Below are 72,089 nucleotides of genomic sequence, written 5' to 3'. Positions count from 1 at the left end.
TACAGCTGAAATCCTCATTCATGCCTTTGTCATCTGCAGACTCAAAATGTTACAATTCCTTGTACTGGCCTCCATCCTTCACAATACAATACTGAAGTCCAGATTAAAAATGGTAAAGGCAAGTATCTTATAGCTTAACAAAATGATTCAAGCATTGTGAAACAGGGACAATTTCAAAGAATCAAAAGGATATGGAAAGAAAAGCTCGTAAATAATTAAACTCACCTTTTCCACTTGCTAGCATGGAGTAGTATACTGGTTATGACACTGAAGCAGCAACTAGGCAATTCCAAATTAGCAGACTATAGCTAGATAAAAATGTCCATATACAGCTCTAAACGCTGCATGAAGAGAGAGGATAATGTGCTAAGAAAAAAGGAGACAGCACAGGTGCACCAAGATAATTTTAGCGTGAAGAAATACAAACATGGAAGAAAATGTTTGAAAAATGAAACCCGTTTCTGCTAGAGGAGATTAAGGCTCAATTTGATAAAAGGTATTTCAGAAAAGTCTTTTGCAGTAATGTAGAGGGATCTAGAATAATGCTACCAATATTTGAATTTACAACAGGAGATCATTTGGCCCTTCAGCCCTGCTCCACCATTCAATAAAATCATGTGTAATTAGATTCGAGCCTGAGCCATGTTCTCACCCACTCCTAAAAAACAGCTTCCTTGTTAATCAAGGACCTACCACTAGCTTAAATCAAGTGATCAACTTGATTGGTCTCCAGAGGACAGAATTCCAAAGACTTGGAAACCACAATAAAAAGAAAATTTCTCCTCACCATCTTAAGTTGGAGACTTTATGTTACTAAAACATGTTCCCTTATGCTAGCTTCTCCCACAAAAGGAAAACATCCTTCCAGCATTCACCCTATCAAGTCCTTTCAGAACCTTCCATATTGTTTCAATAAGATCAGCTCTTTTTCTTCTAAACTCCAATGGATATAAGCTTATTCTAATCAACACTCAAGATTACCTTCCCACCCCCAATCTCAGATATAAATAGAGCAAAACCTCATTGGAAAAGAAGTGTAATGTTGAAGGACAAAAAAAAGGACAGGGTTACAAAACTGGAACACATTGCCAGTTTTAGTAAATCAAAGTCAAGACTCTATCAACATTTTCAATAGTTGGTTGTGTAAGCAATTGAATGAAAGGAGAATTAAAAAGAATGAGAAAGAGGAGACATAAGATTAGGAACACTAAATAGGATTAACAATTGGCTGATTAGGTCAAAAAACATTTGAGTGTTCTGGTCTCAAATGTAATTCTGTTTTTTCAGCCCTTTTTGAAACTTTTTAGGTTTATTTTAACTGTGCTGCACTGATTAAAGGAGTGCAGTGCTCCATCAACCTTCCACTATGATCCTCCCAATTTACTTTTACATTTGGTGCTGTACTGCGCCAATAGAGCTGAAAATAGGCACCATAACAAGGTGATTTGGAACAGTCTGAAATGTCGCTGATTAGTCCTGTTCACACCTGTCTTACTTTTCATTCATGACCAGAACAAACAGAAATGGAGAATGAATGTGTAACAGGACAGACAAGGAAAACACATGCATAAGTGGGTGAATTAGACACAGACCAACTACGGCAGTGAATACAAGATGTTGAATCACTTACTGAGATGCAAAACATTTGTGAGAAGAAAAATGGGGTTATTCTTATGGTGATACACTTTCTGAAATGGAAGATTACCAATGCTTTCACATTTTTTCAAAAGTTACATGATTCAAACATTCTGAGTGAGCCAGACTTAAAAGAATTAGTTCTTTAAAGATAATAAGATGTGAGGCTGGATGAACACAGCAGGCCAAGCAGCATCTCAGGAGCACAAAAGCTGACGTTTCGGGCCTAGACCCTTCATTCTCTGATGAAGGGTCTAGGCCCGAAACGTCAGCTTTTGTGCTCCTGAGATGCTGCTTGGCCTGCTGTGTTCATCCAGCCTCACATCTTATTATCTTGGAATCTCCAGCATCTGCAGTTCCCATTATCTCTAGTTCTTTAAAGAAACAGGTCACTTAAAATATTTCCACCTTAACAGAACAACAAACACTACAATGCATGATATTAGCGTAACAGAAATCATCAAATTTACAAGCAACACTGTGAGATCCATTATCAATTTCTAAGAACCTGTATGCACACAGCATACATCATATTGCAAACAAACCTTTAAATAAACAGAAACAAATTATACAATTAATGGACAGAATGAGGTATCTTAGTGTTGGATGCATTGATTGGAAAATGAAACCAACTAACACTTTAAAAACTTGTAAACATTCCTTGATAAACAACTTGCACTTTTGGAATGCATTTTTAATGTTAACTTAAGAATCAACCTTCAGAATATTTATCAATCATACAAGAGCAATCATAGGAGATATTAAGATGACCGCTAAGTTTGAAGGAAGTCTTAAAGAGTACTAGAAGGATTCAGAAAAGAACACTCCAGCTATCGAAAGGTATGGTTATCAATGGCAGGGCAACAGAATGAGATGCACAGGAGGCAAGAGATGGAGGAATACAAAATACTTAAAATGAGCGTGGTACTGAAAACGTTCATGAGGAATGATTCGATGGAAGGTTTATACACCAGGATGAGAATTTTAAAATTGTTAGCATTGGGATTTACAGCAATTAGACTAGCAAGCTTGGAATTAAGGAATGAGGAAGACTTGATATGAAACAGAATACAGATGACTGACAGGATTTTCTGTCTTTGATGGATGATGATTCTTGGAGCCCATAAGAGAATTGGAATAGCTGAGTCTAGAGGTGTAAAAACATTGCAAGGGCTTCAATAGCAAATCAGAGATAGGAGGCAGTCTGAAATGGGGGTGGGGGGGGGGTGTTGAGATAGAGCATGGTAATCAGCCTAACACATGGTTAAACTGCAAATTAAGCTTGCAAACAGTCCGAGGTAGTTGCTGAAGTGTGGGCTATAAACTGTGGTAAGGTTGGAGATTATGATGGAAGTTAAAGACAATGGCTTTGATCTTTCAGGTGTTTAACTGGAGGAAACTGTTTCCAATCCAGGCCTGCATATGATTAAGTAGTCTGAATACAGAGACAGTAGAGCAGTTGAAAGGGGTTATGGAGAATAGACAAAGGTGTTCTCAGCGTATCTGTGTAAACTGACACATTGCCTCCCTTTCAACAGCATTTGAACACAATGTATGACCAAGTTTCTACTTAGAAAAAAAAAATCAGACTTTGTTACCATAAGTTTCCTTATTTTAAATCATATATAAACAAGCCATATTCTAAACAAAACATTACAATATTCATTACATATTAGCAATACATTATGAAACAGATAATCAATACTACTGGAGATTCAATCATAATAAACAATCAACAATATCATAACCAGACATACAAAACCATGATATACTAACTGGGCACTTCCAAGGCACACTTAGTTGGTTTCCAACAAAATTTGTTAATTTATCTGATTAAACAATAAGTAAATTTAGGTGTCTTTTTAGGTCACAGATCAGAGACAGAAACCTTAAAAATTACAGCTACACCTCACCAGCAAAAGGATACGTTATGCTTTGATCAAAGCTTTGCTAAAGTAGTAGTGTCATTATGTTTCAAAATGACATTGCAACAGAAACAAAAGCCAATTTGTGATTCATGAACTGATGATAAATTTGCGTTGCTTACTCATTCATTTGCTCCCTACCCCATACAGTTATTTAGCTTTGTAAACTGATGGGGTTTTAATCATCATTTACCTAAATTAGGTGGTGGTGATTTCTCAGACAGTTTAGCATTCAGTAGTCTTCTACTAATAAAAATGAATCCGCACGGGCATGACTTACAGGCAACAGGAATCTGAAAAAATAAACAGTTGAAATTAAATGGCGATTTTCTGCAGTCCATCACTGTAAACATTTTAATCACAGGGGATATGAATACGTTTACGTGAGGTGGTTTGTCGCTAAGAATTTACGATCGCATCCCCACAATTCGTTAAACCATTCAATTCTGGCACTTTTTGATACATAACTCACTAGAAAGATTGTATAGCACCAATTCATTAAAAATTATTCAAAATTTCTAATGTTAGATAGATTACATAGTGGGCAAGGCAGTTTGCCAAAAATGCAGTATTTAGCATTTTCCTTTTGATGACGGACTGACATCTCTTACGCAAATGTTTCTAAGAACTGGCGCCCGTCCCTCATGAAATTACTGTAAAGCGCCAACACAATCAAACTGCGTTAATGACAGAGTTATTAAGCTTAAAGTCCCCAAGATCTGAATACTAAACAGCCGCACAATTTACAATCAACGTTCAAAATAATGTATTTTGAAAGTCACGGCAAAAACCCATGAGTGCCTCCGTTGTGATTAAGCCTTTGGCAACTCGTCAGCACTTTAGCAGCATTCATGTTTATGAGAAACTGCCCGCAATGCATATGCCACATGACAACAAAGATTAAATTCTACATTCAAAAAAGTCTGAAAATTGTCTAATGCCCCCATTCGAAGTTTATTTACGGCTGTGTGAATAGCAGACTTAGAACTCGGCTATCAACGTGGAAGTAATATGTAATTTTGCAAATCTGTTATTCGGCTGACGCCAAAGCATGCTAATCACTTTCAGATGAAAGACATTTGCTCAAGGCTGTCTTCCACAGTAATTTCCAGCTCAAATGCCATCATTTTATTGTCTTACATCTTCAAACAGAATACGTGACCATATTGTAAGACGGCCGGGGGTGGGGGGGGGGGGGGGTGTAGTGAAAGCTGATATTATGCAATATTATCCACGCCTAAACCCTGTTGGAAGGTCCAATGGCAATCCAAGGTGTCGGGTTTTTTTTAAAGAAATTAAAACAAAGTCATGTCAGTAACGAGGTCACGCATAAAAATCGAAAATATTAGGCCAATGCTTGTGAATGATGCTTCAAAAAGACAACCTCAATAATGTAGCCTATCAAAGCACACAAAGAAAGACTCGATTCTCACCGATAAACGCGAACTGAATGTGAAAAATAGACAAATGTTTCCCGTCTGAGATATCCCACCTGTTGGTCACATTCCGGACATGCTTTCGTTGCCATTTTCGTAACTTTCTTCGTCTTATTTGCAGCCATTTTCGGGCTTCGGTTGCAGGCTCTTATTCACCAGGGCTGTCCGGGATAAAAACTTCCAGTAGAACTTATTCAACTCCAGAGTAACAACGTATCCGGCTGCCATCGCCCGCGAGCCCAACACTCAGTGAGCGAGGGAGCGAGCGACCTGCGCGCCCCCGACCACGGGCCAGAGCACGTAACATTACCGCAAAGCGCATTCCCCCAAACCTGACGCGTGCGCGCACACCGGCCAATATAGAGGATACATGTATATACATACATGCGCGCTGTGTATCCGGAAGCTTGTACGCTGCTTTGATCAGGGAGGTCTCCTAAGTGATTGATCGGTCTGATTTCAAAAATCAACAAAATACGTTCACTGCCAACACATTGAAACTAAAACAGAGCATGCTGCCGATATTCAGCAGGTCAAAGTAGCATCTGTGAACAGGTTTCAGGTAGCCTTTTTTTTGTTGCTTCAGAACTGCAAAACAGAGAAAATGTTGGCAACAGGCATTTTGTGCAGAGAGTTCTACATCTTGTTATCTCAGATTCTCCAATATCTACAGTTCTACAGTCTCTGAAACCAATTTAAGGATGCGCGTTTGGAGCCTCCATCAGACAGCCAGAGTTTGAAAATTAGCAAACGGGACAGGAGAATAAAAGTGCAAAAACAATTTTGGGAGACGCTCGAATTCTGAATTTAAAAGGAGAAAGTACTGGTAACACACTCAGCAGGTCAGGCGACAGAGAGAACTTCAATTTTCCCCGTTATTTTATTTTATTCTTGTTTTAGATTGGACATTGGTAGAGTTACTGTGCAAATGCAAAACCAAGTTACAAACGACATAAAACAAAAGGGAAAGATCTCTGTGATAATGTGGACGGCAGGAGTGATTAAATAACAAAAGCGATTGTGCTACATGCCTAAAGGAGGTGCTAATGACACAAATATTAAATAAAACAATAGTCGAGAAGTGTAAATGGTCGGAGCAGAAACGAAGGAGAGAGGCATGGAAAATTTGTCAGAAGGAAGCTCCTACATTACAAAAATACAGCAGTAGAAAACCCGAGGGTTTACTATTACGCCAGTATCTACACTTGGAAGAAATGCTAGTATATTGCTATTGCACTTGGAAGGGATATTTGGGCCCTGCACGTTTTTAAGGAAAGAGTTGGAAGGGCAGGAAATCTCTCTTGTACTTGTTAGGTATGGGACAGATATAATTGATTGTCACTGCTCAAGTCAGCATGATGGCAAAATTCTGCAATATGCAGAATGCTGTATCTTCTTTTATAAATTCAAAACGGGATGATTAGTGTGTTTCAAAAAAAAACTCTACCTTGCTAGGCTTCATTTAATAAGGACAAGACAAATCAGCATTTTTGCCAAAATGATGATTGTTTGTGGCTGCACTATTCTCAAAATATTCCACAATTTTTAACTGGATAAGATTTGTATTAAAAAGTATGCCTGAACCTGATATTTGCAGTATTATTAATTGATAGTAATCTTTATCTAGGTTTGAAAATCATCCATTCATAGTTATGACCACTGGTACCGGTAAGCAGCAACAGTGTTGCAATTAATTGCCATTGTCATTTTTGTCCCAGTTCATTATACTCTTGCCATCCCCTCCGGGGATATGTGCAGCTTTCATTTACTACCTGCAGTTTTCTGTATATAGATTTTTCATTTTACTAATTGTGACAGTTATGTATATTTCGAAGCCTCTTCCAGGGAAGCCTAACCTGAAGAAGTTACCCTCTTCCCTCCGGACCAACCTCGGGGAATCTTTCTCCCACTGCAACTCTCTTGTACTCTCCTCTCTACCTATCCTGTTTTCTCTCCATCTTCGGTCCACCTCCCCCTCTCTCCCTATTTATTCCAACTCCCTCTCCCCATCCCCCTCTCTGATGAAGGATCTAGGCCTGAAATGTCAGCTTTTGTGCTCCTGAGATGCTGCTTGGCCTGCTGTGTTCATCCAGCTCCACACTTTGTTATCTTGGATTCTCCAGCATCTGCAGTTCCCACTATCACGTGTATATTTTGTTTATGTGTTGCTAAAACACTTCTAGGTTAATGCATACATAGTAGTGATAACAAAATACTACTGTCTAAATGTTGGAAAGCAGGTCATTCATTCAGATTACTAAATAGGATATTTGTAATATTATACTCATGATGACAAATGTCATAATTTACTGCTTCTATATTTAATAATGCTGGAAGATTGCTAGATGTCACAAAGGAAACAGAGCCAATGGAATAGGCCTACATTTCATCAATTTCCCATCTTAACTCGCCCACAAAATGGACAAAATGCAAAACAAAAATTCTCACATTGTGTGTGGTGCTTCTGAAAAACACTGGCATTCTTTCACTTCATAAATTTTATAAATTCTTCATCCATTACTGGGATATGAGCAACAACAGCAATATTATTGCTCCCTAATTTTCTTTGTGAATTAACCTTCTTTAGGTTACAACTATAATGTTTTCAGGAATGGGGTTATTATAAGATTTTAATCCAGCAACAGTAAAGGAGCTCTGATAAAGTTCATCCGCCTAGCTGAACTCGTCCTTACCCTCAACAACTTCTGTTTCGATTCCTCCCACTTCCTACAGACAAGGGTCATGGGTACCCACATGGGCCCAAGCTATGCCTGCCTCTTTGTTGGTTATGTGGAACAGTCCCTCTCCTGCACCGACACTGGCCCAAAACCCCACCTCTTCCTTCGCTACATTGATGACTGTATCAGCACCGCCTCTTGCTCCCAAGAGGAGCTCGAGCAGTTCATCCACTTCACCAACACCTTCCACCCCAACGTCAAGTTCACCTGGGCCGTCTCCAACACATCCCTCACCTTCCTGGACCTCTCTGTCTCCATCTCAGGCAACCGGCTAGAAACTGATGTCCATTTCAAGCCCACCGACTCCCACAGCTACCTTGAATACACCTCCTCCCACCCACCACCCTGCAAAAATTCCATCCCCTATTCCCAATTCCTTCACCTCCGCCGCATCTGCTCCCAGAATGAGGCATTCCACTCCGGCACATCCCAGATGGCCACGTTCTTCAAGGACCGCAACTGCCCCCCCCCCAATGGTCGAGAACACCCTTGACCGTGTCTCCCGTATTTCCCGCAACACATCCCTCACACCCCACCCCTGCAATAACCGCCCTAAGAGAATCCCCCTCGTCCTCACACACCACCCCACCAACCTCCAGATACAATGCTTCATCCTCCAACACTTCCTCCATCTACAATCCGACCCCACCACCCAAGACATTTTTCCGTCCCCACCCTTGTCTGCCTTCCGGAGAAACCACTCTCTCCGTGACTCCATAGTCCGCTCCACACTCCCCAACAACCCCATCACACCCGGCACCTTCCCCTGGAACTGCAGGAAGTGCTACACTTGTCCCCACACCTCCTCCCTCACCCCCATCCCAGACCCCAAGATGACTTTCCATATTAAGCAGATGTTCACCTGCACATCTGCCAATGCGGTATACTGTATCCACTGTACCCAGTGTGGCTTCCTCTACATTGGGGAAACCAAGCGGAGGCTTGGGGACCGCTTTGCAGAACACCCCCGCTTGATTCACAATAAACAACTGCACCTCCCAGTCACAAACCATTCTAACTCCCCCTCCCACTCCTCAGACAACATGTCCATCATGGGCCTCCTGCAGTGCCACAATGATGCCACCCGAAGGTTGCAGGAACGACAACTCATATTCCTCTTGAGAACCCTGCAGTCCAATGGTATCAATGTGGACTTCACAAGCTTCAAAATCTCCCCTTCTCCCACTGCATCCCAAAACCAGCCCAGCTCATCCCCGCCTCCCTAACCTGATCTTCCTCTCACCTATCCCCTCCTCCCACCTCAAGCCGCACCTCCATTTCCCACCTACTAACCTCATCCTGCCTCCTTTACCTGTCCGTCCTCCCCAGACTGACCTATCCCCTCCCCACCTATACTCTCCTCTCCACCTATCTTCGCCGCTATCCATCTTCAGTCTGCGTCTCCCTCTCTCCCTATTTATTTCAGAACCCTCTCCCCATCCCCCTCTCTGATGAAGGGTCTAGGCCCGAAACGTCAGTTTTCGTGCTCCTGAGATGCTGCTTGGCCTGCTGTGTTCATCCAGCTGCACACTTTGTTATCTCTGATAAAGCTCTGTCAGGATGCCACTGTGTGGTGGTAATGGAGAAAGTGAATAGTTCAGTCGTCCTGGATAGTGAGAAGAATCTTTCATGTTACCTCCATTGCATTCATCCAGCCAAACGAAAGGTAATCCCTTGCACTTCTGACTTTGTCCTTGTAGATGGTGGGCATATTTTGGGGAACAAGGAAGTGAGTTTCCAATCTTTCACCTGCTCTTTTAACCACAGTAACTATGTGACAGGTCCAATTAAGTTTCTGCTATGTGATAACTCCGAGGATACTGATATTGTAGGATTCAGCAATAGCAATGATATTGAACAGCAAGGGGAAATGGTTACAGTTTCACCTGTTGAAAATAATCATTATCTGACATTTGTATGATGCAAATGTTATTTGTTATTTATCAGCTCAAGCCTGAACGTTGTCCAGGGCTTGCAGAATTTCAATGAGGTATTGGCTTTCAACATGTTTAAATAAGTATTTTTGCTACAGTATATACATGAACATTAGATGAGGTACAGCAACACAAAAGCAAAATATGTCTAACTTCTGAATTTCTGAAGAAGGGTCTAGGCCCGAATTGTCAGCCTTCCTGCTCCTGTGTTGCTACTTGGCTGTATTCATCCAGCTCCACCACACCTTGTTATCTCAGATTCTCCAGCATCTGCAGTTCCTACTATCTCATGTCTAAATTTCTGTGTGAAGAGTGGAAAGTTAATATTAGTGAAAACTGAATGCAGTAAATGAAAACAGCACAAGTCCCCAGACGATCACCTACATTTTAAACAAGTGTTTCATTGACAAAAAAAGACAGTGGCAATTAATTGCAACACCGTGTTGCTGTATTTGAGTTGTTTCAGAATCTAAGGAGTTGCAAATTACACCGTGCATCCATCAGTCAGCAACCCACCTCTGACCTAATGATGAGGGAAGGTCATTGGTGAAGGAGCTAAAGATGGTTGGGCCAAGAACAACGACCTGAGAAACCCCTACAAAGGTGTCATGAGCCAGAAAGAGTCGACCTCCAGAAACCACAACTAGCTTCTTTTGTGGTATGTTTCACACTTTCCTAGAATTCCCAATAACTTCAGTTATAGTAGGATCTCTTGATGCCGCTCTCTTTCAAGTTCCACCTTGAAATCAAGGGCATTTGCTTTCACCTTACCTTTTGAATTTAGCTCTTTTGTTAGTACTTGGCCCAAGTGTGAAATGGGGTCTGGGGCTGACTGACAGTGCTGGAACTCAAAATTATCATCCTCGAACAGGTTATTGCTGAATATGTGCCACCTACCTGATTGCACTGTGAATGACATCTTCAATCATTTTGATGCTGATTGAAAGACATGGTAATTGGCCCAACTGGATTTCCGTTGTTTTTAGTTTTCAAGACACACTTGAGTTAATGGCAGTGCACTGGCTATAATAGATCAGCTTGGTTAATGTGTAGCTAGATCTGCAGCATAATTCTTTAATACTACAGCCAGAATACTATTCTTCGATCGTAACCTTTGCTATTTGCAGTGTGTTGAACCATTTATTTACATCATGCAGTGAATTGAATTGTTTGAAGATTGACATCTGTGATGATGAGGACCTCATGAAGAGGGTGAGATGCATCATCAGCTTAATTCTGGCAAATCATGGTTGAAAATGCTTCAGCTTTGTCTATTGCACTGATGTGTAGGGCTATCCCATCACTGAGGATGAGGATATCTGTGGAACCTCTTCCCTCATTTAGTTCTTTAATTGTCCACCACCATTTATGATTAGATATGACAGTGCACCAGAGTTTTGATCTGATCCATTCATTGTGGGATTATTTAGCTCTGTATATCAGATACTATTTTACTGTTAAGCTTGCATGTAGTCCTGTGATGTAGCTTCATCAGCTTTATGTGTGCCAAACCATGTTTGATCTTTGAGCTCGATGGTAATGACTGAGTGAGGAACATGCCAAGTCAAGAGATTACAGATTGTGATTGAATAAAATTCTGTTGTTGCTATATAATCCACAGCAATAACATATAACCAATTCCGAGCTGTTACATCTGCTTCTGGTCTATCCCACTTATCATAATGGTAACCTCCACGTGGAAAAATAACTGTTTCCACAAGGACTGTGTGGTGGTCACTCCTACCAATATTATATGGACAAATGCATTTGTGGTAGGTGGATTTGTGAGGGCAGGGTCAAGTTGATTTCCCCTCTTGGTTTGCTCACTTGCTCAGGTACAAACCCAGTCTGGCAGCAGTATCCCAGATCATTAAACAGTAGCCAGGATGGGTATTTGAATCTTTAATAATGCTATTGACAAAGTGGTGCATGCTCAGCCTGCAGCATAATTGGGGCAATCAGCAATCTTTCACCATTTTGGGGGCTAATAATTTTACTTTTGGTGTATCCAAGCAACAATAGTAGGAATCATGAGAGGTAGTATTTGTTTAAAATAACAAGTGAATGATTTGTTTGAATAATATTGAAATAATTTTAAACATACATGTTTCTAATATCAATCATTCTAATTTGACCCAATATTTTGCTAAAATTGTATGGTAACAATGAACATATTGACATATGATTTGTCTCCATAACAGTCACTGCACACTAAGATTAATAATTCGTTCTTTCTGAAGCGCTTTAAAATATTCTGTTGTAATGGTATACTATAACATGTATCCTGTTACAGTAATTTAATTTCACTAGTACGCAGCAGACATTACATGCAATTTCTGCAAAAGTATAGAGAGACTAAATTAATCATTCTATGATGGTAGGTTTCTTTGGTGATAAAATCCCATTTCAGTTTTTAAATTGGATCTGAGATAAATTTTACAATATTGTAGTTGTGAAGCAGAGCTTCATGGCACCACAATATGTATCAATCATTAAGGTATTGATGTCATCAGGTCCTCATGGTCAGCTGAATTTTCCAGCTATCAGTTTTTATGGCTGATAATGATGCAAGCTGCAAAAGACAGAAAAAGGTAACTACAGATGAGGGTGCCTATTTATTATCTATCTTGATTTTATACAGAAACCTGTACAGCTTTCAATTGCTGTGGAATAATTATTGTGAATTTGTCTGTGCTCGTTTGCTTCCTTGCAACACAATAATTGATTCTCTCCCACACACAGTAGTTGCTGGAAAAGCTCAGCAGGTCTGACAGCAAATGAGGAAGGGTCACTGGACTCAAAACAGTAATTTCTGATTTTTCTTCACCAATGCCATCAGACCTGCTAGCTTTTCCAGCAACTTCAGTTTTTGTTCTTAATTTACAGCATCTGCAGTTCTTTCGGTTTTTACTGATTTTATCGCTATGGCTGTATCTGTGATGGCATGATGCAGTATACTGTAGTTGTGCCGTCCTTAGAACAACAGCAACTTGCATTTATGCAGCTCCCATAATGTAATAAAATTCCCAAGGTGCTTCACAGGAACGTTAAGAAGTAAAATATTGACACCAAGCCAGATCATGCAATTAAAAAACCAGCAGTTACAGGCTGTAAGAGTTAGATTCTCAGTGTTCAAATAATTTTCCACCATTTCTGCTCAAGACTGCTTCCCTCACATCAAAAGTATAACAGAATCTGGCATGAATGATACTGATGTTTCACAGTTTGGTGTTAGATCTATTCATCCCAACTGCCCTGCTGAACTGTCTTCTCACAGGCTAGATAATATGGAGGCTTGAGCGGACAATATGCAATACTGAAGCCAATCAATCTCACAACCTCCACCCAAGGAAGCACTTAGAAACAGCACAGTTCAAAGGCACATATTTACGATATACACATTTTGCAAACAGCAGGGGCTATAAGGAAGTACTGGCAGAACTAAATTAAATATATGTTGACTGATACTCCAAAGTATTGTGATAATTGTTTTGGTATAATAAAGATTAAGGTTATTGTTACATACTCCATGAATATGCCTCTTTCTGGGACCAAGTGGCCCAGAATAAATGCCACAATAATTTTGAGACCTTTTAAGAGCCAAACAACAGCACACACACTTTTCTGTGCAGACAGTCACATCAGTACTTGAAGATGATAAGTGTGTTTGATTAAAACTATCTTGTAAATGTGCATCATATTCTAATTTTAACGGTGCTAACTATGGCTAGGTTTATTTTCTCAGAAAGTTGCTTTTGCCAAAGATGAGCTGAATGATACCTCTTTACATTCATGAATATAGTAATGTTCCCTTTCCATTGCAGCTAAGAATTAGTCATCAGATGTGAAATATTCTCAGTGTTACAGTACATGGCTCTTTCCTCACTCCTGCACTGTAATGATCATCCAAACTTTCTTTTGTTTTGTCTGGATGGGACACAATGTACAAATCTCTTGTCAAAAGAAAAAAAAAATACCCAAAATTGCTGTTAATCTGACAGCCACTTTTGTGTGAGGCTGCCCCAAACTCTGAGTAGACCTTTAGTACAGAAATACAAATGCCCAATTTGCGATGGCCTGTCAGTTGCTTTTACACATATATGGGGGTTGCATGTAGAACCCTGCAGAATCCCTGTCGTAGCAAACTGAGGTAATTACCCAGGAAATTGAAGATTTGAACGGGCATTTCCCCAAGGCCTCAAATCCTCTTAAAGTCTCCATTCAAATCAAAGAACTTGGACAGTCCAGATGAAAATATGTAGTTATCAGGAATAGCTAAATACATTGCCTAACTCCTGAGTAATGATTCAATTCTCCTTCTACTTACTTCGTAACTCCCAGCTGCCATCTCCCCCGGGCCACTTACACCACACTCATCCCCACTGAAGACCCAATCCCCTTTCCCCCATTCTAAACCTGATGCCCTCTAACCTCTTAGACCCTGACCATCCCTTTCACCTATTCCTGATATGACCCGATTCTAATTCACCCCCTCCAGTCTTAATCCTCTTTCATCTTCCAGAGCCTGACCCCATTTAGCCCATGCCAGGTCTAACAGCTTATATATCTGTCCCCCTTCACCTGTCTTGGACCCAACCACCTACCCCTTCACCATTTCAGATCCACCCATTTCACACCTGACCCTTCATCACATGCCATTTCCCTTCTCCCCTCATGGCCTGAACCTCTTCCTTTCACTCTGGACCCAAACACTCCACCTGCTCTGCATCTAACTCCACTTTTCCCCTGGGAGTTGACTTTTCTTCGCTCCCCCATCCCCAAGCCTGATCCTACTCCTCCTCCCACTCCTGACATGACCTCCCTCCCCTTTACCCACTCTGGACATGACAATCCTTCATCCCTCCTGGCATCATCCGATTTCACACCAGAGGCTGACTCCCCTTTGCCCCTTCTAGGAACTGACCCTCCTGTTGTGGACCCAAAATGACTCCACTAAACCTGCTCTGGACATGATCTGCCTTTGCCAGTAGGAACTAAACCACCCCTTTCTTTGGGAACCAACCCCTCTTCCTCCACTCAGATTTGTATGATTTGGATGTGAATATAGGCAGAATGGTTAGTAAGTTTGCAGATGACACCAAACTAGGTAATGTAGTTGACAGCGAAGAAGATTATCATAGAGTACAATCAGACCTTGATCAGATGGGGCAATGTGTTCAATTTAGATAAATGTAAGGTGTTGCATTTTGGTAAGGCAAACAGAACAGGATGTACAATTAATGGTAGGGCCCTGGGGGTGTTGCTGTACAAAGAGATCAAGGAGTGTTGGTGCATAGTTCCTTGAAAGTGGAGTTGCAGATAGACAGGGTGATGAAGAAGGCATTTGGCATGCTTGCCTTCCTTGGTCAGAATAATGAATACAGGAATTGGGACATCATTGGTGAGGCTATTTTTAGAAATGTGTATACAATTCTGATTGCCCTTCAATAGGAAAGATGTTGTTAAACTTGAGAGGCGTAGAAAATATTTACAAGGATGTTGTTGGGACTGGAGGGTTTGAGTTACAGGGAGAGGCTGAATAGACTGGCTGTTTCTTCCATAGAGTGTCAGAGGCTGAAGAGCAACCTTGTTGAGGTTATGAAATCATGAGGAACATGGATAGCACGAATAGCCAAGGTCCTTTTCATAGGATGGGGGAGTTCAAAACTGGAGGATATTGGTGAAAGGGAAAGATTTTAAAATGACCCAAGGGGCAACTTTTTCATGCAGAGAGTGGTGCATGTATAGAACAAGCAGCCAGAGGAAATGGTGGAGGCTGGTACAATTACAACATTTAAAAGGCTAGATGATTATACGAATAGGAGGGGTTGGGATACGGGTGAAATGCTGGCAAATGGGACTAGGTCAGATTGGGATATCTGGTTCACACAGAGAAGTTGGACCAAAGGGACTGTTTCCGTGCTGTATGACTCCAATAGGCAATGGTTCACAAATAATATGAGAGCCCTGCAAGAAAGTTATGTAAGGACTGTCATTTTGTTTTGTGTTTTTAAAAACTGTGGACTGAAATGAGGAAAAGCTGTTTTAAAACCAGTATTTGAAAGAGTGGCTGCAGTTTTGAAAAGAAAGTAACCAGATACCATGGCAAGCATCATTACAGTTGTTTGAACAAGCTGTAATTGAAGGTTGATCTGCAGAGAGTTTGAAGATGATAGGTGTACAGATGCAGCTTTTATTGGCATTAAGTTGATTGGTCTATGGGCTTGTGACTAGTTATCAATGGCAGAGACTTTTTTGCATGCCAACAACTGTGTGATTGGTTCTCGGGCAACAGAACAGCTTGAAGTTGGTGTTATGGACCAAACCAAACCCCCTCAAAATATATTAAGAAGGTAGCCTAGACCCTAACTTTTGCTTTTTTAAAGGCAATTGCCAGGCATTGCGTTGTGTCCCTGATGCAATTTGATTGGTCAAACTACCAGATTTGAAGCAAAACATATTTTATTCATACACTATAGTTAATATATACAAAAGAAAGAAGAAATTGGAATAACTTAACTCTACTGGAAAAATTAATAGAATAATAGATTATTGAATGACTAAACAGCAACTGTTCCAGTACAGTAACGGCCCATAAACACACCCTTGGCAAAGGCAAATTCAGTCAAATAGATTGTCTCACAGGCAATTCTCCAGTCCAGGGAGAAAAACAACAACAAAAAAACTCAGAGAGAGAGAGAGTAACAGGTAGAGATGTACTGCTTCCAAACCCAGCTTCAGGACTCCAGCAAATGCCACTGAAAAACTAAAATTAAAAATCCTGGCTGTTGGTCAGCTTGACCCTACCCATTCAGGCTGCATCTATTGTTCCAACTTTTTTACAAAACCAAGGCCTCACAAGCTGTTTACTTCATTGGGTTCAAAGAGAGAGCTCATCACCTCTGTCTTAAAGCTGCTCTTCACAACAAAACTAGGACAAAATGCACCTCTTAAAGCCATAGTATTGACCCACTGGGAACATTTTGAAAATCATAATGTAATCAAGCAGAATCAGCATGGCTTCACAAAATGGAAATCATGTTTGACTAATTTATTGTAGTTTTTCAAAGAAGTCTCAACCAGAGTGGATAGAGAGGGAGATAACAAAATGTGAGGCTGGATGAACACAGCAGGCCAAGCAGCATCTCAGGAGATGCTGCTTGGCCTGCTGTGTTCATCCAGCCTCACATTTTGTTATCCTGGATTCTCCAGCATCTGCAGTTCCCATTATCGCTTGGCTAGAGGGGGAGCAGTGGATATGGTTTATTTGGACTTCTGAAATGGGACTCCACAAGGTATTTCAGAAAACTTTAGCTCATAAGCTAAGGGCCCAAGGTGTTGGAGATAACATTGTGGCATGGATAGCGAATTGGCTCATGGGCAGGAAACAGTGAGTGGGGATAGAGAGTTCTTTTTCAGATCAGCAACCTGTAACTAGTGTGATTCCACAGTGATCAATGCTGGGTCTGCAATTGTTTACAATATATATTAATGACTTGAAGAAAGAAGGAAATGTACCCAAGTTTGCAGACAAAACAAAAATAGGTGGAAAGGCAAGTTGAGAGGCATATAAACAGTTTACAGAGAGATATGTGTAGGTTAAGTAAGTGGGCAAAAATTTGGCAAAAGGTGAATAATGTGGGAAAATGTGAAGATTTTCTTGTTGGAAGGAAGAACAAAAGAATAGGGTATTATTTAAATGGAGAAAAATCAGAAAGCAGCAACACAAAGAGACTTGGTGCGGTGGCGGGCGGGGGGGGGGGGTGCTTGTGCACAAAGCACAGAGAGCTAGCCCTCAGGTACAGGAGGTAATCAGAAAGGTGAATGGAATGTTGGCCCTTTTTGACTCAAGAGGGTTAGAGTGTAAGAGTAGAGAAATCTTACTGCAATAATAGAGTGGCAGTGAGACCACATCTGGAGAACTATGGGAAGTTTTAGTCCCCAGATTTAAGGAAAGATATTATTTCATTGGAGGCTGTTCAGAGAAGGTTCATGAGGATGATCTCTGGTATGGAGGGATTGTTTTATGAGCAAAAGTTAAACATGTTGAGACTCTGCCCATTGGAATTTACAAGAGGTGATCTCATTAAAACATATGGGATTCATAAGGAGCTTGATATGGTAAGTGCTGAGAGGATGTCTCCCCTAATGGGAAAGTCTTGGACCAGAGGGCATAGTCATATAATAAAGAGATACCAATTTGCAACTGAGATGAAGAGAAATTTCTTCTTTCAGGTGGTTGAGTGGCTTCAGAGCTCCTTACCACACAGAGCTGTGCGGTCAGAGTCTTTGTGTATATTTGTTGCTGAGATAGACAGATTCATCATCATGAGGGTAATCAAGGGTTTTGGAGAAAGGACTAGAAAGTGGACATTAGGAATGTCAGGATCAGCCATTATCCTATTAAATGGTGGAGCAGATTCAAAGGGCTGAATAGCCTATTCCTGTTTTATATTTCCATGGTCTTATTAAGTTAAGAAGACAGCACAAGAGAGGGAGGAGGTGGTGGCCTGGTGGTATCATCACTGAACCAGTAATCCAGAGACCCAGGTAATGTTCTGAGAACATCGGTTCAAATCCTGACACAGCAAACAGTGGAATTTGAAATCAAGGGAAGAAAAAATCTGGAATTAAGAGTCTAATAATGTGTATTTTCAGGAAAATTCCATCTGGTTCACTAATGCCCTTTGCAAGAGGAAATTGCCATCCTTAATTGGGAACAAAAACAAAGTTGCTATCATTAAGGAAGAAATAGCAAGACATCTGGATATAAATTGTCCCATTGGGAATACCCAGCATGGGTTCATGAAGGGGAGGTCATGTTTAACTAATTTATTGGAAGTCTTTGAGGACATTACTTGCATGGTGGACAATGGGGAACCTGTGGATGTGGTATATCTGGATTTCTAGAAGGCATTTGACAGGGTGCCACACCAGAGGTTGCGACACAAGATAAAGTTGCACAGTATTGCAGGTAACATATTGGCATGGATAGAGGATTGGTTGACCAGTATAAAGCAAAAAGTAGGGGTAAATGGGTGTTTATCTGGTTGGCGGTCAGTGGCTAGTGGTGTGCCACAAGGATCAGTGCTGGGACTGCAATTGTTTACAATTTACATAGATGGTTTGGAGTTGGTGACTAAGTGTGATGTGTCAAAATTTGCAGATGACACTAAGGTGAGTGATAGAGCAAAGTGTGCAGAAGACACAAAGTCTGTAGAGGGATATAGACAGTCTACGTGAGTGGGCAAAGATCTGGCAGATGGAGAACAATGTTGATAAGTGTGAGGTCATCCATTTTGGTAGGAATAATAGCAAAATGGACTGTGTTTCAAATGGTAAAAAAATGCAGCACACTGCTGTGCAGAGGGACTTGGGTGTCCTTGTGCATGAATTGCTAAAAGTAGGATTGCAGGTGCAGCAGGTAATCAAAAAGGCAAATGGAATTTTGTCTACCATTGCTAGAGGGATGGTGTTTAAAAACAGGGAGGCTATGCTGCAGCTGTATAGGGTCCTTGTGAGACCACACCTGAAGTACTGTGTGCAGTTTTGGTCTCCTTACTTGAGAAGAGATATGCTAGCATTGGAGGGGGTGCAGAGGAGATTCACTCGTTGTTTCCAGAGTTGAGAGGGTTAGTTTCTGAGGAGAGACTGAGTAGACTGGGATTATACTGATTGGAATTCAGAAGAATGAGGGGAGATCTTATAGAAACATAAAAAATTATGAAGGGAATAGATAAGGTGGAGGCAGGAAGGTTGTTTCCGCTAGCAGGTGAAACTAGGACTAGAGGGCATTGCCTCAAAATACAGGGAAGCAGTTGTCGGACTGAGGTCAGGAGGAACTTCTTCACCCAAAAGGTTGTGGATCTGTGGAATTCCCTGCCCAGTGAAGCGGCTGAATCTACCTCACTGAATATTTTTAAGGCAAGGCTAGATACATTTTTGAACAGTAACGGAATTAAGGGTTATGGTGAGTGGGTGGGTAAGTGGAGCTGAGTCTCAAAAAGATCAGCCGTGATCTTATTAAATAGCGGGGCAGGCTCAAGGGGCCAGATGGCCTCCTCCTGCTCCTAGTTCTTATGTTCTTATGAAAAGCTCAGCAGGTTTGGCAGCATCTGTGAAGGAAAAAACAGTTTCCCAAAACGTTAACTCTGTTTTTGCCTTCACAGATGCTGCCAGACCTGCTGAGCTTTTCCAGCGGCTTTGTTTTTGTTCCTGATTTACAACATCCACAGTTCTTGTGGTTTATGTGCCATCCTTAATTGGTCTGGCCTGCATGTAACTCCAGACCCACAGAATGTGGCTGACTCTTCCCTCTCAATTAGGGATGGGAAATAAAAACTGGCGGAGCCAGTGACATCCTGATCCTGCAAATGAATTTTTGAAAAAGTCCTTCCCCAGCTGAAGTGTGGTTCAGCCGTTTTAAATTCACGGCAGAACTAAATAACCAGTTTATCTTTCCTCCAACAGCTGTTGCAAGCTGTAACTTAAGTCAGAGCCTTTTTAAAAGAACCAGCCACCTTGTGTTTCTTGGCAACCAGTGAAAGTATTTGGAAAAAGATGGTGGTCTAGCCAGCAAAAGAGTGATACTCAAAAACAGAACTGGCTGAAAAAACTCAACAGGTCTGGCAGCATCTCTGGAGACAGAGCAGAGTTAATGTTTCAAGTCCAGTGACCCTTGTTCAGAACTAGTTCTGAGTTTGTCCAGCAATTTCTGTTTTTGTTTCTGATTTCCAGGATCTACAGTTCTTTCAGACTTTTTGTAACAGTCATAAAGATCATCTCAAGAACAGAACCTGAGAACAAAGACAACTGAATTGTCTTTCCACTTCTTCCCTCTGTCCATAACCTATCTTACTATTTGTTTGTGTGTGTTTATGTGTGTAAGGGGAGCTTATAAAGGGATTAGAGTTTTAATTAATGTAATTATATGAAAGCAGTCTGTAACAGTTTACCTATAGTTAGAGTTTGATTACCTGCAATGAATAGTAACTCTTGTTCGGTACTGAAACTTGGCCTGCATTATCTACTAATCTGTGTCTGGAAGTCTAGTAAATTGGGGAACTTCGCATACTTTAACAGTGGTCAGAAAACTACCCAATCAGTGTGGTGGCAGTCACAAAACCAGATCAGACAACTCTTTTATTCTTGCAATAATATGCTATGATTTAAAAATACATTTAAAATACTTTTTCTCGTAATTTGTTCCATTCAAAACTGATCAGCTTCTGAAATGTGACAATTAATTAACTTAAAAGAAACAGCGTATCTTCTGCCACTGCACTGACGGAGAAAGTTGGTGCTGCTGACGTAAATATGCACCTTGAGCTAGAAACTGGCACTAAGCGGGAGGCAGTGAGGGATTGTACATGGGGCAAATAGTACTTAGAGCGGGGCAATGAGCAAATAGCAATGCCAAGATTTGAATTAATGTAAAATATTTAATGAACACTGATGATATTGCTCCTATTCTTTGATGCAGCTCCTTGCTGCAGCGCTGCTGGTAGTGACGTCTCAGGTACTGCTACTATATGGTCAGTGAGAGTCACCCTTGCAATTGTGGCAGCAACAAATGTGCTATTTTTATAAACTCTATTGCATTCTTATTTTTTGTTGCTATGTTGATAGTGAACAATAGAGGGAACTAAATAAAAAGAAATGCTTCTATCATAAGTAGTTTCATAATATAGCAGCTATTCAATGTTTTGTCTTTGAAATGACTGTTTGTAAAATAAAGTAAAAATCCAGGTGCTTAAATTTGTTACAAGGGAATACTGGAGAAAGTTAGAGACAAAAAAAAAACACAGATGCTGGAATCCACGGTAGACAAACAGGAAGCCGGAAAAACACAGCCAGCCATGTCTCCTGAAGAGGTGTAATACCCAAAACGTTGACTCCTCCTCCTCCAGATGCTGCTTGGCTTGCTGTGTTTTTCTAGCCTCCTGTTAGCATACTGGAGAAACTCAGCAGTCTGGCAGCATCTGTGGCAAGAGAAACAGAGTTAATGTTTCATGTCCAATGTGACTTCTTCAGAAACTTAAATTTGCTTGTGAAAATAGATTCTTCTTATTTACCAAACAATCTGTTCCTAATTTTGAACAATAATATAAAAACCTGCTAAACTTCCTTATTAACATAGAACATAGTACAGTTTAGCACAGGATCAGGCCCTTTATTCCAACAAAAAACAACTCTAATCTCTCCACATAACTGAAGTCCCCACACCAGTAAATCTCTCCTCCACCCTCTTGGCATATTTCCAAAAATGTATTGCCGAGATTCAAACTCTGCATGCTCAAACCTGTTTTGCATAACTTCCTCATTTCTTGCTTAATGCTTCCAATAATAAACCTAAAAATCCAATGTGATTTTTTTTTTAAAAAATCAGTCTTCACAGCTTGTCCTGCCATCTTCACTCATTTGTGTTCTTTTAATCCCAAGTTAACAGTCACCAGGTTTAAAATGTTAAGTCTGCTTTCTTCCAGCAAATGCTGCCAGACCCACTGTGTTTCACCAGCAATTTCTGTTTTCATTTCATTGTTTCTGTGAGCCTTTAGCATTGTATCATATAATTTGTGTTTTCCTCTCCCCATTTCCTCTGCAATATGGAGAGCCAATGTAGGTTATTGAATTTGAATGATTTATTGTCACTTGCATTTTACAGTGAATAATACAGTAAAATACAGTGAAAAGCTTGAACTATTGCCACAATCTGGCACCATTTGAATAGTTTAAGGATAAAAAGATATAACAGAGTCTATCTTCGTTCTGCTGTCTCCACTATGAGTCTTGAGTCAGCTCACCGGCGACATGACACCTGCACCACCACCCCTCCTCCATCGCCGTTGGCTCTGGACCCACCATCATAGAGTCTGCACTCTTTAGGTGCCAGCTCTTCGCCACTTGGCCCATCTCATTGACAGTATCACTGAGTCCCATGGTGGACCCAAACGCACCCTGTTACCAGCTGCCACCATCACTTTGCTGGTAACCTGGAGTCTGCGCTCTCGGCCTACTGTGACTTCAGTCAGGAGTCCCTGGCTCCGTTACCATGCCAAGCCAGGCCAGCACAACACCAAGAGTTCCACTCCAACTGCCCTCCTCCGAGATGTTGTCTTGCTGTCACCGCCATCTCGAAGACTCTGCTGCTCCTGCCACCACTACCTCCGATGGCTGCAAGAGTTTTGCTGTCTCCGCTAGGAGGACATCCAAGCTGCTTCTGCCACCACCTCCAATTGCCAGCAAGTGCCATGTCCATTTCCGACCGCCAGGAGGCTGCTGCCAATCCACGCACGGCCCGCTCTCACTGCCACACTGATGCCGCCAATTAACCCACCAAACAAAAATGAAAGAAAAGAAGAAAGAGAAAGAACAGAAGTAAAAAGAAAAGAAAGAAAGCAGATGAGCACCAGGCAAGAGCCTGCATGCAGCTCAGCCACCCTGCAACCATCTTGGAATCAAGGAAATAAAATGTGTGAGGCTGGATGAACACAGCAGGCCAAGCAGCATCTCAGGAGCACAAAAGCTGACGTTTCGGGCCTAGACCCTTCATCTGATGAAGGGTCTAGGCCCGAAACGTCAGCTTTTGTGCTCCTGAGATGCTGCTTGGCCTGCTGTGTTCATCCAGCCTCACACATTTTATTAGCTTGGAATCTCCAGCATCTGCAGTTCCCATTATCTTGGAATCAAGGAAATTGCTTTGTGGAACCTTTATTTCATCTCTAAGTCTCTGGGTGACTGTCACCTTAATTCTCCAACCTTTTCTCCACACGTTTTTCTCAAGTTTCTGCATTGTTCTGTTGAAAATCAATGGAAACTCAAGGAGCAACAAGTCCTTTTCGATTAGGTACTTTACATACTTTAAAGTTAAGAATTTAAGATGATGAGTTTACAGAAAAATGGACACATTTTGTTCTGCATACATCAGATCAACAACTTTAATTTACGGTCATCCCACTTTGTCGTAACAGCACTTCTTGATAAGGATTCTATTCTTGCTGTTTGCATCTCCTCCAGATCCATTTTTAATTCTTTATATATCCCATTTACACCTCCTTTGCCTTGCACCATTATTCCTTTTGTCATTTAATCTCTCCTGCCTTCCAGCTATCACAAACCTTCCCTTTTGTTATTAAACCATTTCTCAGCTTCTGTATTTGCTTAAAATTGGTTTCTGATTAAAGGTCAACCTGAATTTTAATATTATTTTTCTCTCTACAAACACTACGTGACCTGCTAAGTATTTCCTGTATTTCTTCGTTTTACTACTGATTGCCAGAATGTACAATGTTCTGGAAAAGAAACAGAAAACATTGGAACTTCGCAGTTGTGTTATGCTTTTCTGTAATCATTGTTCTATTTTATACAGATAGCTTATTAAAAGTAACACTTTGCAAATGTCAGTATATTCAGTAAAATGTTTCATCATAATTTTTGTTATTTCTAAAGCTATTACTTCATTGATTTGTATGGTATTGTCTGCATAAATTAGAATAATCAAAGCATGAATGATTACAGTACAGGAGGAAACCACTTACCTCAAACATAAGACACCAGAATAGAAATAGGCCGTTCAGCCCATTGAGTCTGCTGTGCTATTTAATAAGATTGTAGTTGATATGACCATCATCAGCACCACTTTAGTGCCTTTCCCCATAATGCTTGATTCCTTTACTGTTTAAAAATCTGCCTATCTTGGCCTTGAATATACTTAACAACACACCCTCAGCAGGCCACTGAAGTAAAGAATTCAAAAAATATATTCTGTGACAAGAAGTCCCCCCTCATCTGTTTTAAATATTTGACTCCTTGTTCTGAGATTATGCCTTCTGGTCCTAGGCTCTCCCACAAGGAGACACCTTTTCAAATCTACACTGTCAATACCTTAAGAATCTTGTATGTTTCAATAAGATTGCTTCTCATTCATCTATATTCCAACAAATACAGGTACAATCTACTCAAACACCCATCTCTGAAGGAGCAATTCACCTAATGTTATCCCCCTGCCTATTCTCAGCAGCTTTATCCTTTTGAGATAACGATCTACTTAGCTTTTGCCTGTCTCAATTGGTCCTGCATAGAATAGAACAGAATAGCGATTAATGTCATGTGTACATCTACAGAAAAAAATACAATGAAATGTTTTATAAGTCACCATACCATAGCACCTAAATTAATGGAGAAGTCATTATTAAGAGAAAAAAGTGAAAATTCATCACGGTTCACTTAATGACTCCGGGGTTTGGGGGTATGCTAGAACACTGGGCCAAGACAGCCACGCCAGACAATATCTCCATGCTGGGCTTTTAGAAGACTCAGAAGCTGCCTCTGAAGCAAGGACAAGACCTCCATGTGAAGATGAAATCTCCAGGCCGGGACTTCATGCTGGGCTGCTGGAGTATCTGGAAGCTGCTGTATTAGACCTCCATGCCAGAACAAGGAAGCCAGTTCAGGCTAAGAATCCCCCATCAGGAGACCGCCACACTGGGAGATCAGCCCACCAGGCCACAGGCCTATACTGCCATTCCAGACCATTGGAAGCCAACTTGTCTGGCCTGGGGTGGGTGAAGACACCTTCTGATGCCATTAGAAGATGGTAATATATGCACTACTATACCTATAAGCAGTGCTTTCCAATTCCTAACTATTCTTAGCATGAGAAAAGGATTCCTTCAAGTTACTATTTCCTTTTTGTCAATTATATTAAATGTGTGCCCTCTGCTACACAATCTTTCCACCAAGGAGGAGACCAGTTTCTCCTTCTGTTTAAGAGACATGGGCAAGGACTCTCCTGATTTGAATACTTCTTTCAACCAACTTCACACACCTGTCAGCCTAACTGATATTCTTCATTCCTGGAAGCATTCTCCTGAATCTTTTCTGCATCACCTTGAATGAATTCACACGTATTATAACTTTGTTGTGGGGTGAGATAGACGCTCATGATTCACCGCGGACATTGCCAATGATTTATAAATATTGTTAAAATCAACCAGACAAATATGTTAAAACATGATTGTGAAGTACATAGGTCTTGAATCTGGGCCTCCTAGCTCAGAGGTGGAGACACTACAAGTTCTGGAAATGTTCTGGCTCACAGCTGTGCCACAAGAGACCCACTCAAGTACTTTACACACACTTTCTAATCAAACTGTCCAAAGCCCAGTTAAACAAATCAAATAATGTTTAGAAATTGATACATTGGTCATAGCGGGCACCCATTATAAAGTACTCAAGATCTGTTGGACCATATGTCTCAATTGTTAATCTGTTTCTCTCCCCTTCTGGGAGATAATTGGGGAGGCAATGGCCTAATGGTATTATCGCTGGATTGGTAATCCAGAGAGCCAGGAAGTGTTTTGGGGACATGGGTTTGAATTCTGCCATGGCATATGGTGGAATTTGAATTCAGTTATAAAAAACAGTGCCAGGGACCCAGGTTCAATTCCATTCTTGGGCAACTGACCACGTAGAGTTTGCACATTCTCCCCATGTCTGCACGGATCTCATCCAGGTGCTCCGGCTTCTTCCCACAGGCCAAATATGTGTAGAGTAGGTGGATTGGCCATGCTATATTGTTTGTAGTGTCCAGGAATGTTTAGGTTGGGTGGCTTGGACGTGGGGAAATGCAGCGGTACGGGATTGAGTTGGGGTGGAATGCTCTTTGGAGGAGCGGAGTAAACTCATTGGGCTCAATGCCCTGTTTCCACCTTGTAGGGATTCTATGATTATTTCACGATCTGGAATTAAGAAACTAATAATGACCATGAATCCATTGCTAATTGTCAGGAAAAACCCATCTGGTTTACTAATGTCCTTTAGGGAAGGAACTATCATCCTTACCTGGTCTGGCCTACATGTGACTTCAGACCCACCGTGGTCGACTCCGATCTGCCCTCTGGGCAATTCGGGATGGGCATTAAATGTTAGATAACAAAGTGTGAAGCTGGATGAACACAGCAGGCCAAGCAGCATCTCATGAGCACAAAAGCTGATGTTTCAGGCCTAGACCCTTCATCAAAAAAGGGGGATGGGGAGAGGGAACTGGAATAAATAGGGAGAGAGGGGGAGGCGGACCAAAGATGGATAGAGGAGAAGATAGGTGGAGGAGAGTATGGGTGGGGAAGGGATAGGTCAGTCCAGGGAGGACAAGAGAGTTGCAGTGGGAGAGAGATTCCCTGAGGTTGGTCCGGAGGGAGGAGGGTACCTTCTTCAAGTTAGGCTTCCCTGGAAGAGGCTTCGCTGTGATGTTAAAATTGGGGGGTCGAAACTGCATTCCTTGGGCTTTGTTGGTGGGAGTGCGCGTGCGTGATTGCCAGATGGCTTGCTGGGAGTTCTTGTTTCGCAGGTGACGTGACCTTTCTGGGACTACAATTCCCAGCGTGCCCCACACGAAAGCACCGTTATTTGGTAATGATGTGGATTTGAAAGGCGATGCAGCTCCGCTGGAGCCGCTCTGAAGTGAAGTGACCGACGTCGCAGTCGCAGCAATGTACGCACTAGTTGCCCCGGCGAGACGGGCAGTGGTGACGGGCCGGAGCGTTCGGTGTTGGGCCAGGCTGCCGGTGAGCTGGCGGTTCGCGGACCCTGGAGAGGGTCTGGCCCGCGCTCAGGGCTCCGCTGCCAGCCTGATCACGGAGGGGGCGGCCTCGCTTCTCCGGGACCACTCTAGGAATGGCGACAGGGTCCTCAGCATCGCTAACATGAACCCGCAAGTCCGGGCTACTGAGTACGCAGTGCGGGGACCTATCGTCATTAAAGCGGGAGAGATCGAGAAGGAGCTGCAACAGGTGGGCTAGTGAAACAATACCGAGCTGTTTACTTCACAGAATGGCACAGTTTGGGAGAAGTCCATTCGGTCTATTGTGCATCTACTGGCCCTCCTTAGCTAACACCGACTTCCTTTTCTCAGCATCTGAAAAGTGTGCACCTACAAATATATGTATACAGTTGCCTTTTTGGAAGCATTTCTCCCAGTTTATTCTCTCGGACCTCACTTTACTTTTTAGTCAGGGTACCTTGGGCCTCAGGCCGTACATGTACCAGTGCCTACGTAACTTTGGTTAATTGGGACTGACCAATTACCCCAGTCCCTTCTACACCAACATTGCCACTACTCCCAGTCTCTTCTAGACCAACTTCGGAGCCAAATATGTACCTCAAGTTGCCCAGAAACAGGGCAGCACTCTTGACAACGTAGGGGATAGAAGTAGGGTAAACCATTTGCTCCCTTTAAGCCTGCTCCACTACATTGTGATTGATCTGGTGTGGCTTTAACTCCATTGTTGTAAATTCTCCACAGTCCTAGTATCCCTTTACAATGGAAAAAAAATTTACCCAATCTAGCCTTGAATATATTCAGAGATTCAGCCTTTGCTGTTCTGTAAACCAACAACCCTTAGACAAAATCATTCCTCCTCTCCGTCTTCACCGAAAGCCGCCTTTTGAAACTGTTGTGTTCTAGATTGCTCAGTGCAGGCGCTGTGCTAGGGTAAATAATGTATGTGTTAAAATATTATTTGAGTCCCTAAAATGACTCCATACACAAATTAGAGATGGTAGGAACTACCGATGCTGGAGTCTGAGATAACAAAGTGTAGACCCTTGTTCAGAAATTAACCGAAATGTCAGCTTTCCTGCTCCTCTGATGCTGCCTGGCCTTCTGTGTTCATCCAGCTCAACACCTTGTTATCCCACACACATTAAATCTGGCCCCAAACACAACAGTCAAAATTTAAACATTAGAACCAGCTGTGACCTAGTGGTTAATAATCTTACCTCAGAATCATAATCTAAACTTCTACACTAAATATCAGATCACAGATACATCAAAATTTATACTTAATTTGTGAGTTTTGATTTGTGGGATGTTTTTGTGTTCAATGAGAATGTTAACTCTGAAATTTTGTTCCTGTGGAACGATAGTAGATATTATTGCTTATTTGCACATTAAAAACTCAGATGTACTGAGTTTACCTAAGCCTGTCATAAAATGCCTATGTCTGTACTTTATGAATTCAATTCCAAAATAATCCAGATATTTGTGTTTTAGCTGTGATAGACTTCTGATGTTAAATCACCCTAATGATGGTAAATAACACATTGAAGAGAGAGGAAGAAAAGGGCTGATGATCATCTACCAAGCATTATGGAATTTTGTAAACAGCTATTGTATTTCTAAGTCTTCAATTTTAGCAAACTGATTTTCATGTGCTGTCTTTACGGTTGTGACTGTAGATTGTAGGAGAAGCATTGATGGATTAGGGAGTCTTAATCACAAGTTGCAGATAAATTAAGTTGTTAGCAAGCTATAAAACTGTGTTTTCTCAAGCTCCCCAAATAACCTCTGTCTGACATTTCTGCAGACGGAGTGCAGAACAGCATGTCAGGAGCAGCACCAGAAATACCGAAAAAATGAGGCATAAACCTAGAGAAGCTGCAACCAGATATGAACAGCAAGTGATGAACAAAACTAAATGACCCCACAACCCATAGATCAGATCTAAGCTCTGCAGTCCTGCCACATCTAGTCGTGAATAGTGGTGGACAATTAAACAATTCACTGATGGAGGAGGTACCAAAAAAAACACACTCACCACATCTGTCCAAATGTCAGATCAGAAGTGTTTAGCCAGATCTGCCAAATGGATGATCTACCGTGATGTTTTCTGTAGATTCTCTGCATCATAGATGCCGATCTTAAGCCAATTTGTTTCATTGCATATCACGAGGAAACAGCTGAAGGCACAATATATTACAGGCTATGAGCCCTGACAACATTCTAGCAATAGTACTGAAACTTGCCAAGCCACAAATCATTCTGATTTGGAAATGCACTGTTGTTCCTTCATTGTCATTGGATCAAATTCATTGAAGGTCCCTCCCTAACAGCATTATAAGATGTGTCTACACTAAGTAAGTTGCAATTATTCCAGAAGGCAGCTCACCATCACTACCACCTCAATGACAGTTAGGGATGGATAGCTAAAGACTGGCACAGCCAGTGAACCCTGCATCCCTGAATAATTTTTTTTAAAGAAAGGTATGTAAGAAAAAAACCAAATACCGCAAAGACCTGCAGATTCTGGCAATCTAACACAAACAAAAAACTGAAATATTGATAAAACTCAGCAGGTTTGGCACCATCTGTGGAGGGAAGAGAAAGCAGTTAATGTTCAAGGCCAGTGACCCTTCTTGAAAACTAAAAGCAGCTTGGAAGGTGTGGTAATTATCCTGAGGATGGATGCAGACGAGGGATGGTAGTGAGTGGGTAGGTGAGATTCTGCTCACTCTGACCCCCCAACTGCCAACCAACCCATCCCCATTATCAGCATAAATACCACCTGTTTTTACTCCTGAAGAAGGGTCACTGGCTTTGAAACACCTAACTCTGTTTTCTTTCCACAGATGCTGCCAGACCTTCTGACATCTCCAAAGAAGGTATATCATTGAGACTTAACCACTCTGGAGAATTTTGGACAAATAATTCTGACTTATGACTAAAACATTTCAGCTTCTGAAAAGCTATCTTGGGTTTGTTCCAAATATATTTTAGGGTGAGTAGTGTGTCAGAACGATAAAACTAATCAAACTTTGTGTCAACAACGAGACATGTAGCAATTGTTTTGACCGTATGAAGGCACAAAGTGACATTACTTCAAAAGGAGGAGTGGTCGCTACAAAATTACAGAAATGTTTGTTACCCTACATATGTTAAAATTAGATCAAGTATTTAGTTTTTATTTTAGTTGTAAGATTGAGTTAATTTAATTAAAGCTTACATATTTCGATAACATTATAATATGAATGTGGAATGTGTGTTGTAATTGCAGCATCTGAAAATTTCTGGGGTACACTATAATTCCAGACAATTGCATTTGCTGCACCTTGAAGATCCTAAGCTTGTTGTTGCTCTGATAGCCAGTACAAGGATTTAGTTTTAAAATGACCAAGGTTAGGAATGAAATATTCCAAGATGTCTGACCTTTAGAAAAGATTGGCAAAGTTTATAAAGGAGGAGGGGTTGCAACACAAGAGACATGGAAACTAGGAACAGGAATAGGCCCTTCAACCATTTGAGCCTGCTTCACACTTAATATAATCATGGCTGATCCTTTATCTCAGTGCTTTTATTTCCAGCTTTTTCCCCGATGGGTTGCCATGATAGCAAAGGATGGAATAGACCCATAGTGAGAAAGCATCTGAAAATCAAGTTGTAGCATTAGTTTGGCTGGACCTAAGAAATCAAGGAGCAAAACAAAATGGTACACTTTTTATATTCCACAACAATAGTTAAGATCATCCAAAAAATGTATAAAGCATCCTATTAAAAAGATGCCGTAAGCTTGGAAAACCTTATTCTACAACTGGACTGGGAAATCAGAATTTGCAGCAATTGTGCAGGATGATGAGTTTATGAAAAGTATTCAAATGGCCTGCTGCTTAATTTGTTCTTTTTAAAATTATTTTGCATCTGGTGCAATAGCATGAGAAAACTTTAGCCTGAATAACCAATTCATTATGGGATGTCCAGGGAAGGAAGTTCATAATATTGTTAGGATTAATAATTTTAGTAATGCCCAGAATTAAACTTTTTATGTAAAACTACGTAAGAGTGATGAGAGAGTTGCCAAAGACAGGCAAAGAAATTAAACAAAATAATGATATTGTAGTAGTTAGGCAATGGTTGGCATTTTCAGAATTAATAATTCACAGTAAGGATACCTTGCCTTAAGCAATAAAAATTGCAAGAAACACAGTCCACTAATGGTTTGCAAGAGAAACTAAACGTTTTGGTTTAAAAGAGGCTCAGCATGTCACCGGAAAACAGTATTAAATCATAGTCTTACAGTATAAAAACAAGCCCTTTGGCGCACTATGTCTATGCTGATGAACAAACATTAAACTATACTCAGCCTGTTTACCTGCACTTATAACCTACTATGCCCTGGCATTTTAAATAGTGGTCCAGATGCTGCTTAAATGTTGAAAGTACCGGCCTCCACTGTGCTCTCTGGCAACATGCTCCATACTTCAACAACCCTCTAGATGAAAAATGTTTTCTTCCAATTCCCTCTAACCCACTTAGCCCTCACCTTTAAACCTATGCGCTTAGACATCTCTGCCATGGGGAAGAGATGCTCACGATCTACCCTATCTGTGTCTTTCAGAATTTTATTTACTTCAGTCAGATTACCACCTCAGTGTCTTCTGCTCCAGGCACAACGAGCTCAGTCTCTCCTCATAACTCGGACTTTCTTGAGAATTGGGAGATTTTTAAAGTTTGGTATAGGAGAAACAAGAATTTGATAAGCAAAGGAAAAATAGGGACAAAATTAACTGTAAGGGACAAAAATAATTGAGAGTTTCCATAAGTGAAAAGAGACTAATTAGAGTAAATGTGGGTTACCTGGAAGACATGAGAGATACGATGATAGAGGAATAAGGACTGGCAGATACAGTGAGTATTTTGTCTGTCTACACTTTTTAGAAGACAAAGGCAGATGTGAGAACTGTAGACCTTGTGGAAATTGGGAACTTAAAGAAAATAGTACTGGTAAAGAAATAGGAGGAGAGAAATTAATGGACTAAAAGCCAACAAATCTCCAATTCGATGGTCTACACCCTAGGGTTTTAAATTATGGCTTCAGAAATAGCAAATACGTTGTTTCGATGGTTTAGAATTCAGTTGGTATTAATTGAGGTCAGGCACACATTGCTTTATTTCTTTGGCAGTTAGCAATCGGGAGATTTGAGAACAACCTCCATAGATTGGAAGATAGTATTTGCTACGCCAGTTTTAAAGAGAGGAGGGGGGAAGAGAAAGCTGAGCACCATCGGCTAATTGTATCCTATGATCTGAGTAATAGGGCAAATGCTCAAATCTCTTATTTGGGTTGTAATTTCACGATACTTATAAGTAATGTTGTTAAGATGAATAAAATGAATTAATGAATGTCAGACAATCTGACTTTCATTGCCGTTATAGAGATTCTAAGTACTAGGTAAATAGGGGAAAATCTATATTTTCAAATGTCATTGATTAAACAACAGGTTTTTGTGAAACATTAAGGCGCATAGGAATGGGAGTAGCTTATTAGCATGGATTGAGTGAGTGTAAAAGAGATTTGAAATAAATACATCATTTCTTGGGTCAGCAGACAGCTAGTGGAGTGCCACAAGTGTCATTTCTTGGTCTCGCCACATACCGTTTGTGTTCCTCACTTAGATGAAGGCACCAAATGCAGTGGATCCAAGTATTTTTCTATCTAACTATGCAATGTCAATAAAAACTATGAGCTTAGTCTGTAAAAAGATGCACTCACATTATAGGACTGAGAAAGAACATAATGTGTAATATAATCTGGAGAAATTTGAAGCTTTTCACTTTGTTAGAAAAAAATGTGTGAACCTGGGAAATTTTGAAATTCAGGGAGATAGAACATAGAACGGTACAGCACAGAACAGGCCCTTCAGCCCACGATGTTGTGCCGACCATTGATCCTCATGTATGCACCCTCAAATTTCTGTGACCATATGCATGTCCAGCAGTCTCTTAAATGTCCCCAATGACCTTGCTTCCACAACTGCTGCTGGCAACGCATTCCATGCTCTCACAACTCTCTGTGTAAAGAACCCGCCTCTGACATCCCCTCTATACTTTCCTCCAACCAGCTTAAAACTATGACCCCTTGTGTTAGCCATTTCTGCCCTGGGAAATAGTCTCTGGCTATCAACTCTATCTATGCCTCTCATTATCTTGTATACCTCAATTAGGTCCCCTCTCTTCCTCCTTTTCTCCAATGAAAAAAGTCCGAGCTCAGTCAACCTCTCTTCATAAGATAAGCCCTCCAGTCCAGGCAGCATCCTGGTAAACCTCCTCTGAACCCTCTCCAAAGCATCCACATCTTTCCTATAATAGGGCGACCAGAACTGGAAGCAGTATTCCAAGTGCGGTCTAACCAAAGTTTTATAGAGCTGCAACAAGATCTCACAACTCTTAAACTCAATCCCCCTGTTAATGAAAGCCTTTATTTCAACCAGTTTCTTTGAATTTAACGTGCATGTAGATGAGTGAGCTGCTTTTTCACAACAATCAATCGGAATCAGCACTGAAACAACTGGAGACATTCCCAATTTAATCACTGAAAACAGCACGCAATGAAAGACATCCTGCAGATTGGGCCCAACATTCCAGCAGAAAATGCCAGGATATGATATGATTTCTTAGAAATGTTTACTTGAAAATGCTGTTGTGTGCATTATGATTTTTAGAATTGTGCTGTCACTCAATTTTCTGGCTAGTCATAAACACATCACCAAACAAGGTCAGTACTGTGCCTTTCTAACAACCATGGGCCACTTAAATGTGCAACTTCTTCATGACAGCTTTGGATCTGGGTACCTTTTGGTTCAAAGATAACATGCAGGTACTGTAATCAGAATTAGCAAGTTAGGATAGCAAGTATTGTTGGAGGAATAGAGTGGAGGAGGGATGGGTGTCTGAGGCTAGGATTGAGGTAGTGGAGGAGGCCTAGCTATGAGAAGAGTTGTTAGTGGAAGAAGTGGTAGCAGAGGAGTGCCAAGGGTGAGAGGTGGTAGGAGGGAGTGAGAGTTCGAAGGTGGAGAAGAGGATTGGATCCCACAATAGGGTCAGGAGTATAAGAAGCTGAGGCCTGGGGAGATGTAGTTTGGGGTGTGTGAAGTAAGAATGAGGTCCATGCAACAGTTAATCAGGAATTAGATTGTGAGTTTTCAGAGTCTAACATTCCCTGAACAACTATTTTACTTAATTTCATTAGAACCCTCTAGAATCTCTGATTTAAACAGACTGTAGGAGGCTTCCAAACGTAGAGGAATTGCCCAACTGGATCCTCAATTTCCCAGGTATTTCCTTCAGAGTATGCTACAATGGAGGTTCTGCATGTGCAACTGTTGTTGATGCTGCAATAATGTTTGTCTGACCAACAGAAAATCCAGGCCCAGTAGCTCAGCCCTTTCCACAGTTTTCTAGGCAGGTCCAAAGGAAAGTGTGGCTTCTTCCTCTTTATTGGAAGGGAGTGTTTACTCTGGACAATAGGATATGGTGCTTTATGCACTGATTTTGTCTCAATAGGGGAAAAAAAAATTCTGGATTTTCTAGATCCAGCATGTATTGGATTTAGGAATGTTTAACTTGATTATTGTAGCCCTCTCCAAATTGTACTGTGAAGACCTTTTTAATTTTTTAAAATATTCACAGGATATAGGCATCACTGACTAGGCCAGCATTTGTTCATTGCCCAATTGCGTTAACATTAATTTATTTTGTAACATGGTTCTAGTGGGAGCAAATGTTTTCCATTTTAATGTGCTTTACTTAAAAAATCAGTTCTCTTGAAATAGGATAGTGTCATTTAGCGAAGCTTTTTTAAAAAAAAAAGTCTGGCATAGTATATGAATGGTAAATTTGATAGTTACCAGAAACAGTATTATGAAAGATTGAGCAGGTTTAGTGATAATTAAGTACACACCTAGTTTTAATCTTCCTCATTTATTAATGAGGCCCACTTTACAATGTAGACTTATTTTGTTGTTAACAAGGCTTTTCAAGTATCAATATAGTTTCCATTGTAAGATTATCTTACTGTTTATATCATTTTAAAAACTTGTGTAAGAAAGGAATCATGTAGCTTCAGAAATGTTTGGATCATATTGAATAACTTTGCACTTGAATATAAAATGAGATTTGTGAGTAATTTTTTTTCATTGGATTTCCAGTCAGAAGAAAATTCCACTGAATCAGCCAGTCTCACTTCTATAGTGAACACTTCAAAGGACCAGTTATACTTAAGTTTTAGCTTAAAAAGTATGTATGTTTTCCCTATATATGTTTTCTCCAGCATTTCATGAGTGTCAGTTTGTATCTCACAATGGCTAGGTTTTCTGAATCCCCTGCAGTTGTTTCGAAAGCCACATTTTACAATTGTTGCTACCCATGAAATATTCCCAGATTGCTTAGAATATCTGTACTAGGTCTATTTGATGTGGTTTCGAAGACTGAAACACTTGACCTTCGCTGGTCAGAAGCAAACTGCTAGCCACCTGAGAAAGCACCGTCTTTAGAAACATGCTGAAAATCTGGTTAGATACACTACATCTGGGTCACTGCATGAGAGCAGGTCTGAGAGTAAATTTCTTGGAAGTATGTGCCCAGTAAATCAATTTTGGTTTTTAGTTTGAAGACACTCCTCTTGTCATAGATGCTGGATGTTGTCTTAATTCCTGAGTTTTTCTATTTATTTCTGATCAGAGTTCACTTTCTTTTCTGCTCTTTTCCTCAGTCAAGCTGCTAGTTGCTCTGCCATTGCTTAATACTGATTGCTGTTCCTGATGCCCCTAAGCTGCCAGTTTCGTGTTCTGAAAATGTCCTATCCTCAACTGACCAGGCTCCTGTTTGGAATTATGGGGATGGTCACATTGACCTACAGATTTGCTGTATCAAATCCATGTGTTTGAACTCTGACTTTGGTTAGTGAAGCCCAAATAACATCTGGCCAATCTGCACATTTCAACATTTACCCATTTCTTTCCAGCCCTTTCTCTGACATTTTCTTGTCAACGAACTGTACTGGCCCACTGCAGTACTGCGTTGGGCGTCAAACCTCTGCAGTTAGTAACCCAGTCTCTCTGTGCTGCCAATCTCTATATTTTTCTGATCAGAAAATAATTTCTGTCCAGAGTCCTAGGCATTCTCCATTAAATTCTGGCACTTTTGATTTTTCTGCTCTAATACTGACTTTCATTTCCATGCTCTTACACTTCTAGTTCCTCCCACTTTCAAATACAGGTTTCTTCCTCTTTTCATTGCTTTGTCCCAATTTATTGTGCCATGCTATTTCAGCCTCCGATCTCTCTTGGACTTGTTTATCATTTTCCCCTGAACATCGATTCCAGCGTCGAGGGAATTATGTATGGATTTTGCACATTCTCCCTGTGTCTGGGTGGGTTTCCACCCAGTGCCCCAGTTTCTCCTCTCAGTCCGAAGCTGTGCAGGTTTGCTGATGACACCAAGATTGGTGGAGTAGCAGATAGTGAATGGGACTGTCGGAGAATGTAACAGAATATAGATAGATTGGAGAGTTGGTTGGAGAAATGGCAGATGGAGTTCAATGCAGGGAAATGCGAAGTGATGCATTTTGGAAGATCCAATTTAAGAGCGAACTATCCGGTAAATAGAAAAGCCCTTGGGAAAATTGATGCACAGAGAGATCTGGGTGTTCAGGTGCATTGTTCCCTGAAGGTGGCAATGCAGGTCGATAGTGGTCAAGAAGGCATATGGCATGCTTTCCTTCATCAGATGGGGTATTGAGTACAAGAGTTGGCATGTCATCTTACAATTGTGTAAGACTTTGGTTTGGCCACATTTGGAATACTGCTTACAGTCTAGTCGCCACATTACCAAAAGGATGTGGTTGCTTTGAAGAGGATGCAGAGGAGGTTCACCAGGATGTTGCCAGGTATGGAGGGCACTAGCTGTGAAGAAAGGTTGAGCAGATTAGGATTATTTACATCAGAAAGACAGAGGACAAGAGAGGAACTGATTGAGGCCTACAAAATCATGAGAGGTATAGATAGGGTGGATAGCAAGAAGCTTTTTCCCAGAGTGCTCCATTACTACAGGTCACGATTTCATGTTGAGAGGGTAAAAATTTAAGGGAGATATACGTGGAAAGCCCTTTATGCAGAGGATGGTGGATGCCTGGAATGCATTTCCAGCAGAGGTGGTAGAGGCAGGCACGATGGCGTCATTAGGATGTATCTAGACAGATACATGAATGGACAGGGAGCAGAGGGACATGGATCGTTGGAAAATAGGCGACAGGTTTAGATAGAGGATCTGGATCGACACAGGCTTGGAGGGCTGAAGGGCCTGTTCCTGTACTGTAATTTTCTTTGTTCTTTGTTAGCTGGTTTGACCATGCTAAATTGCCCACAGCATCCAGGAATGTGTAAACTAAGTGGATTAGCTACGGGAAATGCAGGTTTGCAGGAATAGGGAAAGGGTGCTGGGCGGGCGTGGGCTTACTTCTCTGTCTGTCTCTCTCCCACAACATGTTGAATGAAGGTATCATTAATCCCTTTTCCATTTCTTGTTTCCTTTTATTCCTTTCTTTCCCAATACCTGGGAGCTTGAGTAGGTGTGCAATATGGGAGTTGAAAATAATCAACATCCCCTTGTTTACTTACTGTCACAATTTAACTGTGTGTCATGTTTCTAATAGTAGCTGCACTTGATCTTCCGTAGATTCCTCCAGGCTACACGTGATTTCATCTCTGGTACCTTCTTTGTAGTATTTTGTGCTGAGTCTCACAGCTGCCCTATATCTTCACTCCCTGCTTCATCACCTGTAACTTGTCAATGCCCTGGTCTGTGATATTCTCATCCAGGCAGCCCCATCCCTGACTTTTCTGATTGGTGAAACTTCCAATCGTCCTTCTCTCATGATGTGCGATTCCTTCCAGAAACGTTTTCCCTCCTTGCTGATTGCTTCTGCAAATCCAAAAAATTCTCTGACTAACCACCTGCTCTTAAATTCTCTCCTGCTTGGCTCTGCCAATCTCCATTTGGAACACTGATTTTTATTATGTTAGACATTATACTAATGCAAATTCATGCAAAAAGAATGTCTCTATCATCCAAAGCTAAAATCAAACTCAAAATCAATGATGTGACTAATCTTGTAAATACTGGTCTAAAATTTCACTTGTTTTCAGAATTTAGAATTCAGTTATCATTAAACCCAGTTTTGCACCTTGCCTTTAGAAAAGTTATTGATAACGAATAATTTGGGGTTTTTTTTTGTTTGTTTATCATCTGGAATAAGTGATAGAAATTAGTAGCTTGTTTCAAAGTAAGATGTTTGTGTGTTTTGGAAAAAAGTCAGTTTGTGACAACATTGTCAAATGAATATGTAACCAAACCTTTGATTTTGTACATCGTTTTCGTCTACTTCCAAATCAGTGGTATTATTTACATTTTCAGTAACAATTTTTCAAAATGAACTGAGATACAAGTGGCCATTCTAAACAGAGTTCATGGTTTTTTTTGTGATTGGTAGTTTGTGCTTTTATTTTTGGTGACAATGTAACACAAAATCCAAAGCACCAAAAACTAGCCTGTAACTTTACCTCATGGCTCCCATATTTGATGCACATGTTGAAAATAATCTGACAGGTTACAGATGTGGTTTATGGATAGATGATTTTGACTTGATTTTTTTGGAAATATTTTTCACACTGAAATCTCAGTTAAGACTAATTACATTAGAAAAGGCCTTCCACTTATTTATATTACTCAGGGCAGCACAAGATATCTGTGATGCATTATGAGCACCATGTTCTCCTTTTCAAGTTATAAGTACAAATTCAGTGTTTATGTTTAAAAAATCGCAATGTTCTTCCTTTGGCACTTGAGTTTTGATTGGACTGGATCAAATGATTTACAATACTATTTGTGAGCAATATTAGATGTCTTAAGGATACTCCAAAATCTAGAATTTACTTTCTAATATTTCCTGCAGTTGAATAATACTAATGAGAATTTTTTTACAGTACTACAAGCATAGGAGATTGAGGGCAGCTTTGATACAAATGTATGCAGTTATGCCACGTTTTGTCAAAGAAAAGCTGTTCCCAGTTCACGGATGACACCAGGGAAAACATAGAGGAATGTGAGGAAGACTAGTAACCACTTCCCTCTACAAGCAAAAGCATTCAATAATTTCAAGAAAAAATTTAGTACGTGAGAGAATTAAATTTTACAGGGCTACAGGGAAAGAACTGTGGAAATGGAACTGACTGGATTGGTTTACATAAGAGGATCAGATTTTTAAAGTGAGCCAAATGTATTAGGAGAGTCATTAAAAGCTTAGTAAAATAATTAGGAGAGTCATAAATGCACGAGAGGTAAGACGAAAGAACTGTTTAAGAAGGAAAGTGCAGAGCTTGTGGCATGGCTGTCATTGTTGAGACAAATGGAATGTGGGATGCACAAGAGACCACATTGGGAACATGCAGAATTCTAAACTTTTTTTTGGTAGCACTGGAGGAGTTCTGGTGAAGAGGAGAGTCAAGACCATGCAGGAATTTGGGCTTGACAGAGAATTTCAGAGTTAAGACACAAGTAGACAGAAGTTAATCTAGATTGGTGATAACAGGGACTTAGTACTGATTAGTTCACAGGCAGCTGAGCTTTGGATGAGCTCAAATTTGAGGCACAAGATGAAATATCTATCAGCAGCTCTTTGCCATAATACGAGTATGGATTCTGGTTGAGGATACTCTGAATACTCTTGAAAGGTTGGATTAATATTTTTGCCCAATTTTTTGGGGGGTACTTCTGAAGCGCAATAAATATGAAAGATATTTCAGGGTTTGGCTTTTGCACACAATGCCATTGAAAGGGAAGAGGTGATAGATGAGCCATGGATACAAGACTTCTCTTAAATATTTCCGTTCAGTTCTTTATAGTGTTTTGTTTTGAGTTTGCATGAAATGCAGTGAATTATAACTTATTTTCTAATCTTGATCTCAATTATTAATGGCAACACTTTATTCAAACTGTCCGGGAACCCACTGATTCAGAGGGCGAAGAACTTGGGACCTACTAGATTGGTTTACATACAAGAATCAAATTTTTAAAAAGTGAACTGAATGTATTAGGAGGGTTGTTAAAAGCTTAGAACCTATGGAATTCTTTACCACAGAAGGCAAAGTCACTGAATATATTTTAAGAAAGAAATAATTTTCTACATATACATGGTCAGAAGTGGTTTGAGAAGGGTATGGCATTGATGCAGAGGAGCAGCCATGATCATGTTGAGTGGTGGAACAGGCTTAATGGGCCTACTCGGCATACAGTGTATAAACAGACCCTTCAGCCCACTATGCCGGCTGACCAAACACCAAACTATACTAATCTCACTTGCATGCGTTTGGCCCATATCATACTATGCCCTGGCATTTTAAGTACTCATCTGCTGCTGCTTAAATGTTGCCTCCACCACCCTCTCTTGCAGCATGTTCCATGTACCTACAACCCTCTGGTTGAAAGAAATGTTCCTCAGATCCACTGTCCTCACACACACACTCCTCACCTTAAACTTACACCCTTTCAGTCGTAGACATTTGTCAACAAGGTAGAGATTCTCACAATTTACCCTGTCTATGCCTGTCACAATTTTGTACACCTGACACACACCCGTCAGCCTCCTCTGCTCCAGAGTAAACTGAGCCTATCCAGTTTCTCCTCATAGCTGACACCTTTCATCCCATGGAGCAGTGAATCTCCTCTGACCCTACTCCTGCACTTGTCTTCTCTGTTTCTGTGACGGATTGTAAACGGAGTCTTAATACTTGTTTCAGGCCTGAAACATCAGCTTTCCTGCTCCTAAGATGCTGCTTGGCCTGCTGTTTTCATCCAGCTCTACACCTTGTTATCTCGGATTCTCCAGTATCTGCAGTTTCTATTATCTCTTATAATACTTGTGCTGTAATAATTACATGTAACTGTTAACTCAACCGTCTCCTTTTCCAAGATTTCTAAAGCAAATATTTACTTTGCACTTGATTGTGATTGTTCTATGTGTTTTGTACGTAGGGTGTCCAGAAGCCTTTCACAGAAGTAATCAAAGCTAACATCGGAGATGCTCATGCAATGGGACAGCAGCCAATCACATTTCTGAGACAGGTCTGTGTGTGTGAGGGTAAATTAGGTGTTACAATGCTTTCTGAAAGGTTTTCATTTTAAAATCTGTTTTTATTAAAAAAGAAACAGGTTAGTCTCTGCTAAGTCCTAATTAATTTGGAAGTTTCCTGTTTCCACAATGTGTTTGGGTTTCATTTGTATTATTAATTTGGAATGCTTTCTCTTAAATCTGTGGGGTGATGGAAAGGTGAGTGGCTCAACTCTGTTCACCATACTGTTTCTAGCATAACTATGCAATTTGGATAGCTCCAGCCACCTAATTTTTTTTTTGAAATTGTTATTGGAATTTATTTCTGGTTGTAAACAATATTTTAATATAATCTTTTTAACAGTTTAATTATGCACTAATAACATGTAAGCATTCATCTGCCAATTTGCAATCTTGGACGCTGGTAGCCAAAGGAGCAAAAGGGATGTTGTTAACTTTGTGCAGAATGGGGTTGGGAGACTTGTTTAGTTTTCTTTTTTCACTTTGGACAATCCTTTTTCTCCAAGAATTGAAAGGTTGTTCTAATTATCTCATCAGTACCTGGTGAAACATCTGATCAGGCTTCTCAAAAAGTGATGTTGAGCTTTTACACTTTTTTCAATGTGTAAAATTATTCTTCATTGTTAGAACCAATATGCCCTTCCTTTTACGTTAGTAAATACATGAAAGTCCTTCTTCCTGTTGCCAAAGAGTTGTAAGGTATTTTACAAACTACTGTCGGATCAGTCTAGTATCCTTTAGCAGGTATTTGCTTAATGTTATTTATCACAGGCCTAGGAAGACTTTGGCTGCGTATCATCCCACTAAAGAGATCTGATCAGTTAAACATAATTGAAACAAATGAGCTTAAATGTGTTCATTTGGGATCCTTTTCATTCTTAAAATGGGGATTAACTGAGAGAGAGAAAAAATGTGTTCTATTTGGCCAAATGTAACTGTTGTCACCCCAAGGGATCTGTCCTATCCTGGGGCTCAAATTTCTGCTACATAGTGAAAAATTGATAAAGAATGAGAAGCTGGGAACAGTGAGGAGCCAAGCTTTAAGGGTGTACATACTGAAGTATGCTAAAAGCCAGTGACCAAGTATATAAAGTCATTTAAAGGCTACTAGAATCATAGGCTTTATTTCAAAGGATTGCAAGTATTGTTATGGTTGCATACAGTTCTGGCTAGACTGGATTTAAAGGAACTTTACATTCTGGTTCCCCCACTCAGGATATTTTGGTTTTGGAGGGAGTACGTGAAAAAAGGACTAATTTGTGAGACATCTGAGTTCTGATAGAGTCATCATTGACCCAAAATGTTAACCATGTTTCTCTCTGCAGATGCTCCTGACTTGAGTATTTACAGTTTTTACTCAATTGAGAGCTATGATGTAGATTAGTCATTCATTCTTGCTCAAGTACAGATAGTTAATCAGTAATCTCACAAAATATTTGTGATTGATGAAGGATTTGTCAGACTAAATAATGGGAAACTATTTTCTCAGTGTAGGTTATACAAAGTAAAGGAGCATAACCTTAAATTTCGAACTCGGACTTTTAGAGGTGATGTTCACACACAAGATGGTGGACACATGAACTCTGCCTGAAATGTTTTGATGACTAGGTGCAAAATCTGACTGGCCTACAGCTGCTCTGATTTTCCCAAACCCCTCCTAAGGCACAAAAGGTTCAGACATGTATGCTTTAAATTTTTATGTCAACTAAAGGCTATATATTGTATAAAGGCTCACTGCATATAACGTAACCAGAAAATTACTTCGAAACAACTTTTTGTCTGATTTTAAAAAATTTAAGCTAGACAGCTGTCTCTCTTTTGACTTGTTTACTATTAAGCCAAATCAAATCTTTCCAAATTTCTTTTGGCTACTATTTCCTTTTAGGCAGCCAAAGACACAATTTTTAACAACATAGAAGATAGATATGAAAATACAAATAATACAGGTTTCAAGTTATACTTTGAAGTTCTCTGAAGCTGTTCAACCAATCTTAGGTGGCGTAAATTAGTAAAAAACAGATCATTCCCCAGCTTGAAGCTCTGAAAGATGGTGGCCTCGGTAAGGTCGGCTCATTTGGGTTCCGGGGCCCATCCATTCCAGACCAGCAGCTTCCTTCCTACTTCCTTACCCTTTTCTTTTTCTTTCATTTTCTTCTCCTTTTTGTTGGCTGTGGTTGGAGTAGACAATATCTCTGAGGAAGGCAGCTGGAGTGGGACTTGCAGCAGTGGCTTGGCCTGCCAGCAGAACCAGGGACTCCTGGCATTTGTAAGGTGGCAGCTGCAGCAGCACAATATACTTGGAGCAGGAACACGTGGCATCGTTGAGGCAGAAGTGGAGCTAGGGACTCCTGGTTGCAGTAGGCCCAGTGCCAGGAACTTCTGGTTACTGATAAGGTGGTGGTAGCAGCTGAACTTGGACTCCAGTTAGCTGGATGAGAGTGGTTTGAGCATGGGACCGGGGATCATCGAGGTGGGCCTAGCAGTGAAGACATTGCACCCGAAAAGTGGTAACTCCTATGTTGGTGGGTCTGGCGCAGGCGACAGTAAGGCAGTGGAGGTGGTGAGCTGGCAGGGGACTCATGACAGAAGTGGTAGAACGAAGATGGACTCTCTTTCTTTCAGTTATATCTTTTTATTCTTAAACTATTCAAAATGGTGCTGAATGGTGGCAACAGTTGAAGCTTTTCACTGTTGTTTACTGTACTCGTCACTGGAAAATGGAAGTGACAATAAATCATTCCATTCAGAATCAAATGTAACAAGTAGAGTGAGCAATTGAAAGTGTAAAATGTCAGAAAAGTACATATTTGACACTTTCCAAGCTGGAATCTGATGGATTAAAGCGACATTTCTCCTGTTTCTTGAAGACTTTAAGACCTTTAGATTTGAGCTCCTTTTGTAACAGTTTTGCATTTGAAAGGTACACTTTGTTTGCAACAAATAAGAAATAGCGAGCATTTCCTAATTGTTCACAAAATGCCACGAATGTTGGTAATTGAGATTTTCAAAATAAAGTCATGGCTGCAGAAGGCTGCTTGTTTAATATTGTTGACAGAAGAAAAGATATTAGAAATCTTTTAAATACTTAATTAGATTGTATTTCTTACCCAATTCAGGTTGTTGCTCTTTGTACTTATCCAGAACTGCTTGAAAGTCCACACTTCCCTGCTGATGCAAAGGAGAGAGCCCAACGTATTCTGCTGTACTGTGGGGGTCAAAGTCTAGGTATGTTTGTTGCCTCCTTCTTTGTACTTGTGCATTCACATTTAGAGAAGAACTGTTCAGCAAAACTGAAGCTATCAAAATGAGTGATAAGTTTAAGGACCTGTGGAGGGTGACTAGTGAAACTTTCATGTAAGGTTATAATCTGGAACTGTTTCAAGCCCACATTGCCTAGATTGTCATGTTCCAGTAATGAGGGGTGGTGAGGATTGGAGGAGGAAGATGAAGCAATGAGATCATGGTATGTTCATAGTACAATCTATGAAATTGGATTATTTTGAAGGGACCAGCTGGGCACTTCCAGAACAGTTTTGGTTGGCTCCTGATTTTATCAGAATTACCTTTTGGGCACACCTTTGTTTGTGTGGAACAATGATTTGTTATTGGAGTAATTGCTAATTCCAGACCAAAATAGAATATTTGCAAGTTGTAATAACTTGGGTACAAAGGCAGTTGACCAGTGAACTGCAGATAATTTGGAAGGGATAGGTTATGTGTGTGTATTTGATACTGTTGCACAGAGGAATAACTTGTGAAGACCAGATAGTTTGCTGTGAAGAATGAAGGAATTGTTGACTACTTTATTCATCGTGGTCAGGAGAGGACAGTAAAGATCCAATTGGAAAAATTAAATTTTGACCAGCTGTGATCATTGTCTCAGCCTAGCGCTTGTTTTATCAATAGCATTTAGTCAATCTTTGAAAAGGCATAGAGAGTTAGCCAGTTGGCACAACAACATCTTTCCAATCTAGACCAAGCTGCCAATAGAAATTGAAAATATATTAGATGTCAGCTCATGCCCTCATCTATATTAGTAACCATCCCAGAGAGGTTCTTAACAATACCATCCAAATTCCCAGCACTTCTGGAAAGTTTGATTTTTCAATTAAATATTCAGCCTCAACATTTATCATGAGGGCACGTTTTAAAAATTTATATTTTTTTCAGGTTCCTACAGTGCAAGCCAGGGTCTGAATTGTATACGTCAAGATGTTGCTAAGTACATGGAGACGAGGGATGGAGGAGTTCCTGCAGAATCTGATAATATTTATATTACTACTGGAGCAAGTGATGGAATAACTGTATGTTAAGCAATGGCTCATTTAGTTAAAAAAACAAGTGTGGTTGCCACTTTTGAATTGTAGCAATAAATAATTTTTGAATAGTTTCAATGTGTATCATTCTGAATTACGTGCCTCTCCATTTTTATTTTATAGACCATTATGAAACTTCTGGTGTCTGGAGAAGGGAGAATGCGGACTGGAGTGATGATTCCAATTCCACAGTATCCCCTGTATTCAGCAGCCATCTCCGAGCTAGGAGCCACCCAAATCAACTATTACCTGGATGAAGAAAATGGCTGGGCTCTGGATAAAAATGAACTGAAACGAAACCTGAGTGCAGCAAGGGAATATTGCAACCCCAAAGTTCTTTGTATTATTAACCCAGGAAACCCAACTGGTACTTGAACTATTTCAAAAATCAGGCATCACTCTTGAAAGCCTAGTCTTTGGCAGATTCTAGACACATTGAATTGCTTTAATGGTAAAGAAAAACATGTTTTACCAGTGGAATTCATATTGTTACAGGTTTTAGGCACACTTTATTTCACTAACACAAGTTTTTGTTTATAGTGGTTATGTGACTCATTTGCGGCCGTCCTGCCTTTTGTGTTTGGATGCACGTAATCTTCACTTCAGTGCAGTACTGAGGGAATGCTGCACTATAGACCTGTTTGGGTGACACTAAACCAGGCCCCACTTCATCCCTTCAAATGGATGTGGAGAATCCAGTGGAATTAATTAAAGAAAATAAACCGAGTTCTTCTGTTGCCCTGGTTGATGTTCCTCCTTCAGCCAACTATTTTATCTAGCCATAGATTTCATTATTATTTGTCTTGGTGCATCATTTACCTGAATAATTGGAACCACATAACAAGATATACTTCATTATCTTGGGAAAGTTATTGGATTGTCCCAAGGGTGTCAAAGATGCTGTGATATTGCGGTTTTTAACAAGTCCATCACAGAGATTGTAGTTGTCTATTTTGTATTGAGACAGACAGATTTACCAATTGCTTTTATTTTACTACTAGCCATAGCCCACTCAAAATGAAATTGGTATTATTGTAAATTCATTCTGAATTCTGGCATAATGTGAGGATCCCTTGGTGCGTACATGTTTTCCTCGAGTGAAGTACCTTTGGGGTTTCACCACAGGGGAAAAAGGGATTGAGTCAAAAATGTAAAATCACAAAGCACAATCTCCAACCCACTGCCTATGTTCTTCCCCCTTTTTTTGTGGCAGAGGTTCACAAGCTATGTTTAAGCCAGATTTCCAAGGTACAATTGAAAATATGATTTTAATTTAAGTTACCTCCTGAGTTTCCCAAGGTTTAGGCATCCTTGCAGGCAAATGAAGACTGGAACAGTCAGCCATAAAATGCCAATGCATTTTTGTGTTCCTCACGAGCTAGAAAGAATCTTCCAACCGTGAAGATTGTGGTCACCTTCATGTGCTGTGGTTTGATGCCGCTGTCTCCTCCCCACAAATGTTCAGTCTTTCCCTCCTTCCTCATTATTGGAGATGGTCACAGTCTTTCCTATCCAATAGCCAGCCTATTAATCTGGTTATCCGCTAAGCACAAAATAGAGTGGGAGAAGAAGTTATGGATGAGAAAAGGTAAGAGGTCCTGCTGTTAGATTTTGTAGGACTAACGTTCTCTCCCTGACCCCTGCTACTGTGCTGCCCTTGTTTCCTCTCTCCCTGTAAATATCAGGGCTCTTGACTTTATGCAAAACTCCACCTACTGATTAGTTTGAGAACTACAGTAATATCCTCGATGGAAGTAAAGAATTAAATGATGGCTGTGTCACCTGATAGCCTGAAGGCTCACATTGCATGTATGTAAAATACTGTGCGATCACACTTTGTGAAATGTGCTGCCATTTACAAACACAGTGGTGCCAAGTAAGCAAAATAAATGAGTGAATGGGATGCAGTGATGTCGCTAGCCATACTGGCAGGGGTACTGCATGTGTATTTTGCACATATGTGCTAAGAACATTTTGGGTGTGTTTAGAAGATACTGTCTTAAATAAAACAAAGAACAAAGAAAATTACAGCACAGGAACGGGCCCTTCAGTCCTCCAAGCCTGTGCCGATCGAGATCCTTTGTCTAAACCTGTCATCAATTTTCTAAGCATCTGTATCCCTTTGCTCCCTACCCATCCATGTACCTGTCCAGATACATCATAAAAGACACTATCATATCTGCGTCTACCACCGCCGCTGGCAACGTGTTCCAGGCACTCACCACCCTCTGCGTAAAGAGCTTTCCACACATATCTCCCTTAAATTTTTACCCTCTCCCTTGAAATCGTGACCTGTAGTAATTGAGTCCCCTACTCCGGGGGGGGAGGGGGGGGGGGAAGCTTCTTGCTATACCCTTCACGATTTTGTAGACCACAATCAGGTCCCCCCTCAATTTCCGTCTTCCTAATGAAAATAATCCTAATCTACTCAACCTTTCTTCACATCCAGTGCTCTCCATACCAGGCAACATCCTGGCGAATGTCCTCTGCACCGTCTCCAAAGCATCCACATCCTTTTGGTAATGTGACAACCAGAATTATGCAGTATTCCAAATGTGGCCGAACCGAAGTCTTACACAACTGTAACATGACCTGCCAACTCTTGTACTCAATACCTTGTCCGATGAAGGAAACTATGCCTTCTTGACCACTCTATTGTACTTTGTTAATATGACTTTGTAGTGAGGTACACGGCAAATACCAAGTTATTGTCTGACAGACTCAATAAGTTACCCAACCTACACATGGACCAAGGTATTCCACTTGACTTACACATTCATGCTATGTAATAATCAGATACTAGTGCATCACTCCTGCCTTGGTGTTTAAACTTTCATAAACGATGGGTCAAGTTGCCTGAGAAAAGAAAGCAATTCTGAAAGTGATTTGCTTAAAATTAGTTTTGTAATGTAAGTAGCATTTTGTTTTAATTACAGGCCAAGTGCAAAGCAGAAAAGGTATTGAGGACGTTATTCGTTTTGCTTATGAGGAAAAACTCTTCATTCTGGCAGATGAGGTGAGACAAACCTTGTTTGCTTAGTTTTGTTTTCAGGTTGTTCGATAACTAACTAAACTTTGACAGTGTGCCATATTTCCAGTCATGGATTGTTCAGCCTCAGAAAATAAAATGGACTTGGATGTTTCTTTTCTCTATCCTAGGTATACCAGGAAAACATATATTCTGAGGACTGCAAATTTCACTCATTCAAGAAAGTGTTATATGAGATGGGTCCGGAGTACTTCAGCACAGTAGAATTGGTCTCATTTCATTCTACATCTAAAGGATACACAGGAGAGTAGGTGTTTCTGTTCTGCTCACTGTAATCTTATTTCCGTGCAGTTTCTTGAAACAAAAAAAAATCAAAGTTTGTAAACTTCACTTCAGGAATTTTACTTGATACTGCATTTATGCAGTTAATTATTTGTAGGGATAAATTTCAACTGGTCAAAGAATCCAGTAAAGGACGCACAGTCTTAAAGTTACACCCGTGTTATTTGGATTTGAAATCAGGGAACACTTATTAACAAAACGTAGTGGAAATGTGGAATTCCCTTTCTAGCTAGAAGACTTATAGATGTTAAGTCAAACAATCGGAGTGGAATTCAGATGTTTATTAGAAGGTCATCAGGAATGGCCATCTATCCCCTCGATCCTGTCCTGCCATTCGCTAAGATCGTGGCTGGCCTATCCAGACCCCTCTCTCTCTTTTTTGCTAGTTCGTCATGTCTCTCACCTTCTCCATCTCAAAAATCTGTCTCCTCTTTAAATCCTTTCAGTGTAGCTTATAGGGTAGATAATTTCCAAACATTCACCATCCTCTAGGAGAATAAGTTCCTGTGCACCTCTGCCCCCTAGCTTGAGATTCCCCAACTTGTGGAAACAACATCTATCCTGTCAAGCCTGCTCAAAATCTTGTATGTTTCAATAAGATTATTCCTAATTTTTTTTAACATTTACTCAGCCGTCACTGGCTGACCAACATTTATTGCCCATCCCTAGCTGCCCTTGAGAAAGTAGTGGTGAGCTGCTGCCTTGAACCACAGCAGTCCACGTGCTGTAGTTTGACTTTCAACGCTTTTAGGGAAAGAATTCCAGGATTTTGATCCAGCAACAATGAAGGAATGGCGATTATGTTTCCAAATCAGATATTGAGTGGCTTGGAGGGGAACTGCAGGTGGTGGTCTTCCCATGTATCTGCTGCCCTTCTTCTGAATGGAAGTGGTTGTGGGTTTGGGAGGTGCTGTCTAAGGATCTTTAGTGAATTTCTGCAGTGCATCTTCTAAGTCACATGTACTGCTGCTATTGACTGTCAATGGAGGAGATGGGTGCAGTGTCAGTCAAGCAGGCTACTTTGTCCTGGATCATATCAAGCTGCTTGAGTGTCATTGGAGCTGCACCCATCAAGGCAAATGGGGAGAATTCTATCACACTCCTGACTTGTGTCTTGTAGTTGTTAAACAGACGTTGGAGAGTCAGGAGGTGAGTTACTACTGCAGTATTCCTAGCTTCTGACCTGATCTTGTAGCCACTGTTTATGCTGTGAGTCTGGTTGAGTTTCAGGTCGTTGATAGTGGGCGACTCTGGTAACACCATTGAATGCCAAGTAGCTGTAGTTAGATTGTCTGTCATTGGAAATGGTCATTGTCTGGACTTTTGTATTGTGACTGTCACTTGCCACTTGTCAGCCCATGCCTGAATATTGTCCAGATCTTGTATTTGAGCATGGATTGTTTCCGTATCCGAGGAATCACAAATGGTGCTGAACATTGTGTAGTCATTGACTAACATCCTCACTTCTGACCTTATGATGGAGGGAGGGTCTTGGATGAAGGAACTGAAAATGTTTGAGACAACAATACTACCCTGAGGAACTCCACAGAGATGTCCTAGAGCTGAAGTGACTGACCTCTAGCTATTGCAAACATCTTCCAATGTGCCAGGTATGACTCCAACCAGCGGAGAGTTTGTCCTTTGATTCCCAATGATTCTAGTTTTGCTAGGGTTCTTTGCCACTCTCCGTCAAATGCAGCCTTGATGTCAAGGGCTGCCACGCTCATTTCACTTCTGGATTTCAGCTCTTTTGGCCATCTTTGAACCAGGACTGTAATGAAGTCAGGAGCTGAGTGACCTTGGCAAACGAGACCGGCGTCAGTGAACCCATTAACTGTTGAAGGGCTACCTTGTTGAGTGAGTCATACTTGTAAGTTAGCCCCTTCATCCCAGGAATTGGCTTAGTCAATCCCTTGATTTGCCTCCTGGGCCTCGATGTTCTTATTTAATTATGGTGACCAATCTGTACACAGTACTCTGGTTCCTTTATTAATGCACTGTAATGTTGTAACAAGCCTTCCCTGCTTTTAAACTCCAGCAGCAACAATGTTCAAGATTATTTTTGCTGCCTTAATTACTTGCTGCACCTGATTGCTAACATTTTTGTCTTTCATGCACAGTAACCCCCAGTTGCTTCTCTGCTGCACTTTTAAAAATAGAAGTCTACATTTTGATCCTTCCTATTGATGTTTGTCTGTTTTCTGTCTCCCTGCCCTTGTCCTTGAACAGCAGTGTCATCTTAGCAGATTCCCAATCTGTTGGAACATTCCTGGAATCCAGCAAGTTCTGGAATATTTTGATCAATGCCTCCACTCTCTGTAGGCACTCTAACTCCTTAGATGTAGGCCATCAGGTCCCATTCATTTTTCAAGTAATTTAACTCTCATGACAGAGACCGTTGCAAGATCTTTCCTCCCATTAGTACCTTACTTATCCATTATGTTTGGTGTTTATAGCGTCCTCTGCTGTGAAGACTGATGCAAATAACTTAAACCAGATAAGTTAAATTTATTGATTCCCTGTTTTTTTTGACCCCCTTTTCAATTCTCCCATCACATTTTCTCACTCACTGGTTAGCTACTCCTTTTCTTTTATATACCTGTAAAAGTTCTTGCTGTTTGATTTCATATTTCTTGTCAATTTAGTTTCATCATCAAATTTCTTGCTTTTTATTAGCTGTTGAATCATCCACAGCTATTTTCTTAAAACAAAAGTCCCAATCCCCACCTAGCACTAGTTTTCTTTGCTTTGTCTGTCATGGCTTTGATCAGATATTCTCCTTGGTGACCTTTGTTAACGTGGATGTTTCATCTTTCTCATTGAGTCCTTCTTGATTTGGAATTTTTTTTTGCTGTTCATTATGAAATCAATATCTGTTTCTGCCAATGCTCATCCACTATTCTCCCAGCTGACTTTGGATAATTGTCTTTTCATACCTCTATAATTCTCTTTATTTAATTTAAAGGCACTGATTTGACACCTGAGTGGCTCTGCCTCAACTGAGTTTGAAATTCTACTACGTTAGCATTTATCTACTTATTTTATCAATTGCTTCTGTTCATTGGTTGTACGTGCTAAGCATCAATTCCACAAATGCTGTTTGATCTTTTTTTTCCACCTTTTTTCCATTATTATTTCAACACTGAATTTTAATGCTTTTGCACTTTCTTCCTATGCAGTACTTTACATCTGACCATTTTAACCTTCTCCCATTTTTCTGCTCACGTACATAATATAATAGTTCCTTCTTCATTTCGGAGCATATTTTGCATCACACTGCCCTCTTTTAGTTTGAAACTTTATGCAAATTAAATCAAATAATAACTTGATCTAAACATTCTGTTCTGCTCCCAGCATTAGGGCTTTGGAGCACCTGACATCATATTCTCCCTCATTGACATGACTGTTGTAAAGAGTTTCTGTTGTTCACAAATCCTTTTTTAAGCTAATTTCTTATCCATCACTAAATTTCATTTGGGATCTTTTGACCTTAACACTTCTGGCAAAGCATGACTTAAGTGCCTATTTTTACAGAATCTTGAACCTTTTGTGTCTCTGTATTCACAGGTACTTGAGCTTAAGTAAAATTTATCACTTGCACTGTATTTGTTTTCAGCTATTTAAACTCGATAGGACAGCCTTGATCTTTTGCAGTTAGTTATCCCAGATTAGCTAGAATTTGTTGCTCATTTCATTTTGAATATGAAGCAAAAAATACTTCAGCCATGTACTGTTATAACCTTGCTTAGTTTTTAGCTCATTTGGCTCTCTTATCATTCCCACTTCCTTTTGAATGTTCCAACATTATAGTAACTGAGGATTTTTAAAAGGTTTTGCTTTGCCCTTGCAAATATGTTATTACTGATTGGGGTGTTATACAAGTACTTTTTATTCATAGTATTTTTAAAACCTATCCATTCGACTGTTACTGAATTATGGAATGAGCCCAAATCATTTGCCTTGGCTGTTCTTTCATTGCATTGAATGTAGCTCACTTATGGTCCTTCATATGGCTCTTGATATTTTGATACAGTTGAACACAAAATAATTTGCAGTTGCTATGCTCAGGAACACTAACTTCTGACATGAAGTCAATTGAATTGTTAACAAAAGCAACTTTGAAAAAAAACACCCCTAATAGAATATAGAACATTATAGCACAATACAGGCCCTTCAGCCCTCGATTTTGCGCTGACCTATTATCTGACTCTAAGATCAAACTAACCTGCATACCCTTCATTTTATTGTCATCCATCTGCCTATCCAAGAATCACTTAAATGTCCGTAATGTATCTGACTTTACTACCACAGCTGGCAGTGTGTACCACACACCCTCCACTCTGTGTGAAGAACCTATCTCTGGCATCTCCCCTATACCTTCCTCCAATCACCTTTAATTTTATACCCTCTTGCGATAGCCATTTCCGCCCTGGAAAATGTCTCTGGCTATCCACTCTGTCTACACCTCTCATCAACTTGTACACCTCTATCAAATTGCCCCTCATTCTTCTTCACTCTAATGAGAAAACCTCTAGCTCCCTCAACCTTTCCCCATAAGACCTGCCCTCCAGTCCAGGCAGCATCCTAGTAACGCTTCCACATCCTTCCGATAATGAGGTGATCAGAACTGAACACAATATTTCAAGTGTAGTTTGACCAGAGTTGTATAGAGCTGCAGCTTAACCTCGCAGCACTTAAACTCAATTCCCCTGCCAATGAAAGCCAACACACCAAATGGCTTCTGTGCCACCCAAGTTGATAGGGCTGTAACTTTGAGGGATCTATGGATGTGGACCCCAAGATCCATTTGTTCCTCCGCACTGCCAGGAATCCTGCCATTAACCCTGTATTCTGCATTCAAATTCGACCTTCTAAAATGAATCACTTTCACACTTATTTCTGGGTAGAGTTCCATCTGCCACTTCTTTGCCCCGCTCTGCATCCTGTCAATGTCCCATTGCCACCTACAACAGCCCTCCACAATTCCACCAACCTTCATGTCATTGGCAAACTTACTAACCCATCCTTCCACTTCCTCATAAAAGTCATTTTATAAAGATCAGAGGTCCCAGAACAGATCCTTGTGGGACACACTGGTCACCAAGCTCCAGGCTGAATATTTTCCATCTACTACCACCCTCTGTCTTCTATTGGGAAGCCAGTTCTGTATCCAGACAGCTGAATTTCCATGAATCCCATGGCACCTTATTTTCTGAATGAGGCTACCATGTGGAACCTTATCAAATGCCTTGCTAAAATCTATATACACCACACCCACTGCTCGACCTTCATCAGTGTGTTTTGTCACATCCTCGAAGAATTCAATAAGACTTGTGAGGCATGACTTGCCCCTCACAAAGCTATGCTGACTATCTCTAATCAAAACTATGCTTTTCCCAAATAATTATAAATACTGTCTCAGAATCCTCTCTCATAATTTGCCCACCACAGAAGTAAGACTGACTGGCCTGTAACTCCCAACGTTACCCCTATTCCCTTTCTTGAATAAGGGAACAACAATTTTCCACCCTCCAATCATCTGGTTCTACTCCAGTGGACTGTGAGGATGTAGAGATCATCACCAAAGGCACAGCAGTCTCTTCCCTCGCTTCCCATAGTGACCTTATGTAAATCCCGTCTAACCTAGGAGACTTATCTATCCTCATGTTTTTCAAAATTTCTATCACATCCTCCTTCCTAATAACAACCTGTTTTGAGCATGTCAGCCTGTTTCACGCTGTCCTCACAAATGATAAGGCTCCTCTCACTAGTGAATACGAAGCAAAATATTAATTAAGGACCTCCCCTACCACCTCCGACTCCATACAAGTTCCCTCCACTATCCGTGATCGGCCCTACCCTCACTCTGGGCTATCCTTTTGTTCCTCACTTAAGTATAGAATGCCTTGGGGTTTTCCTTAATCCTACCCTCCAAGGCTTTTTCATGCCCTTTCTAGCTCTCATAAGTCCATTCTTCAGTTCCTTCCTAGCTACTTTGTAACCCTGTAGAGCCCTGTCCGATCTGTGCTTCCTCAACCTTAAGTAAGCTTCCTACTTCCTCTTGACTAAATGTTCCACATGTCTTGTCATCCAAGGTTCCTTCACCTTACCATCCCTTCCTTGCTTCAGTGGGACAGACGTATACAGCACTCTCAGCAAGTGATCCCCACACAAAGTCCACATTTCTGTTGAGAACGTATGCTCCCAGTTTATGCTGCACAGTTCCTGCCCAGTAGCAATGTAATTCCTCCTCCCCCAATTAAATACTTTCCCATACCGTCTGCTCCTATACCTCTCCATGATTATGGTAAAGGTCAGGAAGTTGTGATCACTAATGCTCTCCCACCTAGAGATCTGGCACCTGGGCTGATTCGTTGCCAAGCACCAAATCCAATAAGGCCTCCCCTGTAGTAGGTCTATCTACATATTGAGTCCAGAATTCTTCCTGGACATGCCTGACAAAATCTGCTCCACTCAAACTATTTGCACTCAAGAGGTTCCAGTCAATATTAGGGAAGTTGAACTTACCCGTGACAATTACCCTATTCCTTCTGCACCTTTCCAAAATCCAACTCCCAATCTGTTCCTCAGTGCCTCTCTTGCTATTGCGGGGTCTATAGAAAACTCCCAATAAAGTGACTGTTCCTTTTTGTTTCTGATTTCTACTCATACTGACTCAGTAGACAAATCCTCTTCGGCAATCTCCCTTTCTACAACTGTGACACTGTCCCGAATTAGCAATGCCACTTCCCCATCTCTTTCTCCTCCCTCCCTATTTCTTTTGAAACATAAACTCTGGCATACTGAAGTGATTGGTCATGAAGCAATTGGTCATTGTGCATTATGTTAACCAACTCTGAAAACCAAAGTAAAAACTTTGCTTAATTTGAAGTCTGCCATTGCAATAACTGTTCTGTACCTGTGTGCTCGTAGTATCTATTCATTAAGAAATTCGTATTCTATACGCTGACTCAGCAACCAACTTTGTGTCACCTTGAATTTCTTATTTTCCATTTGGAAAAACCTAAACTAACATCTTTGGAGTAAATAATATTCCTCTCATGAACATGTTGACTTGTTTTGTGGTGGCCCAGTGGGACTAGTTAAGCTCTGGAAGTTATTTGGCAGTGGAAAGCATAACAGCACAACAGAGCCTGATCATGTCTTCACCTGACTTCCATGTGGTTGTTATCAAGTGAACTGTATTGTAAAATGCATGAGCACAAACCACAACTTCATGTCGAAGTTACCTTTTTCTTCAGGTTCAACAGTTGCCTGTTCAACTTTTTCAACAATATTGTCGCAGATTAACCTGAAGATTTGACAACCTGTATTTCACATGTGATTCAGTCAGCTTGCAACAATATAGCTCTTGCTCAGCTCTTTGTGCTATTTCTATATGATTGTTAGTTTTGACTGTGCAATCTTCCAATAAACTGAATATTTAACTTAACTTTATTTTAGATGTGGATTTAGAGGTGGTTATATGGAAGTTATTAACATGGACCCTGAGGTTAAGGCTCAGCTTGAGAAGCTGTTATCAGTTCGGCTGTGCTCCCCTGTCCCCGGGCAAGTTGCCATGGATGTTGTGGTAAATCCACCAAAGCCTGGAGAAGAATCTTATGAACTGTTTACATTGGTTAGTCAGTTTTATGGTTTTTGTTGAATTGTGCTGTTTCTGTATCATGAATGATTTAGTGTTAATGTTGTGCATTTACTCCTCTTTATGTTGCTGAATCAATGTTAGGTAATGTGATGTCTTAACTGAGAAGATTTGCCAACAATTGCACTAACATTGGTCATTTTTCTGGAATGAGATATTATTTATCTGTGCTGCTTGGTCATCTAACAGGTTATGAGGTTCTTGTAGACAAAATTGCCTTTGAGAATTCTCTGGAGGACCTGCAAGACTAAGTATAGTCTTGCTTGTGTTTCCATTGAATAAAATGTTTTGAAGTACACTGTCTGCCTCCACACCCTAAACTCCAAGATACTACCTAAGGAGCGTTTCTAACCATCTTCCCTCTTAGCCCCTAAAATGCCCTGGAAAATACTGTTTGTTCAGCCACTGAACTCTCCAGTCCAACAGTGAACCTGATTCAACCAACAGTAAGTGTTTCAATGTAGGCAACACGTGATACATCGATTTCCAGCTGCAATAAAAAAGAAAACCCCTTCAAGTTAACACTCTGAAACTTTTCTGTCACATTACCAGATATAAAATGTTATTCAATGGGAATTGCAGATAGCTTCAGACACTAATGTATTATCTCTTGTGTACATCGGAGTCTAATCTTTTAAAAATTACTGTAAATATTGGCCAACACCTTGACTTGGAGATTGGATTTACGATTATTTATATTTCTGCATTTGTGTGTTTGATGTATAGACACGAGATATTATGTTGTCTTTACTGAAATGTAAATGTGGTACATTGTAATTTTTAATGAGGTGCGTCTGTTTAATATGCAGGAAAAGATGAAGGTATTGCATAACCTTGCTGAGAAAGCTAAGTTAACAGAGGATGTCTTGAATACAATTCCTGGAATGCACTGCAACCCTCTGCAAGGAGCTCTGTATGCATTTCCAAGAATATTTGTTCCTCCCAAAGCAATCGAAGAAGCTGAGGTTTGTAATTCTGGAAATAAAAAAAACCTATATAAAATTATTCTAGATTTTGCATATCATATTGGCTATGTAGGTCATATAATTTTGGCAAGAGCTTCACTTTATTTCTTGTTATTAAGCTGGGTTTTTTTTTCCTCTCCTTTTACATCTTCCTTTAACCATCCGTCAGACCTGAATTTGGTATGTATATGACCTCCTCGGGGCCCAACCATTAATTGTACAAGTTTGGCCCACTGGCCCATCTGATCCATTGTACTGAGGTAATCAGCCTCGCTGTCCACTATACCACCTATTTTGGTGTCATTTGCCAATTTACTAACCATTCCTCCTATATTCACTTCTGTAAATGACAAAAAGCAATGGACACTACTGGTCACAGGCCTGCAGTTCAAAAAAAAACCCTCCTCCACAACCCTCTGCCTGCTACCTTCAAGCCCATTTTGTATCCAACTAGCTAACTCCTCATGGATCCCACCTGATCTAACCTTAGTAACCAGTCTACCACACGGAATCTTGCCAAAAGCTTGGCTAAAGTCCATTATAGACAAAATGCACCATTCTGCCTTCTTCAAACTTCAACCACCTTCAACTTTTGTCACTTGTTCAAAAAACTCAGAGGAACAAAGAAAGTTACAGCACAGGAACAGGCCCTTTCGGCCCTATAAGCCTGAGCCGATCCAGATCCTCTATCTAAACCTGCCACTGATTTTCCAAGGATCTGTATCCCTCTGCTCCCTGTCCATTCCTGTATCTGCCTAGATAAATCTAAAATGATGCCATCATGCTCACCTCTACCATCTCTGCTGGCAAAGCGTTCCAGGCATCCACCACCCTTTTTGCATAAAGAACCCTCCATGCACATCTCCCTTAAACTTTTCCCCTCTTGCCTTTGAAATCGTGACCCCTAGTAATTGAATCCCCCGCTCTGGGGTGTGGGTGGAGGTGGGGGTGGTGGGTGGTGGTGCAGTGCAAAAGCTTCTTGCTATCCACCCTATCTATACCTCTCATGATCTTGTAGGCCTCAATCAGGTCCCCTCACGACCTCTCTCTTTCTCAGTAAATAATCCTAATCTACTCGACCTCTCTTCAAAGCTAGTGCCCTCCGTACCAAGCAACATCCTGGTGAACCTTCTGTGCACCCTGTCCAAAGCATCCACATCCTTTTGGTAATGTGACAACCAGAACTGTACGCAGTATTCCAAACGTGGTCAAACCAAAGTCCTATACAACTGTAATATGACCTGCCAACTCTTGTACTCAATACCCCATCCAATGAATGAAAGCATGCCGAATGCCGCCTTGACCACTATCGACCTGCTTTGGCATCTTCAGGGTACCATGCACCTGAACACCCTGATATCTCTGTGCATCAGTTTCCCCCAGGGCTTTTCCATTTACCATTATAATTCGCTTTGAATTGAATCTTCCAAAATGCATTACCTTGCATTGGCCAGGATTGAACTCCTTCTGCCATTTTTCGGCCCAACTCTCCAATCTGTCTATATTCTGCTGCATTCTCCGACAGTCCCCTTCATTATCTGCTACTCCATCAATCTTAGTGTCGTCTGCAAACTTGCTAATAAGACCATCTTTACCTTTCTCCAGATCATTTATGTATATCACAAACAGTGGTCCCAACCCAGATCCCTGTGGAACACCACTGGTCACAGTTCTCCATTTTGAGAAACTCCCTTCCACTACAACCCTCTGTCTCCTGTTGCCCAGACAGTTCTTTGTCCATCTAGCTAGTATACCCTAGACCCCATACGACTTCACTTTCTCCATTAGTAGACTATGGAGAACCTTATCAAACTCCTTACTGAAGTCCATGTATATGACATCTACAGCCCTTCCCTCATCTGTCAAGTTTATCACTTCCTCAAAGAATTCAATCAAGTTGGTGAGACATGATCTTTCTCTAGTTACCCTCTTGCTCGTAATGTATGAATAAAAGGCTTTGGGATTTTCCTTAACTCTGAAGTTAGTGAGACATGATTTCCCATGCACAAAGTCACTCTGACTATACCTGGTCAGCCCTTGCCTTTCTGAATGTGCAGAAATCCTGTCCCTCAGAATCCCCTCCAACAACTTACCCATAGCTGACATAAGGTTTTTCCTTGCAGCCTTTCTTAAGTAATAGTACCACATTAGCCAATCTCCAATCCTCTAGTATCTCGCCTGTGGCAATCAATGATACAAATATCTCAGCAAGGGGCTCAGCAATCTCTTCCTTAGCTTCTCAGAGTTCTAATAAGATTATTTTAAGCTTGTTTTCTTAAAATAAAAATGAGAAGGGTGTTGATAACAATGCTTAAAACAGATGGCAGTGTTCAGAAATGAAAAAAATGTTTAGTGTGTAGGGTTCAGAAACTGTGCTTTTTGCAAATGAAAGTGGTTATGCTTGCGTTACTGTATACCAGTTTGTACTATGTGAGTTACTACTTGCCCTTGGATCCTGATTAGAACTTATGTCCACGTTTGCAACATGCATTAGTTGTAATTTGATCCAGAGTTTGCATATCAGAACAGTGGCTAAGCCACTATATATAGTCACAGGCAACATACCCATGTTAAAGGGAGTGCAATAAAGGGCTACTCACCAATTCTTGGGATGTTGTGCACATGCACTCTGGAGTTACTAATGTTAGTCTTTCAAATGTACAGACTACCTAATCTAGAAGTAATGAAATAGACTGGAGTCTGGATACACGAGACACTTTGACATTGCCATACCTTGCCAGTGTTTCCATTGAACCTTTGGAGGGAGTCTTTCCTCCTCCTTCAAATGGACATACATTAGAGGTCAGGTGGGAGAGTGACTCTTTTAAAAATAGAGTTCCCAGTCTACAGCCTGAAGGAGGAGTGATGAGTTTGTACAAAAAAAAAACAAATACATGTATTGGTTAATGAATTCCACCAGCCTTTGAAAATTTTAACCCCAAAGATTTGAATAAAATTTTAACTTCTGTACAATGGTGTCATCCCTTACCTCATCCTCTGCTTGAAGTGCATTTTTGATCACGCTTTGCTGTACCATCATCTGTCATTCACTCCTAGACCTGGATGCCCAACTGGCTTATTTGAATAATGTGATCCACCTCTGAACTTTAAGTCTTGACAGGTTGAAGCCCATCCTTGCAGTTTTGCTGGAACAGCTTTTAGGATTTTGATCTGTTTCTGGGACTGATTTTTGGAGCTGAATTCTTGGGACACAGTATTTTGCCATCAGCTGTTTGTTTCAAAGAGAAGAAATAGATTTTCCCTTTGACTTTAACAGCATGATCCACTTGTTTTTATAAAAATTAGCAGAGGAAAAATTGTTATTGTGGAACTGAGTTTTGGCAGGTTTTCCATTAGACCTCTACATGAACTGTACAGTGAAAGTCTTGGGATTTTTGTTGGACTGCATACTTGCTACAATCTTTCAGTTGGCTTCTAACTAATGTTCTGAAGTCTGTTTTGACTATCCTAACTAAAGTTATTTTTAATTTAGACCCATGGGATGGTACCAGATATGTTTTACTGTATGAAACTCCTAGAGGAGACTGGAATTTGTGTGATTCCTGGTAGTGGATTTGGACAAAAAGAAGGAACATATCATTTCAGGTGAAGTCTGTGCAACCATTATTTCACAATGCATCTCACTGCTGCAAAAAAAAACTGATAACTTATAATTTCAGCTACTTGTATACTTAGTTACCTGAACAGTTTGAATTCCATTGGACTTTTTTTTAGTTTTAATGTGAGATTGCATATGTTCGATACTCAGCCTTTTTGGTGATCACTTCAGTAATGAGATTGAGTAGGAGGCTAAGAAATCCTTTGATAACAAGCATAGAAACAGATTTGAGGTGCTAATAGATCTCCTGGGTGAAATACATCAGCCACTAAAAGTAGCAACATAAATTAATAAAGCCATAAAAGCCAAGTACGGGGCATGAGGGAGCATCATTTCTAGAGGGATAGGAAACTAGGCTGCCTGCAGGAAAAGTTCTGTGATCTTAGAAGATCTTGGAGACACAGTTTTTTTTTTATTCGTAGAGGGATTGAGTTTCAGAGCCATGAGGTCATGTGGCAGCAGCACAAAACTCCGGTGCGGCCACACTTGAGTATTGCGTACAGTTCTGGTCGCCGTGTTATAGAAAGGATGTGGAAGCATTGGAAACGGTGCAGAGGATATTTACCAGGATGTTGCCTGATATGGAGGGAAGGTCTTGTGAGGAAAGGCTGAGGGACTTGAGGCTGTTTTCATTAGAGAGAAGAAGGTTAAGAGGTGACCTAATAGAGACATACAAGATGATCAGAGGATTAGATAGGCTGGACAGTGAGAGCCTTTTTCCTCAGTTGGCAATGGCTAGCACGAGGGGACATCGCTTTAAATTGAGGGGTGATAGATATAGGACAGATGTCAGAGGTAGGTTCTTTACTCGGTAGTAAGGGTGTGGAATGCCCTGCCTGCAACAGTAGTAGACTCACCAAGTTTAAGGGCATTTAAATGGTCATTGGATAAACATACGGATAGTAATGGAATAGTGTAGGTTAGATGGGTTTCAGTTTGGTTTCACAGGTCGGCGCAACATCAAGGGCCGAAGTGCCTGTACTGCGCTCTAGTGTTCTATGTTCTACCAAAGCTTGATTAGACCATACTTGGAGTCCTATGCCCATTTTTGGTAACCATCATTGTTAAAAGTAAATTAAGGCGAATATGCAAAATCGAATTGGAAGAACTGAAGGAATAGATTTAACAGCAAAGGCTGAAGAAGCTGCGATACTTTGCAATAGACAGTATGAGAGTGAAGAGTGATGTGATAGAGGCCTTTATTGTGAAAGTGTTTGATAAGGACATCCAAAAGAAAAGTACTTCCACTTTGGGGATATCCAAAACTCGTAGCTGTGAGCATGGCTGACTGCATTTGCCTGCTAACCTTGGCCTAAGCAGGTTTCTGAATCTTGCTGCTAAAGAACAAGACACTCTCTCAACAGTTTGTCTGCAAAGTGTATTCTGTCACCGTCTGTATCATAATTCCACATTCTCTGCAGTATGTAACTTAAATAGGTCATTGTCTGCCCTTTATGTCCTGCTTGACACAATGCAGTGCTGTCACCTGATTTCACAGAACAGATGCTTATTATACTAACTGGCGAGGAGATTGTAAAGCCCAAACACTGCCAAGTTCACATTGAAAGGTACAAGACAATGATTTAAACACAATGAGAATTTTTAAATTTGTAGATTTGGGGGCGATAAGCCAGGTCGATGAGCAGAGACGAGTGCTATCTAATTTGTATGCCTGATACCAGACTTCAAAACGGCAGCTCTAATCTTCGAGCCACAGGCATCTGTAGCACAGAAAAAGTCCCTTCGGCCCATAGTGTCCACTTCAGTCGAAAACTTCCACCTAATTATTCATATCCCATTTTCCAGCAATTGGCCCACAGCCTTGTATGGGCATTGCAAGTGTACATCTAAATACTATTTAAATATTATGAGCGTTTCTGCCTCTACCACCCTTGCAGGCAGTGAGCCACATTCCCACCATCCCGTGGGACAAAATATTTTACTTCTCATTTCATTTAAACTTGCTACCCTGTACCCTGGCCTTTGATCCCGTCCATCAGGTAAAAAGTTTCTTGTTGTCTACTTTATCCATTCCCCGCCAAACATCTCAATCATGTCCTCTCCCGATCTCCTCAGCTGTAATAAAAACAACATCCAATCTCTGTTTGTTATTGAAACTGCCCAGTCCAGGCAACATCACAGTAAATCTCCTCTGCACCCCCTCCATTGTGAGAGGGAGTTTGAAATTCAGTCTAGTAATTTACCCAGGAGCTGCAGTAGGTTTTTACCCAACTTTTCTTGGGTGACTGGCCATTTAACTGAGTTGGAACCCTCTGAATGATCCAACTTTAGTGGAATCTTTTAGAGGGTTCCAGCCACATGGAAGTTACCCTTCAGAATCTTCAATTTCCTAGCTGATTACCATGGATCTGTTTTGGCTAGGATTCTGCATAAAACAGCAGGCAACTCCAGTTTACACTGCAGCAACAACTCTCTGGTCAGTTTTTGAGTTTTGTTATAGCTGATATTTAAAGTTACGCCTTTTTAATTTTCCAGAATTAGGTATAAAAGATGAGTAGTCCCTTGGGAGAGCCACTGCACATTCCCTTCCAGTCTGAAAAATAATTTCACCAGTCTGCTTTGTTCCCTTAGCCAAATTTGTGACCATGCAGCCCTTCACTCTGTTTTAGTTTTGTTAATTGTGTTACGCAATGTTTTTAAAAACTCACACATTGACTGCATTATTTTAGACAATGCAAACAATTTAGCCAAAAACGATTTGTTTTGATACATAAGAGCTAGGAGCAGGAGTAGGCCATCTGGCCCTTTGAGCCTGCCCCGCCATTTAATAAGATCATGGCTGATCTCTTTGAGACTCCGCTCCACTTACCTGCCCACTCACCATAACCCTTAATTCTGTTACTGTTCAAAAAATTATCTAGCCTTGCCTTAAAAACATACAGTGAGGTGATTTCAAGCACTTCACTGGGCAGGGACTTCCACAGATTCACAACCCTTTGGGTGATGAAGTTCCTCCTGACGTCAGTCCGACATCTGCTTCCCTTTATTTTGAGGTGATGCCCTCTAGTCCTAGTTTCACCTGCTAGCAGAAACAACCTCCCTGCCTCCACCTTATCTATTCCCTTCATAATCTTTTATGTTTCTATAAGATCTCGCTTCATTCTTCTGAATTCCAATGAGTATAATCCCAGTCTACTCAGTCTCTCCTCAGAATCCAACCCTCTCAACTCTGGAATCAACCAAGTGAATCTCCTCTGCACTCCCTCCAATGCTAGTACGTCCCTTCTCAAGTAAGGAGACCAAAACTGCACACAGTACTCCAGATGTGGCCTCACCAGGACCCTATACAGCTGCAGCATAGCCTCCCTGTTTTTAAACGCCATCCCTCAAGCAATGACAGATAAAATTCCATTTGCCTTTTTAATAACTGCTGCACCTGCAATCTGACTTTCAGCGATTCATGCACAAGGACATCCAAGTCCCTCTGCACGGCAGCATGCTGCAAGTTTTTACCATTTAAAACATAGTCCATTTTACTGTTATTCCTACCAAATGGATGACCTCACACTTAGCAACCTTGTACTCCATCTGCCAGACCTTTGTTCACTCACTTAGACTATCTATATCCCTCTGCAGACTTTCAGTGTCTTTTGCACATTTTGCTCTACCACTCCCCTTTAGTGTCTTCTGTAAATTTTGACACACCACACTTAGATGGTTTGGAGTTGGGGACTATGTAAATTGTAAACAATTGCTGCCCCAACACTGATCTCTGAGGCACCCCACTAGCCACTGATCGCCAACCAGAAAAACACCCATTTACCCCTACTCTTTGCGTTCTACTGGTCAACCAATCCTCTATCCGTGCTGATACATTACCTGTAATATCGTGCAACTTTATCTTGTGTAATAGCCTTTTGGTGTGTCATCTTGTCAAATACCTTCTGGAAATCCAGATACACCACATCCACAGGTTCTCCATTGTCCACCATGCAAGTAATGTCCTCCAAGAATTCCACCAAATTAGTTAAATATGACCTACCTTTCCTGAATCCATGCTGGGTGTTCCCAGTGGGACAATTTATGTCCCGATGTCTTGCTATTTCTTCCTTTTAATGATCAATTCAAGCATGTTCACGACTACCGAAGTTAAGCTAACTGGCCTATAGTTACCTTCATTTTGTCTACTTCCTTTTTTAAACAGTGGCGTCACATTGGCTGTTTTCCAATCTGTGAGAACCACCCCAAAGTCCAGTGAATTTTGGTAAATAATTACTAGTACATTTGCTATTTCCCCTATCACCTCTTACTACCCTGGGATGCATTTCATCAGGGCCAGGAGACTCGTCTACCTTTAGCCCCATTAGCTTGCCCAGCACTATCTCCTTAGTGATAATAGTTTCTAGGTCCTCACCTGCTATAATCTTCTTGCCATTAGTTTTCGGCATGTTATTTGTGTCTTCCACTGAAGACCAGCATGAAATATCTGTTTAATGTCTCAGCTATTTCCTCATTACCAGTTATTAAATTGGCCTTCTCATCCTCTAAAGGACCAATGTTTACCTTCGTGACTCTTTTACAATTTACATATAAAAACAGGCAGCAAAATTTTCTATATTCTGAGCTAGTTTACTCTCAAGTTATAAAGAAAAGTAAAATAGGGTTTTTTGTGGCTTTCTGTTGGCCTTTAAAGATTTCCCAGTCTACTAGTTTCCCACTATTTTGCTTTTTTGTATGTTTTTTTTCCAATCTGGTACATCCATGATGCCATTCAATTATTGGCCCACACTTCTCCATATTCCAGTTAATATTCTCCCAAAATATTGACTCTACAAGTTTCCCTCTGCCAAATTAGATTTATTGACCTGTAGTTTATTCCTGTATTAAAAGACTAAAAAAAAATTATCCACACTGGTTCACTCCATCCTTTTCCCCTTCCATCCTTTTTTCTGGGGTTTTTCTGTCTCCTTTTTTTTACTTTAAAAGAAGTAATTATCCCAACTAGTGGGATTAAGGAAGAAGGATGAAGAAGCATGAATTGATTAAAATTTGCCACTTTATTTTGTGAGAATGCTGCATGGGTATTTGTAACTTGTGTTTTTTTCTCCTCCAGAATGACCATTCTCCTTCCTATTGAGAAGCTAAAAGTGTTATTGCAAAATGTGAAGAATTTCCATACTCGGTTTCTTCGGAAATACACATAAGCATAGTTGATTTTTGTTTTCACCGGAGGAAATAACTTCTAAATGTTCAACTTACTGTTCCCCAATTTTTATTACCATGTAAACTGAATGTTCGCTGAAATAAAATGGCATAATTATGGCCTACAAATCTCAATTGCTGCAGCTATTTTCCAGTTTGGTATTGTGACACCAACGTGTGCTGCACTTTTTTTGATAGTACTCCCAATGTAGACATATGTACTATTTGTTGGAAACATTGGTTTTGTTGCACTTCAAGGAGTTTTTTTAAATGAAAATATTTCTAGCAACAAACAGTATGATATCAAATATTTTTCTAGGTTCAAGCCTCTAATCACAAACGGTCAAAAGCAGACATTTGGGGTTGTGCCTTCTTTTTTTTCCTGATTGCCCATGTATTGTGGGTGACACTGCATTAACTGGACTAGTGAGTGGCCTTTAGTACACTTATGTAGCAAGACCATATGTTCAATCAAGGTAGAGTATTGGTGTGTATACAGATGGATTTTCAGCAGGCTAAAAGCTGATGCTTGAATTCACAGAACAAATGCTAACTTGTAACACTGCCAAGTGAATGGATTTTTAACAATAATTCAATGCATTTGGCAGTGAGATTTTCTTCTGAACAATAGATGTAATGTTTACATTTTTACCTTTTAAAGCTTGGGAGGACAAATGTTACAACTGTCTTTGTAAATTACGTAATTCTGAATTGGTTTTCTATTCAAGGGCTTCCAAGTAGATGAATTCAGTAAAGCAAAACACAGATTGGCTTGTTGTGGAGAGGGGGGAGAAAACTGCAGTCTGCAAGACTGTTGGGTTAAAAAGGATTTTCTTATGTCTTTCTTTCTGATAATGTTTTGAGCTTATCTATGTTTAATGTCAATGAACAAGAAATATCTGTTCCAATAAATGGCCTTTTTTGCTCTTCAAATTTAATTGCTTTACAGAAGAAAATATAATTGCATGTTTGTCTGAATTCCTTTCTCTGTCCCTTCTACCCTCCCCAGCTGAGCTTGTATAGTCTTTTCTAATCATGTGACAATGATATGACCACTGTGGAAGGGGCTAACTTCAGTAGATCTCTTTGAGGAACTAAGTGTTCCAGCCTCATTTATCTGAAAATGCTTACTGTCCTTACCTCTGTTGTCAACCAAGGACTGGTGGATGAATGTATATGCTTTTCATTCACTTGCCAAGATGTATTTAGTGTGTGCAATAGTTCCCCAAAATACTCAGTTGACAAATGTTTCAATTACAAAGGCAGATCTTACAATACAGCAAAGTCTCAGAATGATCATATACCTTTTTGAATTAGCTGAATACAACAATTGTAATGATCTGGAGATAAGTATTCATCAGAAATCCTAGGGATTAAAAAATAAGTCTCTTATAGGTGGGGTTAAATATTTGATTCATTTCTCTAATTTCACATAACACATTTGGAAACAGCAATTAATATCACACTTTTTAAATAAGCATCCCAGTACATTTCACAGACGTATTAGAAAACAAAATATGACATCAGTATATTCTGGGGAGGTGATGGACTAATGGTATTATCATTGGACTGTTGATCCAGGTAATGTCCTGGGGACCTGGGTTCAAATCTTGCCACAGAAGATGGTAGAATTTGAATTCCATAAATAGCTGGAAATAAGAATCTAAAGATGTAGGCAGCACGGTGGCTCAGTGGTTAGCACTGCAGCTTCACAGCACCAGGGGACCCGGGTTGAATTCCAACCTCGGGTGACTCTGTGTGAAATTTGCACATTCTCCCCGTGTCTACGTGGGTTTCCTCTGGGTGCTCCGGTTTCCTCCCACAGTCCAAAGATGTGCAGGCTGGGTGGATCGATCATGCTAAATTGCCTGTAGTGTTCGGGGTGTGTGGGTTATAGGGGGATGGGTCTGGGTGGAATGCTTCAAGGGGCGCTGTGGACTTGTTGGGCCCAAGGGCCAGTCTCCACATTGTAGGGAATCTAATCTAACCTGATGCCTGTGAATCCATTGACAATTGTTGGAAAAACCCATCTGGTTGTTCACTGATGCCCCTTTTCAGGAAGGGAACTGCCCTTCTTACCTGGCTGGATCTACATGTGACTCCATACCCGCTGTAATGTGGCTGACTCTGAACTGCCCTCTGGGCAATTCAGGATGGCAACAAATTTTGGCCTAGCCAGCAATGCAGTCATCCTGCAAATGAATTTCAAAAAAGGTCAGATAACCGAACTATCAAAATGATGCTCAAACGATTTTAAGGAATGTTTTACACGAGTGAAACAAGGTAGAGTGATGCAAGGCAGCCTTGAGCTTGACAGCTAGTATTGGTGGAGGAGTAGTGAGATACTGCAGAAGTCTCCTGTGGTTAGCTCTATCTCTCACATTTTGGACACAGCTGTGGGGTGATGGCCTTTCAGGGGAGCATGGGACTGACACCCATGTTTCTGATATGCTGACTAGCTCTGCTGGAATGAAGGGTATGTCAGGTTCCATGCAATCAATTTGTAATAGGGGACTTTCTTGTATGCGGCACAGACAGGTGTTTCTGCTGCTGACATCAAGGCAACAGGATGGTATATTGCCTCCCTAGTGACAGAGTCAAGGATATCTTGAGAGCATGCAGAATATTCTGAACAGGGAGTGTGATCAGGAGGAGGTTGTGGTGCACGTTGGTACCAATAACATAGGTAGGGGATGGGTTGCGGTTGTGCAGAGACAATAAAGGAAAATAAACAGGAGATTAAAATGTTGGACCTCTAGGGTAGTAATATCTTTACTCCTAATTCCTTCTCGACTACTACCAGTGCCATGTGCAAGGGAGAGTAGGAATAGGAGGATAGAGCAGATGATTGTGTGGCTGAGGAGGTGGTGCAAGGGGGTGAGGAGTCACATTTTTGGACCATTGGTATCTCTTCAGGGGTCAAAATGACCTATATAAGAGGGATGGGTTCTACCTGAATTGGAAGGGACCAATGTCCTCCCAGGTAGACTTGCTACTCGGGAGGCTTTAAATTAGTTAGCGCGGGTGGGGGTGGTGCTGTGGGGGAGGAGAAGGAAAGCCACAGTGAGGGAAGGCTGAGAGTGATACAGATAATGGAAACACATCTAATCATCAAGGCAATAAAATGTGAGGCTGGATGAACACAGCAGGCCAAGCAGCATCTCAGGAGCACAAAAGCTGACGTTTCGGGCCTAGACCCTTCATCAGAGAGGGGGATGGGGGGAGGGAACTGGAATAAATAGGGAGAGAGGGGGAGGCGGACCGAAGATGGAGAGTAAAGAAGATAGGTGGAGAGGGTGTAGGTGGGGAGGTAGGGAGGGGATAGGTCAGTCCAGGGAAGACGGACAGGTCAAGGAGGTGGGATGAGGTTAGTAGGTAGCTGGGGGTGCGGCTTGGGGTGGGAAAAAGGGATGGGTGAGAGGAAGAACCGGTTAGGGAGGCAGAGACAGGTTGGACTGGTTTTGGGATGCAGTGGGTGGGGGGGAAGAGCTGGGCTGGTTGTGTGGTGCAGTGGGGGGAGGGGATGAACTGGGCTGGTTTAGGGATGCAGTGGGGGAAGGGGAGATTTTGAAACTGGTGAAGTCCACATTGATACCATATGGCTGCAGGGTTCCCAGGCGGAATATGAGTTGCTGTTCCTGCAACCTTCGGGTGGCATCATTGTGGCAGTGCAGGAGGCCCATGATGGACATGTCATCAAGAGAATGGGAGGGGGAGTGGAAATGGTTTGCGACTGGGAGGTGCAGTTGTTTGTTGCGAACTGAGCGGAGGTGTTCTGCAAAGCGGTCCCCAAGCCTCCGCTTGGTTTCCCCAATGTAGAGAAAGCCGCACCGGGTACAGTGGATGCAGTATACCACATTGGCAGATGTGCAGGTGAACCTCTGCTTAATGTGGAATGTCATCTTGGGGCGTGGGATGGGGGTGAGGGAGGAGGTGTGGGGACAAGTGTAGCATTTCCTGCGGTTGCAGGGGAAGGTGCCGGGTGTGGTGGGGTTGGAGGGCAGTGTGGAGCGAACAAGGGAGTCACGGAGAGAGTGGTCTCTCCGGAAAGCAGACAGGGGTGGGGATGAAAAAATGTCTTGGGTGGTGGGGTCGGATTGTAAATGGCGGAAGTGTCGGAGGATAATGCGTTGTATCCGGAGGTTGGTAGGGTGGTGTGTGAGAACGAGGGGGATCCTCTTGGGGCGGTTGTGGCGGGAGCGGGGTGTGAGGGATGTGTCGCGGGAAATGCGGGAGACGCGGTCAAGGGCGTTCTCAATCACCGTGGGGGGGAAGTTGCGGTCCTTAAAGAACTTGGACATCTGGGATGTGCGGGAGTGGAATGTCTTATCGTGGGAGCAGATGCGGCGGAGGCGGAGGAATTGGGAATAGGGGATGGAATTTTTGCAGGAGGGTGGGTGGGAGGAGCCCCATCCCAGGCCTCAAGATGACATTCCACATTAAGCAGAGGTTCACCTGCACATCTGCCAATGTGGTATACTGCATCCACTGTACCCGGTGCGGCTTTCTCTACATTGGGGAAACCAAGCGGAGGCTTGGGGACCGCTTTGCAGAACACCTCCGCTCAGTTCGCAACAAACAACTGCACCTCCCAGTCGCAAACCATTTCCACTCCCCCTCCCATTCTCTTGATGACATGTCCATCATGGGCCTCCTGCACTGCCACAATGATGCCACCCGAAGGTTGCAGGAACAGCAACTCATATTCCGCCTGGGAACCCTGCAGCCATATGGTATCAATGTGGACTTCACCAGTTTCAAAATCTCCCCTTCCCCCACTGCATCCCTAAACCAGCCCAGTTCATCCCCTCCCCCCACTGCACCACACAACCAGCCCAGCTCTTCCCCCCCACCCACTGCATCCCAAAACCAGTCCAACCTGTCTCTGCCTCCCTAACCGGTTCTTCCTCTCACCCATCCCTTCCTCCCACCCCAAGCCGCACCCCCAGCTACCTACTAACCTCATCCCACCTCCTTGACCTGTCCGTCTTCCCTGGACTGACCTATCCCCTCCCTACCTCCCCACCTACACCCTCTCCACCTATCTTCTTTACTCTCCATCTTCGGTCCGCCTCCCCCTCTCTCCCTATTTATTCCAGTTCCCTCCCCCCATCCCCCTCTCTGATGAAGGGTCTAGGCCCGAAACGTCAGCTTTTGTGCTCCTGAGATGCTGCTTGGCCTGCTGTGTTCATCCAGCCTCACATTTTATTATCTTGGAATCTCCAGCATCTGCAGTTCCCATTATCTCTAATCATCAAGGCAGACAAGATCTTGGCAGAGAATGAGGTCAGACTGAGTAACTGCATTTACTTAAGTGAAAGAGGCCTGACAGGTAAGGCAAACAAACTGAAGGCACGGTTGTGAACGTGGGAGTGGGATATCAATGCTATTACAAAAACGTGGCTCAGGGATGGCAGCTTAATGTTCCAGGGTGCAGATGCAACAGGAAGGATGGAAAGGAAGGCCAGAGAGGAGGGGGAGTAGCATTTTTGGTTAGGGGGAGAATTACGGCTGTACTTAGGATATTCCTGGGAGATTGTCTGGTGAAGTCATAAAGCTGGAACGTTTTTTTTTAAAAAAAAGTGATGATCACCTTTTATTGGGATTGTATTATAGGCCTCCTAATGG

The 72,089-nt window shown here is 41.2% G+C and overlaps 2 protein-coding genes across 4 annotated transcripts in view; one reads left to right on the top strand and one right to left on the bottom strand.

The window, feature by feature from the left end:
- Positions 1–5,276, bottom strand: part of c16h16orf87 (chromosome 16 C16orf87 homolog) — a 13,770-nt gene extending 8,494 nt beyond the window's left edge. Inside the window, exons 1-2 of the mRNA XM_048547187.2 lie at positions 5,053–5,276; positions 3,754–3,853 (exon numbers count right to left, since the gene is read on the bottom strand). Coding sequence (XP_048403144.2) covers positions 3,754–3,853; positions 5,053–5,121 — 169 coding nt within the window. The 5' untranslated portion in view covers positions 5,122–5,276. The remainder of the gene's footprint in view (positions 1–3,753; positions 3,854–5,052) is intronic.
- A 21,737-nt stretch (positions 5,277–27,013) lies between these two features.
- On the top strand, positions 27,014–67,399 carry gpt2 (glutamic pyruvate transaminase (alanine aminotransferase) 2). Of its 3 annotated transcripts, XM_048547063.2 has the most exons (12): positions 27,015–27,457; positions 30,075–30,107; positions 41,308–41,397; positions 44,521–44,629; positions 45,575–45,708; positions 45,844–46,087; positions 48,657–48,736; positions 48,880–49,016; positions 56,516–56,690; positions 57,524–57,679; positions 61,173–61,285; positions 66,373–67,399. In XM_048547063.2, the coding sequence occupies exons 1-12, from the start codon at positions 27,158–27,160 to the stop codon at positions 66,461–66,463; spliced, it is 1,662 nt and encodes a 553-aa protein (XP_048403020.1). In that variant the 5' UTR covers positions 27,015–27,157; the 3' UTR covers positions 66,464–67,399. The 3 variants fall into 3 exon arrangements, with proteins under 3 accessions (XP_048403021.1, XP_048403020.1, XP_048403022.1); XM_048547064.2 differs by lacking the exon at positions 30,075–30,107 and having other exon boundaries at positions 27,014–27,457; XM_048547065.2 differs by lacking the exons at positions 27,015–27,457; positions 30,075–30,107 and adding an exon at positions 30,203–30,223.
- The last annotated feature ends 4,690 nt before the right edge of the window (positions 67,400–72,089 follow it).

This window comes from Stegostoma tigrinum, chromosome 16, assembly GCF_030684315.1.
Source record: "Stegostoma tigrinum isolate sSteTig4 chromosome 16, sSteTig4.hap1, whole genome shotgun sequence".
In the NCBI taxonomy this organism is placed as follows: Eukaryota; Metazoa; Chordata; class Chondrichthyes; order Orectolobiformes; family Stegostomatidae; genus Stegostoma; species Stegostoma tigrinum.
This window is presented reverse-complemented; position numbering and strand designations above follow the sequence as displayed.

What these genes read in the sequence shown, in the direction of transcription:
- gpt2 (XM_048547063.2), top strand. Translation starts at nt 27,158, where the DNA reads ATGTACGCACTAGTTGCCCCGGCGAGACGGGCAGTGGTGACGGGCCGG. An exon ending in CAATCACATTTCTGAGACAG is followed by an intron (nt 41,398 to 44,520) that starts GTCTGTGTGTGT and finishes TACCCAATTCAG; the next exon opens with GTTGTTGCTCTTTGTACTTA. An exon ending in CTTATGAACTGTTTACATTG is followed by an intron (nt 56,691 to 57,523) that starts GTTAGTCAGTTT and finishes TTTAATATGCAG; the next exon opens with GAAAAGATGAAGGTATTGCA.